General features: G+C 42.4%; 2 long non-coding RNA genes across 2 annotated transcripts; both read left to right on the forward strand.

Annotated features, from left to right (window-relative positions):
• The first annotated feature begins 6,517 nt into the window (after positions 1-6,517).
• LOC133261768 (uncharacterized) lies at positions 6,518-45,245 on the forward strand. Its single transcript, XR_009741131.1, has 3 exons — positions 6,518-6,756; positions 15,873-16,032; positions 45,071-45,245. It is a non-coding gene; the product is annotated as an uncharacterized LOC133261768 (long non-coding RNA).
• Positions 45,246-56,931: 11,686 nt separating this feature from the next.
• LOC133261769 (uncharacterized) lies at positions 56,932-64,190 on the forward strand. Its single transcript, XR_009741132.1, has 2 exons — positions 56,932-57,450; positions 61,530-64,190. It is a non-coding gene; the product is annotated as an uncharacterized LOC133261769 (long non-coding RNA).
• The last annotated feature ends 7,899 nt before the right edge of the window (positions 64,191-72,089 follow it).

Genomic DNA, 72,089 nt, shown 5'->3' on the forward strand with positions numbered 1-72,089 from the left:
TTGCCTTGCTCCATTAGCAAAATGGTAGATGATATTCTGGGGAATGTGGCATAATCCTTCAAATTTTTATCCATATAAATAGAAGAAATAGTCCTTGCTGATGTCACTGGTATGAAAAACATTAAAAAAAATCAAAGACCTTTTCAAAACAAAGGAATTAAGAGTCAGACATGGACTAAAGTAAAGACAAAGTAACTTGCAGAGGTGGGACTTGCAGATGGGGTGCAAGTGATGGATGGACTTGGTGGCAATTTTACTCATATCTAAAAGCTTTTGGAAGAACCAAGCTAGTCTGCCTCTGTTTCTCTTTCTCCCTCCACATTTCTTCCCTCCCTCCCTTTACCCTCTCTTTGTTTCTCTCCATCTCTCTGACTCTCTGCTCCCTTTTGGTGGACAGGGATATGTAAATGGAAAAATGTAGCTTAAGAATAACTGCATCAAAATTTCATCTGCAACCTGAAAATGGTCCTGAGGCTATTTGTGGTTGCTTTTTTATTTACTTACATCTAATACTTTTCCACCCCTGCAATGTCCGAAATTTCTTAACAATTTTTCCCCGAGACCCCTACACTTAACATCACACACTTTTCTTTTTACATTGGAAGGTGATTCTGAATTCACTTCTGTCCTGGTGGGGTTTTTTTTTGTTTTTTGTTTTGTTTTTTTTTTTCAGGCTTCTAGCAGCCATGGATAAAGTTTCACATGTAATACTTAACTATTTTTATAAACAGAAATTGTGGAATGAAAACTGAGGTCCCCTTCCTTTTAGGCATGTGAAAAGAAACTCAAAGGTGCTCTTACTGGCCAAATATGGGGCAATGTGAACACTGAAAAAAAGACTGCAATTGTTTGAAACATGTTGAATATATAAAAGTCTCCAAGCTTATGGGAGAGAAGGCAAGGGAGTGAGAGAGAGAAGAAATCTCATTTATCATTATTGGAGGCAGAAGTGCAGAAACACCTTACTCTAAATGTCGATAATTAAAGTTAAAGAATTTGCATTCACCTTGCTTGTCCTGTGTGAATTATATTCAGGGAAACCAAACAGCTTGAACTGATGAAGGAAACGTTTTCTTAGCAGAAGTGTTTCAGGGAATAAATGTGGAAATAATTCGAAAAAAATTACCAGTTTTAACACTCCTAGTGAATTTGTCTATCTAGATAATAATCATTAATAGATGCTGAAGTAATTACAGGTATTCACAAAGTGTTCAAACATTGCCCTACAGATTATCTCCTGGATGTAAGAGAAAAGTGCAGCCACATAGTGGGGAAGTCAGTCTACCATCACCCGAACCCACTCAGAATCACTACAAGGGGGAGAGTCAGCAACTACATGCCTTCTTACCTGATTCAGTCGGAACTGTTTTTGTCCAAAATGTTGAACTAGAGTCTAATGGAGCCTTCAGATCTATTTCTAGAAGGGTAATGGAACAAAGTAACTAACACATTGAGGAAAGAAGAAGAAAATTCGAAAGATGGGTTATTCTGCAGAACTGCCTCAATTTTCAACAAGTCAATGTCAAAAAAACAAAGGGAGTTGTGAGATGACTGATCCAGACTGAAAGAGATTTACAAAGTAGAATAGTGTTTGTCAGCAGCAATGTGGAGCTCTTCACTGAGTATAAAGTTTCAGTTATACTAGATGAATTCCAGAAAACTTCTGTACAATATCATGCCTATAGTTAATGCTACAATGTGCAGTTAAAAAAAATTGAGAGAACAGATCTCATGTTAGCACACGCACAAACTAAACAAAAATAGCCAAGTTGCACAAGGAAACTTTTAGAAGTGATTAGATGTGTTTATTCACTCCAGTGCTCTTGCCTGGAAAATCCCATGGATGGAGGAGCCTGGTAGGCTGCAGTCCATGGGGTCACACAGAGTCGGACACGACTGAAGTGACTTAGCGGTAGTAGTAGATATGTTTATTATGGTGATTGTGCTGATGTCTTCATGAGTGTTACACATTTTGTTCCCGATAAATTTATAAAGTTTAATTGAAACAGACCCCATCATGCTCTGATCTCTTTTAATTCACTCTGACTTGCTTTTTACAGAGCTTTTTGCTTAGTTGCATATCCATACCTCGTATTTTCCTCTTTTAAGAACTCTCCCTTTTACACACCCTTCTTGGTAAGTATTCTTCATTCCTTAGAGATCCCAGTTCAGTAGCCTCCAGAACCACAGAAGCCCATCACAAGACCACTTGATGCCAGCACTGCTGGTCTCCAGTTGATTTCTAGATGAAAAGAATGCAGGCCTTGCCTTGCATGTGTCCTGATCCTTATCAGCAAACCTGCTCCCTGAACCATTACTGCAAGACTCCTCAAAACCTCCTTGGAAGAAAACAGAAAAATTCTGTAAAGCAATTATCCTTCAATAAAAAATAAATTAATTTTTTTTTAAAACAAAAAACCTCCTTGGATTGGGACACACTGTTTTGAGGGCATTAGCCTGCTGTGGCTCCCTTTGCCTTGCAAAGCAATAAAGCTAGTCTTTTCTGCTTCACCTAAAACTCTGTCTCCGAGATTCAATTCAGTACCAGTGTACAGAGGCCAGAATTCAGCAACAGTATGTCCAAACTGTGCACATTAAGTACATACAGATATTTGTATATCAATTATATCTCAATATAGCTGTTTTTAAAAAATAAAGACTTAAGAGATGTCTCATCCAAGTATTAAATTTATGATTATTTATTGAAGCCTGGTTTGAACTTGTAAAAGATGTTTGGGGGACAACTGGGGAATTTTGAATATGAACAGGATATTTGATGGAATTAAGACAATACTGTAAATCTTGTTGGGAATGATAATCTGTTTTAATTCACTCTGACTTGCATTTTACAGATGACTTGCTTTTCTACTTAGTTTCATATCCACACCTGGTGTTTTTCTCTGTTGAGAACACTCCTTCTACACACCCTTCTTTGTAAGCGTTCTTCATTTCTGAGAGAAGAGCACAGTTCAATAACCTCCAGAACCACAGAAGCATATCACAGGCCCAGCTGATGCCAACACTGCTGGTCTTCAGATGATATCTGGATGGAAGGAATGCGGGCCCTGCCTGCACGTAGATCCTTATTGACAACCCTGCTCCCTAAACCCCACAGTAAGATAAGTACAGTAAGATAATGCAGTAAGATAATACAGTAAGATTCCTCAACCCCACCCTGGGTTGGGACACACAGCTTTGAGGGCATTAGCCTGCTGTGGCCTTCTTTGCCTGGCAAAGCAGTAAAGTTATTTTCTGCTTCACCAAAAACTCTATCTCTGAGATTCAATTTTGTGCTGATGGACAGAGACCGGAATTCAGCCACACTCAAACTATGAATTCTGTAAAGCAATTATCCTTCAATAAAAAATAAATTAATTTTTTTAAAAAACAAAAAACCTCCTTGGGTTGGGACACACTGTTTTGAGGGCATTAGCCTGCTGTGGCTCCCTTTGCCCTGCAAAGCAATAAAGCTAGTCTTTTCTGCTTCACCCAAAACTCTGTCTCCAAGATTCAATTCAGTACCAGTGTACAGAGGCCAGAATTCAGCAACAGTATGTCCAAACTATACACATTAAATACATACAGAGTTTTGTATGTCAACTATACCTCAATAAAGTTGTTTTTTTTTTAAACTTAAGAGATGTAATATCCAATTATTAAAACATATGATTATTGAATCCTGGTTTGACCTTGTAAAAGATGTTTTGGGTACAACTGGGGAATTTTGAACAAGATATGAACAAAATATTTGATGGAATTAAGACAATACTGTAAATCTTGTTGAAAATGATAATGGCATTAACTTTAAGTAAGAAATGCCATGTTTTAGAAAGGAGAGGCATATACACATTTGGAGATAAAGTTTCATTTGTTTGACATTTACTTTAAAATATTCTGCACCCCCCACCAAAACAAGGAAAGAATATAGTAAAATGTTACTCATTGTTAAAATCAGACGATAGGTAACTGAGAATTAATTATGTTATTCCAGTCTACCTACTGATAAAAATGTTTGAAAACATTCAGTAAAAAGTGTAAAAGAAGTGAGGGTCCAGAATTCCTCTGTAATAAAGAAATGGGTGAAATCACATCCATCATTGCTTCTTTTCTTATGGTCAGTTGAGATCCACAATAAGGATAGTAAACCTGGTAGAATTTTCAATGAAACTGCTGTGAATGTAAGTATGTATTGTCATTAGTATAACCAATATGTTCAGGCTTCATTTATCTGTGACAAAAATTAAATCACAAATCCTATTTTAAAAAATCTGAAATAAGAAATGTAACATATAAGATATATACATATATATAACAAGATATCTGTAAAGTAAAAAATGTATAACATATATTAATTTATATGTGTGTATGTGCTCGGGCTTTCCAGGTGGTGTTGGTGGTAAAGAACCTGCCTGCCAATGCAGGAGACGTAGGAAACACAGGTTCGATCCCTGGATTGGCAAGATCCCCTGGAGGAGGGCATGGCCCTCCTCCCACTCCAGTATTCTTGCCTGGAGAATTCCACGGACAGAGGAGTCTGGTGGGCTACAGTTCATACGGTCACGAAGACTGGAGTGATTAAGCACACACATATGCATTTGTGCTCAGTTGTACAGTTGTGTCCAACTCTTTGTGACCCTATAGACTGTAGTCGGCCAGGCTCCTCTACCCATGGGATTCTCCAGGCATATACTGGAGTGGGCTGCCATTTCCTCCTCCAGGGGATCTTCCTGACCCAGGGATTGAATCTGTGTCTCCTGCAGCTCCTGCATTGCACGATGAGCCACGAGGAAGCCCTCACACACACACACACACACGTTAAAAGCAAGGCCAAGTACAATAGAATGATATCACATGGAATACCACTCCCTCCAGAGTTAATTATTTCTATTTTAGGTTGGCAGGTAGTATTCTATCAATTTAGGTTCATACTTCTTATTGACTATACAGACATTAGATGGAATTCATTGAGTTGTCATCGGGGAATATGAGGAATCTAGATCACTTCCAGCTTCTCTCTGCCACGCTAAGATTTTCGCCTTATATTACTACTTTTAGTGCTTCTGTGGATTGTGTTTTTTATTGCTTTATCTAACACAGTCAAACCTTTATTTCATGTTAGATCACCTGTAGTCACTGTGTCTTCACTGCCAGCGGGTACAATAAATAATACTACTGCACTACTTCCTGCTTTTCACCTCTCTTCCCACCCAACCAAGGAAATGGTAGAAATAGTACTTTTATGAATGAATGAATAACAGTTTTAGGAAGCAAGGAAGAGAACCAAGGGTCAATGAGAAATTTGGAGCAGTTTCTGGAAGTCAGAAAATAAGGTCACTGCTGAGAGTGCAGAATGGGAAGCACAGCTTAATGCAGCAGGAGGTTGGATGCCACGGACCCTGGGGGCAAGAGAGCCTCCTATTTGAGCCTTTACTCTTCTCCTCATTACTTTGGATGGACTGTTGTCCATTCTGCTCTCACTACAGGCCCCTGGTATGAGTCAGAAGTGGCAGTGCCCTTCAGAACCACTGGATCCATTTGGTCAGGGGAAGTGTTTAGAAGACTTACACATAGTCTCTGCCTCCCCAGGCCTGGCGGAGGGCCTGCAGAGTGACTGCAGCCAGCCTTATGTGCTAGCAAGACCCAGGGGCTCAGCTTGCGTTTGGTGGCTGTGGTGGCTGAGGGTTCCAAGTCACAGCACGAGTGTCACATGTCTCCTCTCAAGCCTTTTCCTGGCCTTGTTCCTCCACTGGGAGCCTCTTGAGACAAGTAGGATGGGACTCTGGCCCTTTCTGATGCCACTCCCTCCCCAGGTGTCCCTGGAAGCCCAGCAATTCTCATGGGTACCCGAGTGGCTGTCCCCTCATGAATGTGACAGCCTGGCTGGGACAGCTCTGAGGGAGCCCATGCCCTGAGTCTGAACACCCCCACCCCATGGCTCTGCACCATTCCTGACAAAGGAGGAAGCCCGCAAGATCCAGCGGCCACCCATGGGTGACCAGAACCCACTCTCCCATTTCCCTCCTCCTGGCCAACACATGTGCGGTCTTAGAGGTTCCTTCTTTTCTTGAAAACCTCAAACATCCCCGCTTTCTGAGTGTGCTAGGTACTTTGACTGGTGTTTAGATCCTGTGGATATTGCCCTGACTCCCCTCATTGTTACACTTACCACCTCCTAACACCTGCTTAGTCCCATTCCTATTCCTTAAAATCAAGTTCATGTGCCCTCTCTTGCCTGGGCTATTAGGCCCTGGATATATTCGTCTCAGCCTGCAACTGGCATGTGTCAGCCCCACAAGCGTGGGTATGGCTGGGGTCACCGCTGAGCACCACCACCACCATCCATTCTCAGTTCTCTTCCTACATCTCAACAGAATGTGAGAGTTTGACACTCTCTCCTCCTTGACACCCTTCCACTTGTCTTCTAGGGAGGCCGCTTCTTTGGCTGTTCTCCTTTTACAGACTCTTTCAGGGAAATGAGATCAGAGCCGTGCAAGGAAAATAAAGGGTTTCCTGTAAATACACTCCCGAGTTCCGTGGATCTGGGGAAAAGGCGTGAATGGATCTCTGAGCGGATGGATCTGTTTGCAGAACTTGCTGTGAAGAGTGGGGTGACTCCACTGAGAAAAGTCCTACTGAGGGAGTGTGATCCACGTCTGGTTCCATCTTAGTTCATCTGCTCATGAAGGCCTGTTTATCTGTAGAGCAAATGTCTTTCTCTGAAACTAAGAAGAACACTTTGCTGTACCTGCTCTTAAGGTGGGTCAGGGCACACGTCACGTTTCATGCAGTAGAAGACTTCATGGTTGAAACCTGCTGTGTCCAGGTAGCCACCAGCCACACATGGCTCTTAAGCACTTGAAATGTGGCTGGTGCAAATGAAGGTGCATTGTAAGCATAAACACACTCCAGATTGCAAAGTCTTAGCATTAAAAAAGAAACCTGGAGTGTAAAATACCTTAATTTTTACACTGATTATATGTTACAGTGCTAATGTGTTGTGTTAAATAAAATGTATTATTAAAACTGGGCTTCACAGGTGGCGCTAGTAGTAAAGAACCCACCTGCCAATGCAAGTAGACAAGAGACACAGGTTTGATTCCTGGGTTGGGAAGATCCCCTGGAGAAGGGAATGGCAATCCACTCCAGTATTCTTACTTGGAGAATCCCATGGACAGAGGAGCCTGGAGGGCCACAGTCTATGGGTTCACAAAGAATCGAACAAGACTGAAGTGACTGAGCATGCATGTATTATTAACATTAATTTCATCTGCTTCTTTTGACTTCTTAAATACAGCATTTGCAATTATAGGGATGGCTCACATATTCCTGGTTTTTAACATGCTCTTTTTTTAAAAAAAATTATTTATTTTAATTGAAGGATAATTAATTTACAATATTATGATGGTTTTTGCCATGTATCAGTATGAATTGGCCATAGACGTACATATCCCCTCCCTCCTGAATGGCCCCCCTCCCTGCTTCCCTCCCTATGTAGGACGACTTGAGGGAATAGCATTGAAACTTATGTTGTGTTAGTGGCTCACTTGTTTCTGACTCTTTGAGATGCCATGGGCTGTAGCCCACCTGGTTCCTCTGTTCATGGCAAGAATACTGGAGCGGGTTGCCATTTCCTTCTCCATGGGATCTTCCCGACCCAGGGAGTGAACCCAGGTCTCCCACATTGCAGGCAGACACTTTACCGTCTGAGCCACCAGGGAAGTCCAGAGTTATATAACCTGCTGCTATCTCTTGTCTGGATTCTTCTGCCACATTTCTAGATCCCTATAGTTGGAGAAAGAGAGCCTGGGACACCTGGGGTAGTATTATGGGAGTCAGGGGTAGTGCGGGGAATAATAACAAGTGAAGATTAGTTGGCAAGAGATGGAAGAGAATGGAAAACACAGAGTAAAAAGATGAGGGTAGTATTTAATAGCTTTGGGGAGTTGACTGTGTATCCACCCCATATGAAAGATTTTTAGTATTGATAGTATTTCTCTTATTTCCCATAATCACTCCCTGAGGAAGGTAGTAAAATCATCCCATTTTACAGGTGAGAAAACTGACACAGAGTAAGGTTAAATAATCTGCCGAACTAGGATTTGAGCCCAATCTGACTTTAGAGTGTTTGTTCTTAATGATTGTACTTCCTGCCCATGAGTAGAATTAGGATAGGGGATTATGTAGGAAAGAGACGTGTCAAAAGAAAAAGGAAATAGAGGGAACAAAATAATGATACCCTAGAAATGTGAGTAGCATAGAGGAAGAGAGAAAAGTTTGACTAGTAGGAGATAGGAAGGAAGTGGAAAAAAACTATAGTTTCAACCCTTGTTTATATAACTGCTGCTGCTGCTGCTAAGTTGCTTCAGTCGTGTCCAACTCTGTGCGACCCCATAGGTGTCAGCCCACCAGGCTTCCCCGTCCCTGGGATTCTCCAGGCAAGAACACAGGAGTGGGTTGCCATTTCCTTCTCCAATGTTTATATAACTGGAAGATCCCTATTCTCACATTCATCAGCCAAATTTCTATTTAAACTTTACTTTTTCTAAAGGGTTCTGTTTATGATATGGTTTATGGAACCACTTTTCCCAGTGTAGGAACTTGTGAAGAGGGAGCCTTTGTCAGAAGGGATGACGTAGATGCTAGAGCGAGGTGTTCTGCAGGGTGAGGAAAGGTATGTTTTGAGAGTGTGAGGGGTTTTCCCATGCAGACTCATCAGAACCATAAAGACGGAAGGTACCTTTAAGGTTAACTCCAAGCCCGGGCTCTGGGATGTTGGCCTGCATTTCTCTGTACCTCATGGGTCCTTGAAAGGGTGCACCACACTGCCTCCTCTCTGAGATGCTAGGAAAGCCATGAGCAGGGATGTATGTGAGCCCGGCTGGACCACATGCTGGCCTCAGCTTGGGAGGACATTTTGATTAGTCCAAGGGAAAATAGGAGAGCAAAACCAATGCAGTGCTTCATATAAAGACACATGTTCATAATTTAACAAAGGATTTGGAGATTATTTCTAATGTGGGCATTGAAATGTCCCCCTTTGTCAAGCCAAAAATTGAAAATTCTATCTCAAAAACAAAATATTGAGAAGAAAGTTGAAGGAAAAAAAGTTATATGAAACTGAAAGTTTTAAAACCAACAAAATAGTACCCAGGTGGACAACAAAGGGACCCAGCCATACAAATACATGTACCCGTTCTTCCCCAAACTCCCCTCCCATCCAGGCTGCCATGTAACATAGCAGAGGTCCCTGTGCTATGCTGTCCTTTAATCGGAACAACTCTCGCAACTCTTTTGCAACCCCATGGACTTTAGCCCACTAAGCTCCTCCATCCATTGGATTTCTCAGGCAAGAATACTGAAGTGCATTGCCATTTCCTTCTCCAGGGGACGTTCCTGACCCAGGGATGGAAGCTGCGTCTCCTGCAGTGCAGGTGGATTCTTTACCATTGAGCTACCAGGGAAGTCCTCCCTGTGCTATAAGAGGTTACTAATTTTTTGAAATCCAAAGTGTGGAAAGCATAGAGTTGGAAAAGTGTTTCAAAAACAGTAATAAATGATCCACTGGGGCAGGAAGAGAGAAAACAGCTAAAGGTTATGTCATATGGCAAGATTTCCTGAGGTCTTCAGAAGGAACGAGCCTCAGGATGGGATTTGTATGCAGTTATGCATTCCCTTGGGTGTGCACCAGCTGTACCCCCATATCTGAGTTATCTTCATAAGGAGGTAGATTAATTTTAGCCTGCCCAGAGAATCTGTCATCAAGCAACCCCCTTATCTAATGTAATGAGTGAGTAAACATTTCTTAGCTTTACAAAATCTTTCAGGGTGGGGCAAGGAAGGGGTTGCAAAAGTGATCCAGGCAATTAGTACAAACTTCAGTATGGAAAATAATGTGTTTCCCTCCAATACATGGTAAGTATTTTATTATAGATAAATATGAAAGAAATTTCATGCACAATCATAAGCAACATGAAGCAGCCCTTGGTGCTGACCGCGGATCTCTCGCCACTGGTCCCTTGTGCTCAGAACCCTTTTTTGACCAGTTCCAAGTTCTTCAGTTCTTCCCAGTGGTCATCTCTTCACAGCTGAGAATTTATCAACAACGCTTTCATGGAAGAGGAAAATCAGAAATGAGAAGCCTTCCTAAATTTCCTCTAGAAAAATAAAATGTCAAAGTGGTTGGAAAGAACAACAGACAAAATCCTAAGGATGAGAGACCATTATTATCTCCATTTGACAGATGAGGAACCTGAAATTCAAAGAGGATAAATAAAATAGTCAAGGTCACAGGAAGGGCAAACCATAACCTGAGATTTAATCCCAGATCCAAACAATTCCTAACCCAGATCCTAACCACAACACCATACTGCTTCTCATGCCATTAGGACAGCTCCCCTCCCAAGTAGACTCTCAACCATAAGTCAACTGCAGAGTGAAGTCTTTTTCCTTATACCACCAGAGTAAATGACAACATAGTGCTTTAACGGGTTGACTTTGAAAATATCACATTCATTTCTACTTGTAATGATGTAGCCAACAGCTAGTGTCTCAGCCTTACATTCTTTTTTTCATCATCTTTTTTTCTACCACTTGGCCAGTGCTTTGCCATATACAGATGTTCAAGTCCAAATGTTACCTGGTCACACCAAATGAAGACACCTGCATATTATGTTGCCACATTTAAGTGCCTCTGAACTTTTCACTAGCCCAAGCAGAAACTTTACAATCTTCCATTACACTCCCCCTGAACAAAAAGTCTTTGCAGCTGTTTCTAAACATCCCCAAACAGGTCATCTATCTGCTGACCTTACTGTGTTTGTCTCTTTCGTCCCTCTCTGCTTTGGTTCATGCTTGTTCACAAGTAATGCTGACAAAGCTACTTGAAGAAGCCTCACTGAGACTTCCATGTCTTTATCTTACACTCTGGATAATGTTGCTTTCAGAAACTATCTCCTCCTAATGCTAGTAAAGCTGGTGATCCTTGGGGTGCCACAGCGGTGCTAGATTTCAGGTAGAGGTCATGTTATTGTTGTTGTTCAGCCACTCAATTGTGTCCAACTCTGCAACCCCATGTACTGCAGCACACCAGGCTCCTCTGCCCTTCACTATCTCCCGGAGTTTGCTCAAACTCATGTCCACTGAGTTGTTGATGCCATCCGATGCTACATTTTTGCACTGCAGTCCTGTAGCAGCATTGTTTGTGCCAAAGCTTATAAAAGTATGTTATCCACACTAATAAACATGTGAGGTTTATTTAGCTCAACCAACCAAAATTCCCTGCTTCATGTTATTAAATCATTCAATCATAGCATTTAGAGTTAAAGGGGGTGGTGAAGAGCTCCTGTGTTAACCTTGTACACGGTGCCAAATTCCCAGGGAGTCAATGGTTTCTAACTTTAACATGTTTCAGAATCACCTGAAATGCTTGTTAAGTCACAAGTGTTTCTTGTAGTGTGTATTGACAGCAAATTTTCTTAGCTTGCTTTGCTGAATATGCTTTATTTTACCTTCATTGCTGAAGGATATTTTTGTTGCATATAGAATTCTGTGTTGACAGTTGTTTTTCGTAAATGTTTTAAACATGTCCTTTCTCTGTTTACTGGCCTCTGTTACTTCCAGTAAGAAGTCAGCTATCATTTGAGTCATTCACTTTTTATGTATTGTGTCACTTTCCTCTGTTTACTTTCAAGATGTTCTCTTTATATTTAGTTTTCAGCACTTTAACTACAAGGTGCTTAAGAGTGGTTTTCTTCAGATCTGTCCTGCCTGGGGCTCCATGAAATGCTCAAATCTATACATTTATTTCTCCAACCTTAGGACATTTTGTGGAGAAGGAAATGGCAACCCACTCCAGTGTTCTTGCCTGGAGAATCCCAGGGACAGAGGATCCTGGTGGGCTGCCGTCTACGGGGTCGCCCAGAGTCGGACACGACTGAAGCGACTTAGCAGCAGCAGCAGCAGTAGGACATTTTGGCACTGTGATTTCTTTAAAAGCACCACCCCTCCTTTTTTTCCCCTTTATTCTCTGTCTTCTCTCCTTTTAGAACTTGTTAAAATTAAAAACAAATGGAGACCAGCCTTGAAAATTCCCTGAGCAGACGAAACTAATTTAGTCAGACAAGTAACGCTTAATTTAGCTTACTTTGCAAGAATAACTTGACCTGTGTCATTTCTGGTTTTTGACTCTGGAAATCATAAGCAAAATTTCAACTGTTGATATGAGGTAACCACTGATCAATTCCCTATCATTTAAGAAAATTCTAATATTATAATTAATCACTGTGAAGAATAAACTGCTACTGTCTCCTTACCCTGGAGCATCATACCATGTTTCATCTGAATGCTCCAGGTTCACAAATTGTCTTTTTGATGTGTACATAATGAACTTTTGCTAATTAGTACTTGGTGATTCACTGATTTTATTTCAGCTGTTTCTGAACTTTTGACAGATCCCAACTTCATCTATATTAAACTTTATGATGCTGTTCCTGAGTCTTGACTCATCTAAAAAAAATTTTTTTAAAGCACTGGATAATAACTGTGATTTATCTTTAAGTTCACTGACTTGCCTCTATAATCTTCATTCTGCTGTTGAGTATATCCAATGAATTAAAAAAAAAAAAAACTTAGTTCTAAAATTTACATTAAAAAGTAGTGTATATCTTTCTGCCTGAATTTCTATGATTTTATGTATTTCAAGAATATTTTTCTTTATGTCATTGAGAATAGTTTAAAATCTTCTAATTTTAACATTTGAGTCTTCTTAGGGTTAGTGTCCATTGAATGTTTTCTTTTATCCTGAAAATGGGGCACATTTTCCTGTTTATTCAAAACTAGAAAAAAATTCTAGATGCTGTAAATATTATGTTGTAAAGACTATGGAATCTGCTATATTCCTCTGATAAGTATTGTTTTTATTTGTATTGTTTCAGCACTCATTGACTTGGTTGGACTCAACTGCAAACCTATTCCTCGAGAAGCAGTTCAAATCTCAGTTCAGTTCTTTATCCTTTGCTAAGCAGCTTGGAATCTGCCCTATTTTGGTCTGGGGACAGCCAGAGATTTTGTTGAAGATTGTACACAGCATTTGGAGATACCTCCCTTTCTCTTTCTCCCTCATTTCTAGAGTTCTCCTCTCACTTTCCAGTTTCTTTCTATTAGCTGTCTTTTCTGGTTCTTCAAGTCAGAAAAGTGGAAGATTTGCTTTAAGAGTTTCAGATGCCCTGCATAGCACAGTCTAAAATTTTTCTCAGGCTCAAAGCTTTCAAAACAGGAAACACATAGGTACCATTCTTGTTTTTCAAATATCAAGCACTCTCCAGAGTCTGCCTACTTTTAGTTTCTCTCCCTTCCACCCCAGATTCTATAATAACTATTTGTGGGAGGATTTGCTCATTAGAAGCCTACTTAGCCATGGTAAAAGCAGAACCCCCTCTAGTGATTTGAAAGATGTACATGTTACTCATTTTGATAGTAACACTGAAAATGTTAATGTACCTTAATTTTTATTTAGGCATCAATATCTTGAGTTAATCAGCACCCATGGCTTACCAAAACCCAGACAAACACACACCAAGAAACTTAGGACTTATTTATGTCTTTTCTCTGCCATCATCTATGTTGAGATCATCTGGGATTCTAATTTCAAACTACTAACCTTTTTAAATTTAGACTTCTTTAATTTCCTTGCTTATCCTTGTTTCTTATGACTGGTGTCTTCTCTGAATTCATTTATTTCTCCTTTCGGAGTATATCCTCTAATAATTCTTTCAGAGTATGGAATTGGTAGCCTTTGTGATATTAGTTTAATTTTAATTTTTAAATTAAAATTATGTACCTACACAGATTAATGGTACATTATCTGACAAAGCTTGTAATGAATCAGAGCAACTCCCTATATCCTTACTTCTTAAGTTTTGCCTTCTAGACCTATTAACTATTTCTGATATATTCATTGGCTATATATTCTGATATATAGGAAGATAAGTTTGTTTCTCTTACCTTATTCCCTATCCATACACACCCCCCCCACACAATCTTTTCCCTTCTCTTCCTCTCAAAAGACTATGATTTTAATTATCCACGGTTTCATATCACAAAGTATACTAGTTTTGTATTACTGCTGGAAAAGATTTCCACGAATTAGTTGTGTAAATGAACATAAAGATATTACCTTACATCCCATAGGTTGGAAGTGAGAGTGTAAAGTTAAGATGTCAGCAGGGCTGGTTCCTTCTGGAGGCTCTAGGGGAGAGTCTGTTTCCTCGTGTTTTCCAGCTTCTAGAGACCCACTTGTATTCCTTAGTTAATGGCCCCTTCCTCCATTTTTCAAACCAGCAGTGTAACATTTTTAAAGCTCTCTGACTCCTTCACGTTAGCTGGCCATCTCCCTCTTACACCAATCCTCCTGCTTCTCTCTTAAGGATCCTTTTGATTACATTGGGCTCACTAGGAAAATCTCCCATTTTAACTTAATCACATCTATAAGTCCCTTTGCCGTATAAGTTAATATCCTTGCATGTTCCAGGAATCTAAAAAGAAATGAAACAACTTATAAAACAGAAACAGATTCGTAGACTTAGAAACCCAACTTATGGTTGCCATAAGTTAGGGAGAGGGAGGGATAGTTAGGGAGTTGGGAATGGACATGTACACTTTGCTATATTTAAAGTGGATAACCAGGAACCCACTATATAGCACGTGGAACTCTGCTCCATGTTATGTGGCAGCCTGGATGGGAAGGGAGTTTGGAGGAGAATGGATACATGTATATGTATGGCTGAGACCCTTCATTGTTCCCCTGAAACTATCACAACATTGTTAACTCACTATCAGTTCAGTTCAGTTCAGTTCAGTCGCTCAGTCATGTCCGACTCTTTGCGACCCCATGAATTGCAGCACGCCAGGCCTCCCTGTCCATCATCAACTCCCAGAGTTCACTCAGACTCACATCCATCGTGTCAGTGATGCCATCCAGCCATCTCATCCTCTGTCATCCCCTTCTCCTCCTGCCCCCAATCCCTCCCAGCATCAGGGTCTTTTCCAATGAGTCACTTTGCATGATGTGGCCAAAGTACTGGAGTAATTCACTATAACTCAATATAAATAAAAAGTTAAAAAAAAAAAAAAAAGATGTGGCCATCTGGGGCAGAAGCTTGGCATCATTTTGCCTACCACACTAGGATTATATAAATATTTCTATAGTTGAATCACATGGTATACTGTGAGTAAATTTTCATTACTTATATAATTTACTTTGATGTTGAAAATTATCTTTTGCTGTTTGCTTAATTTTCTACATGTTTATTTTTTACACATTTAATTTTTTACACATTTTTCCCCCTATATGTTTGAATACTAAAACTCTTCTTAATATGTCAAACACTTTGGGTAAACTATTAGTTCCTGTGATGGTTAATTTTATGTGTCAGCTTGGCTAGGCCACAGTAACCATGTATTTGGTGAAACATCATTCTAGGTGTTTTTGTGATTTTTTAAAATGTGAGATAAATATTTGAATCAGTAGACTGATTAAAGCAGATAACCTTTCATAATACAGGAGGGCTTCATCCAACTGAACTGAAACATTTCCCAGGGTCTCCACCCTGACAGTGTACCCTGCAGATTTTGGATGTTCCAAGCCTGCACAATCTTGTGAGCCAATAAATCACTTTCTGTCTCTCTCAGGCTATATACACATCCTGTTGGTTCTGTTTCTCTGGAGAACACTGACTGTTAGAGACTTTGATACCAACAATGGTTCTAGAGGAACAGAATATTAAGGATGAGTTTTCCGAGTTGGTTCTGGGGTTTCTGGAATTGATTCTCTGATCTGATTAGATTTAAAGACACTAATTTTACTCTGTTTTCAGCAATGAAGAGTGATGTCTTTATAAAAGGAGACCAGGACTCAGTGGACATGAATTTGAGCAGACTCCAGGAGATAGTGGAGGAAAGAGGAGCCTGGTGTGCTGCAGTCCATGAGGTCACAAAGAGATGATTTAATGACTGGACAACAGCAGAAGCACACAGGTAGGCACAGAGGTAAAGCCGTTTGAAGAGTCAGAGAGAAGGTGGCCACCTACAAGCCAAACGGATATCTCAGAGGAAACCCATTCCGCCAACATTTCGACCTTTGACTTCCAGCCTCCAGAATTTTGAGAAAACAAATTTCTGTTTTTAGGCTACCCATCAATTAGGCCTTTACAGCAATCCTATAGTATTATTTCTTAGTTCCTCATTTTATCTCATTTTTATTTAATTGATATTATATTCTGTCTTATCCCTCTGAGAATATTACCTTGATTGAAAAAAAAAAAAAAAAGTTCTGTTCCTTGAATTATCTTCTTGAGTGTGCTGCTTTTTGTAGTGAATTTCCAAAATGTTAGGTGCTTCCTGCTGCATACTCATCTTGTAGAGAGTTTCCCTATTCTAATTTCAGTGGATGCTAATTTTGGGGGGAACAACCCTGGCTCCATGAGTGTGGATACTAAAAAGTTGGATGTATTCAGGGAGACAGTAATAGTTATTTAGGGGGCAGGGGTATCCTGCTTCTTCCTGGGTGTTGCAAGTCACCCGGTACATTGCGTTTCCTCTCTTATCCAAGTACTCGTATTCATAGTTTTAGCTCAGAGGCTGTTCCTTGGTATAAATGGTATAAATAGGCATGGGATGTCATTGTCCTATGAGATCAACTCATCTAGACATTTAAAATGTATATTTTTAACCACCTAGATGTTTTTCTGGGGATCCTTCCTGACCCTCTATGTCTACATGTTTAACTTGAAGTACTTTCAAAGTCATTGCCACGTTTGCTAAGAGTCCTCTCACATGTTTTTTTATTTGTTTTGTTTTAACATGAAAATTTATTTAGCACATATTTATTGAGTGTCAAGTTTGTGCCAATCACGTTTGAGGCCCTTAAACTACAATATTAGACAAAGCAATCATCTTCTTGTCATTTAATGTTTGTTGCACAGAAGTATCTAAATAGCTAAGTAGTAGCTCACTGTTACTGGAGAAGGCAATGGCACCCTACTCCAGTACTCTTGCCTGGAAAATCCCATGGATGGAGGAGCCTGGGAGGCTGCAGTCCATGGGATGGCTGAGGGTCGGACACTACTGAGAGACTTCACTTTCACTTTTCACTTTCATGCACTGGAGAAGGAAATGGCAACCCACTCCAGTGTTCTTGCCTGGAGAATCTCAGGGACAGGGAAGCCTGGTGAGCTGCCGTCTATGGGGTCGCACAGAGTCGGACACAACTGAAGCGACTTAGCAGCAGCAGCAGCAGCAGCAGCTCATTTTATAGATAGGGGACAGTGGACCTCTGATGAAGATGTCCTCAACATCTTTGATGTTGTCATGACGATGCCCTGTTACAAATAATTCACTGTCTCATCCCTCATTAGCAACTATGCTCCCACATGTTTTGAACAATGATTTCTTCTGTTAAACCAACCCATGTGTATGTACATCCTGTCTTTCATGGAGTCCTCATGATCACTGGTATACATTTTTTGTTTTATAGTATGTTTATGAATTTGTTTCTTTAAACAGCTCTTTTATACCATTTTTAAGGATTCAGGTCAGGAAGTGGAGATGGGAGTTTGTGGTCAATCCATTTTCCAATATTTATCTTTTTCTGTGCTCTAGAACAGTTTAAGTAGCACCAGGATTATTTAAGTTGAGATAGAACTTATCTTAAAGAAACCCTCTGGACCTGGATTAGTGATAGAGTTTTGACTATCTATAGTAATTATTATCTTGGTCAATTTTGATTATTTGTATTTTGTTTAAAAATCATCTTTTTCACATAGATCTTTTAATCTGATACAAATTAACATAGTGAATTCTTATTATAATTTCAAAACTTTCCTATGTATCAACAGATATGTCTTCCAAATACTGCTTATTTGTGTAATGAACAACTTTTAGAGCAAAGCTAATTCATCTGTTTCCTCCACAGTGTGTGAGCACAAGGCTTTATATATTTGTTTAGTTTTCTTTTTAATTTCTTTCAAAGTACTCATTGTACTGGCATTGGTCATGGTTCAGGGGACCAAGACTTTGGCCAATGCCTGATGTGTGGCTAATAATTTACTTTCCTATACACCGTTCATCTTTAAAGCTATGGCCGTCAGTAGGAAGCAATGAAAGTTAGCATGACCTTCAATTTACTTCATTTCACAATTGCATTATCTCTTTAATATGTTTTCTGTAGCCTCATAGAGTTGCTGAAACTCTCCAGCTTCTCCTGGATACACGCTCCAGGAAAATAAGGCCAAGTCCCTGTGTGATTCAGTGGTCACTTCTCTGAAGTGTAGCAGGGAGCTTTAATAATCTTTGCATGTCTCTTCCTCCTGTGGTGTTTGGGAACTTTTCCTCTTTGCATTTCTAAAAGCATGGTATGGTTTTCCTTTTTTAAGCATATTCAGAATAATCTTCTACAAAAGAGCCTCAACTCTTTATAAGAATATAAAGGTTTTCCTTTCTGTTTTTTTTTTTTTAACCTCTGCTGTTTGGAATCTTTCAAAATCCACTTCTTATGAGTCATTTCCTTTTACCACTGTATTTTTTTACAAAAAGGATTTCTTCTATCTTATGTGAGAATTTTTTTTTTCCCTCACTGATAAGCCAGGTTTGTAGCCCATATCTACAAGTTTCTAGCTTTGTGAATGTAAGCAAACCCACTTAACTTCTCTGACCACAATGACTTTGTTAGAAACATGGAAGAGTTAAGAGTATTTTCATCTCGTAGGATTGTTGTGAAGATAAAATGAGGTAATGAACTACATTGCTTAGCTCGGCACACACGAGTCAATAAACAGTAGGTGATGCTGTCAGGCATAATCATCACCATTGTCACCATTTATATGTCAGTTGCTTTCCTCCGATACAAAGCAGAAACTCCAGTTGAAACACGCAGGAGGTATCTGGGATGATCACCTAAAACAGGAAAGCATCCGTGGCGTCCTGTCCTATAGGCCTTTGCTACAAAGGATCTGTCTCTCTGTACTTAAGCTTTATCTAAGTGGTCCTGTGTGGGCACCATCTGTGTCTGTTTGTGGTATCCTTGGAAATCATGCTTCTAAAGCCTGCCTCTTCCCTTCTCTCTCTGGAAGTGATAACCCACCAACCTCTAAGTGCCGGCAATTTGCAAGGTATTGATTTACTTGACTCTTGCACTCCCTCCAAGAACACACACACACATTGTAAAACTTGTTTCTTCCTTTACACAATCGGATTTCTCTTATTCTCTGTGTTCTGACAATAGTCCCATTTCGATCTTTGCCCTGGAATTTTAGTGCTGTGTTTTCTTTTTAAACCAGTTCTTTCAACACTGATATCAGCTAATGCCCCAGACTCATCTCTGCTGATATCAGTAATACCCCAATCCCATCTTCACCAATATCAGCTAATGCCTCAGATCCCTTTCCACATGGATTGTGTGGAGATAGGTTTGGGGCATTAGCTGATATCAGTGCTACAAGAGCTGTCGTTTTATTTTTTAAAGAAATTTTTGCTGTAGACCATTTTTAAAGTCTTTATTGAATTTGTTGCAATATGGCTCCTGTTTATGTTTTTGTTTTTTGGCTGCGGGGCATGTGGGATCTTAGCTCCCCAACCAGGGACTGAAACTGCAGCCCCTGCCTTGGAAGGCGAAGTCTTAACCACTGGACTGCCAGGGAAGTCCCAGTGCTGGAAGGATGTTTTAAAGAGAAGCAGAGCAACATATTTCTGTAGCAAATATCAAAATTAAAGTATGAAAATGAATTTAAAGGACTGAATTATAAATGTAATGGACAAATTTCTTGAGTACTTAAAATGTGTCAGTCATTCAGCTAAACCCTTCCCTTGGATTATACCCTGTCATCCTGCCAAACAATCCTTGAAGTTATTTCTATTATTATCCCCATTTTATGGATGAGAAAACAGAGATATGGATGGATTAAACCACTAACTTATGATCACATACGTCTGTTGAACAGAAAATTTTGGACATACGTCTAGGGTTTAAGAGGCCCTAATAAATGACACCCTTATGCTTCCTTCTTGAATTTAAAACCAACTGAGAGAAACAAATAGAAGGATGGAGATCAGAAGATTGGCTCTTTTACTGATATAAATTGTACTGGAGGGCATGACTCATGTAGTAACCATTGGCTTTTCACTTCTCAGTGTTTTACAAGTAAAATCATTGGGAAGTTTGATTCCACAGGGTAGACACACTTAACCAGCTTGCTTCCTTTATGTCATTGTAGGATGGAGGTGGGAAAAACAAAGAGTCACTTCTTGTATACTATTTGTATTGCTAAAGAAAATTTGATCTTATCAGTAAATTATGTGTGTTATGATGCTTCTTAGCTATGTAATCTTAGCTCTGTGCTTCAGTTTCCTTATATGCAAGATGGGAATTATAGTCATATTTTCTAATATTGCTTTTATAATGTAACATGTAAGCATGATCAAAATTTTAGTACCAATCAAACTGGAAAGGTGAGGGAGTAAGCAGAATAGAATATGATTTTCAAATTAAGAGCTTACTTGGATGCTTAAAATCATTTATTTTATGTAGAAATTTCGAATTGACAAAACTTTATCTTTACTAATCAATTTGGTAATGTAGATGGAAAAATTCGGCTTTAGGTGGATTAAATTGGTTAAAGTGTTACCTACATTTTATAGGTGGTAAAGTCCAACTTAGGTGGATTAGGTGGGTTAAAATGTTACCTACATTTTATAGGTGGTAAAGTCCCACTTAGGTACATTAGGTGGGTTAAAATGTTACCTACATTTTATAGATGGTCAAGTCAGGCTTTGATGGATTAGGTGGGTTACAGTGGAATACTCAGTACATAGTGGAAATGGGAAGATAGTCCAGACCTCTGCCTCATCATCTATTTCTTAGTCCTTTTTATAAAAAAAAAATTTTTTTTTAAGATGCTTGTTTTATTTGTTTGTTTGGCTGCATCGGATCTCAGTTGCAGCATGCAGGATCTTCGTTGTGGTGCTTGGGCTTAGTTGCCCTAGGGCACGTGGGATCTTCGTTCCCCAACCAGGGATCAAAGCTGCATCACCTGCTTGGAAGGCGAATTCTTAACCACTGGACCACCAGGAAAGTTCCTCCTAGTCCTTTTTATTTTTGTTTTTGTTTGGACATTTTAGACGAGCTCTTTATTTGGCATAAATATTCTGCTTTACCAAAGCTAGCAGTGTGTTTTTTTGTGTGTCTGTGGATTTTGCTTTCTTAGTTCCCCCTGGAGCCCTATGATAATACAACTCAGCCCATGTGCATGAGCTGATTGGCTGAGAGAGCATGATGGCTTTCCCTATTAAATTGTGCCTCATGTGGATGTGGTCTTTGGCATTCATGTATGCAGACGTGCTAAGTCGCTTCAGTTGTGTCTGATTCTTTTGCAACCCAATGGATCATAGCCCACCAGGCTCCTCTGTCCATGGAATTCTCTAGGTAAGAATAGTGGAGTGGGTTGCCATGCCTTCCTTCAGTGGATCTTCCCAACCCAGGGATCGAACCCACGTCTCCTGTGTCTCCTGCACTGCAGGAAGATTCTTTACCAGCTGAGCCACCTGTGTTCTGGTTTTAAATTCAAAACTGAATTGTGTGAGTACCTGGATACTGAAACCAAGAAGCCTTCTACTAAAGGGATGGCACCCATGTCTCTTAAGCCTCCTGCATTGACAGGCAGATTCTTTATGTCTGGGAAGCCCCGTCAGTTCTAGTTAGAGCATTTGTCTTCACAGTGTCATTTGTACACACTAGAGATACACCGAAATTTAGCTTCACCTCTGAAATCTGGCCAAAAAACCCTGATATTGAGCTGTGGCTTCATCATTAGTCTTGGCCTTTGAATGTCAGAATAGCCTAGACATATTTAAAATAACTTTTGGCACCTTTAACCTGTCCATGATCAATAACAACTTCATCCTGTGGTTTACTATTATGTCCAACTGCTTTAGCAATATAAGTAATACAAACATGACATGTTATTCAGCTTTATCATTGATACCTTTAAATATGAGCATTCAACTCAAAATGAACCTTCTCAGCCCATTAAAATTATTAAGGCATGTTTATTATTGTAATTATAAATGAACAGTTATTATGAAAGCTGTTCAATTTTTACCAAAATAATTAAGAATATTTATTGATTGATTTTGAAATTAAAAAAAAAATTAATCTATTTTTGGATGCACTGGGTCTTCGTTGCTGCACACAGGCTTCCTCTCGTTGTGGTGAGCAGGGGCTACTTTTTGCCGTGGTGTGAGGGCTTCTCACCGGCAATTCCTCTTGTTGTGGAGCATGGGTTCTAGGTGCACAGGACTCAGTGGTTGCAGCTCGTAGACTTAGTAGTTGTGGCACAGGAGTGTAGTTGCCCCATGGCATCTGGGATCTCCCTGGACCAGCGAATGAACCCATGTCCTCTGCATTGGCTGGTGGATTCTCAACCACTGGACCACCAGGGAAGCCCAAGAATATGTAAATATAAGGTTAGTAGTTAATACAAAAATTAAAGGAAGCTGGGTAACTTCAGAAAATTAACTTTTGTCAGCAAATAAATATAAGAATTTAAATAATACAAAGCAGAATAATAAAAATATCATGTCATAGTTCTCATATTTATAAAATGACTAGGTATTAAATTAGGCTTTCAGAACCACATTTAAATCTTAGTTTTGTAATCCCGTATAGGCCATGATTCTCTCAAGGAAAGCTTCTTTTGGGAATTCTTTATGTCTTGTGAGAATGAAGTAAGAATGTCAAATTTGTGACCTTCAAATTTTATGAGAAGAGTACAAAATCACATAGAAAAGCTAGTTATAATACTAGTTTTATTAGAATACAATTCAAAAACACTAGAGAAAAATTAGGTGCCTCCCAATTTCTTGTTCTTTTACCAATTTAATGAGTGACTTTATCTCACAAATGTGCTATATGTATGAGTCAGCCATGCTAAGCAAATATTGCTCCTGTGGTCACATGATAAGCTTAAAATGTCAAATTTTACTTTGAAGTTTAGTTATAAAATTGCAACAATAATATTTTTGCTATAGTATAAAAATATAAATAATACATTTTATATACATACATATTGTGTACATATAAATAAAGTAATATATTTTACATCCCATAACTGCCTTTTCTAATGGCTATTTCCAGCTTTGGTTTAGCTTTAGCTGAATAACGGTTTTCATACTTGCCCTTTGAACATTGGCCAAAATCTGTATTTGATGAACTTCTACTGCAAGTTATCTTGTATAATTTTGGCAACCAGGTTGGACCCTTAGCAGTGGGGTGTTGACCCTCATTAAGTGAGTATTCCTAGTATGTGGGGTAACTAGTTAAGATGATGGGTATTATTATAGTATCTTTACTTTTGTTCAGTAAGCCAGGATTTTTTTGTCAAGAATATCAAATAAACTAAAAACAAAGCAAACCTTGAAACGCCTAGTAGGATTCAGGTATTGCAAGAAATTCAGTACACCAAATCCAGAGATATAAACCATTTGGGGATTGCCACCAGGTGTAAGGATGTGAGAGTTGGACCATAAAGAAGGCTGAGCACCGAAGAAATGATGCTTTAGAACTGTGGTGTTGGAGAAGACTCTTGAGAGTCTCTCGGACTGCAAGGTCAAACCAGTCACTCCTAAGTGAAATCAACCCTGAATTTTCATTGGAAGGACTGATGCTGAAGCTGAAGTTGGCCAATACTTTGGCCACCTGATGCGAAGAGCCGGCTCATTAGAGAAGACCCTGATGCTGCGAAAGATTGAAGGCAGAAAGGGATGACAGAGGATGAGATGGTTGGAAGGCATCATTAGCTCAATGGACATGAGTGTGAGCAAGTTCTGGGGGATGGTGAAAGACAGGGAAGCCTGGTGTGCTGCAGTCCATGGGGTCGCAGAGTCAGACATGACTGAGCAGCTGAACGACAGCAACAAAGACCAGAGGTGGGTGAGGGGACAGAAATCTTAAGACCAAGAACTAGTAGGAGATCCATTTCAGGTGACAGGAATCCAAACATTTAAAGGGCCAGGAATCAAAAGAATGCCTTTTTCTTTTATAGCCCCTATGTCTACATAGGGGCTTCCCTGGTGGCTCAGTGGTAAAGAATTTGCCTGCAATTCAGAAGACCTGGGTTTGATCCCTGGGTCAGGAAGATCCCCTGGAGAAGGAAATGGCAATCCACTCCAGTATTCTTGCCTGGAGAATCCTATGGACAGAAGAGCCTGGTGGACTATAGTCCATGGGGTCACAAAGAACTGGACACGACTAAGCAACTAAGCATGCATGCACGCACATCTAAATAAAGCAGTTTTTTTTATGTCTTGTTGCTATGCTAGCATTGTTATGTCCATCAGGAAATCCAGATCCCCTCTGTTTGGTTAATTCATAGTTATAATCCACAAAGATATCACTGTTATCCTTCTTTCATCTTCAATTTGATGCTCATGTCTTTTACCTTTCCTCTGCCCAGGTTCTTTCTAGAAATTCAGTATCTCTGTAGGCTAAATTACATTACAGTAGCAAACAACCCCAAAACTTATGGTTTAATACCCTCCAAAATCTTTCACTTGCTTGGCTGCTTTCTTTATTTATAGGTTCCATTAGGTGTCTGACTCCTTGGTGATGCTTGGGATGCTGGCTGATAGAGAATGTGTCATCTTGTAGCTGCACATCTGAGCACATGTCTTCTTCCATCACCACAGCAGGGAAAGAGAGATGGGGCATAGCATCTGGACTCTTCACTGTCTCTGTGCAAAAGTGGTACATGTTATTTCTGTTCATCTTTCATTGGCCTGAAATAGTCACATGTCATATGGGCTCATTGGTGTAGTATGCTATACACACAGAAGGGGACAAAAGTCAGGTTTTGGTGGATACAAATAACGATGACCACATTCTCTCTTCTAGTCAGCAATATTGAGCTCCTCTTCTCCAACAACCTCCCCAAGGGAGATAGCCTGAAATCCTGGCCAGTCATGGTACTGAGCTTGAAGCCCAGGGGCTCCTCAGGAAGAATCATAGTCCCTGCTTCAGATCCAGGTCTGGCTGCTCTTAATCTGGAAACTACAAATGAAAATGGCAGGTTACTTGCCTGCCATGGGCCCAGCATCCAGGAAAGGGAAGTGATCACTGGTCAACAGGAATTCTTCCGTTTCACTGGCAGGCCTTGTGGGGATGTTTTTCCCTAAGATCCTCCTCAGTTCAGTTCAGTTCAGTTGCTCAGTCCTGTCCAACTCTTTGAGACCCCATGGACTGCAGCATGCCAGGCCTCCCTATCCATAACCATCTCCTGGAGTTTACACAAACTCATGTGCATTGAGTCAGTGATGCCATCCAACCTCTGTTGACCCCTTCTCCTCCTGCCCTCAATCTTCCCCAGCATCATGGTCTTTTCCAATGAGTCAGTTCTTCACATCAGGTGGCCAAAGTATTTGAGTTTCAGTTTCAGCATCAGTCGTTCCAAGGAATATTCAGGACTGATTTCCTTTAGGATGGACTGGCTGGATCTCCTGCAGTCCGAGGGACCAAGAGTCTTCTCCAACACCATGTTCAAAAGCATCAATTCTTCGGCACTCAGCCTTCTTCACAGTCCAACTCTCACATCCGTACATGACTACTGGAAAAACCATAGCCTTGACTAGATGGACCTTTGTTGGCAAAGCAATGTCTCTGCTTTTTAATATGCTGTCTAGGTTGGTCATAACTTTCCTTCCAAGGAGCAAACTGTCCTAGTCCTTTGTTTTCTAGGCCCCAGGTTGTGGGAGATTTTCCTTTTTACTGTTTTCCTTTTCAGCCATAACTGGTATGACTTTGGGAAATAGGCCCTCTATGAGGACCATGCAGATTTCACAGGCTGTGTTCTGGCTAGAAAAGACGGGAAGCCAACAGTTTCTAACAATCTTTCAGAAACATAGAAAGCCTCTTGTCATTTGATTCCAGTCATTTTCATGTAAACCACACCCACATTCATGATTCTTTTTTTTTTTTTTTGGTTATTATTAAATGTTATTATTTTAAAAATAATTTTATTAATTTATTTTTAGTTTTGACTGCACTGGGTCTTCATTGCTGCAAAGGCTTTTCTCTGGTTGCAGAGACTGGGAGTTATTCTACAGTTGCAGTGCGTGGGCTTCTCATTGCAGTGGCCTCTCATTGTGGAGCACAAACTCCAGGGTAGTTGCGGCACATAGGCCCCGTAGCTGTGGCCCCCGGCCTCTAGAGCACAGGCTCAGTAGTTGTGGTGAATGGGCTTCGTTGCTCTGTGGCATGTGAGATCTTTCTGGCTCAGGGATTTAACCCATGTCCCCTGGCAGGGGATACTCTACCACTGAGCCACCAGGGAAGCCCCTTTATTATTTTTTTATGGAGGAGAAAGAAAGATTGGCCTTATTTCTTTACCAGGCAGAAGGGGAACATAGTATGCTAGTGCCTCAAGAACTGTGCCCCACTCCCAGTGAATAGGGAGAGGTTATATAGTCAGGCGATGGCACCCCACTCCAGTACTCTTGCCTGGAAAATCCCATGGACAGAGGAGCCTGGTAGGCTGCAGTCCATGGGGTTGCTAAGAGTCGGACACGACTGAGCAACTTCACTTTCACTTTTCACTTTCATGCATTGGAGAAGGAAATGGCAACCCACTCCAGTGTTCTTGCCTGGAGAATCCCAGGAACAGGGGAGCCTGGTGGGCTGCCGTCTATGGGGTCGCATAGAGTCGGACACGAATGAAGCGACTTAGCAGCAGCAGCAGCATATTGTCAGGCAGGGATATGTGATAAGGATCAATGTAGCAACAGGCTTGCATTCTTCTTTCTTCAGCAAAGTTTCAACATGGTGGGGCTGCTGACAAGATTAGGCAGACATCTCACCCTTTGGGAACCCAGCAAGTGGAATGAAAGTGTTTTTTCTTATGTTTTTTCATACCTTATTCATATGCTGATTCCTTTGATAATTGTTAGCGATGCGGTCCACTTCCTATTTCCAGGTCTTTGGGATTGCTTTGATAGGTTTTCCACATGCAGGGAAGAGTTTGGAAACAACTGGCTACAATAAGTCTCTTCAAAATGTCAGTTCCAGACTGGGCGTCAGACTTCTTTTCCCGAATTCCTAAGGAAATGAGATCTATTCCATCTACTAAAGTTCTAGTTGTCACTACACTTACTTCCAACTGGGTCTGCAACACCAAAATAGCAGAATAAGGGATTGAGATCTTAATCATGTAAGACTATCCAAGACTTGGGACCAAATATTTCCAATTCAATTTTATTTTAAAATAATCTCAAATGCATAGAAAAGCTGAAAGCAGGCACAAAAAGAACTTTCTTTTCTCTGAGCCATTTGACAGCAACTTGCTGATCTGAGGCTCCCCAGTGTATGCATTTCCTACTAACAAGCATGTTCTCCTCTGTAACCAAAATAGAATCATCAAAATCAGGAAGTCAACACTGATATGTTACTATCACTGAATCCTCAGACACATTCACATTTTGTCTTATGTTTCAAAAATGCCCTTTATAGTAAAATAATTCAGCTCAGAGTCTTGAGTTGCTTTTCGTTCTTGTATCTTCTTAGTGTCCCTGACTGTGGCCCAGTTCCTCAGTCTTCCCTTTACTTTCGTTACCTTGACACTTTTGAAGATTATAAACCAATTACTTTGTAGTGTGTCCTTTGATATGTGTTTGTTTCATGTTTCCCCATTATCAGATTCAAGCTGTTCATTTTGTCAAGAATATCACAGACATGATGTTGTGTTCATGCCATTGGACGATACAGTTTGATTTTTTCACTTTGATCACTTGAATGAGATGATGTCTGCCATATTGCTTCTCCACTGCAAAGTTATTCTTTTTTCATTTTTAACTAATAGGTATTGTGGGAAGTTACGTTCGAACTATGCGTATATTCCATTTGTCATCAAACTTTCAATTTATTTGTAAATTTAGAATACATATGTTTTCCACCTTAATGGATTATGATTCATTACCATGATGATTTATTTTGATAATTAAATTGTCCTAAATTTGATTAGTAAGTGCCCCTTGGAGCAGGCATCTGTGTTCTTTTGATATGTCTTTATCATTCTTTGAGTTATTCCTAGTTTTCTAGGACAAGAAGGTATTCCAAGTTTATTTTCTACTTTTCGTGCCTCAGCCCTGGAACCAGTCATTTCTCCAAGGAGCCCTGGTCCCTTTTGGCAGAGAATGGGTTTATAGAAGCCATGATCTAGGCACTAGCATGCTCATTGCCGGTCTAGTGCCACTCTTCCTAAGCTCTCTCAGAGGATGGAGTTAAGGAATCAGTGTATGTATGTATATACCTATACATATATATGTGTACATGTATACCTATTTGTGTTCATATGATGCATCATAAGCCTCATTCTAATTTTTTCCCTTTTTTATTTGAAGTGCCCTTCTCTGCAATGTGGTGGCTCCTTAGTGAGGAATCCACCTGCCAGTGCAGTAGATGTGGATTCCATCCTTGGGTCAGGAAGATCCCTTGGAGTAGAAAATGGCAACCCACTCCAATATTCTTGCCTGGACAGAAGAGCCTGGTGGGCTACAGTCTATGAGGTTTCGGAGTCAGACATGACTCAGCAACTAAAACAACAACACAGAGTCTCTGACAGTGAGGAACCCACCTCCCATTATCTTTCTTTCATCAAGCCCTGACAATCATCCGTTGTTACTGTCTCTTCCCTGCACGAATGCCCTCTTCGCAGCACTCAGGCTCTGACAGCCTGACCCAGTCTGCTTTTCTAGTGTGGACACCACCATCAGCTCACTTGAGATCTGATACCCGTGCTAGGTTGCCATTCCACGAAGACTGCTCTTCACCCTGCTGGCTCTCCGACTCCCATACTTGGAATGCCCTTTTCACACTGGGCTCCTCAAAGCCACCCTCACAGGACGTCTTCTGCACCCAGCTCAGGCTTTGCCACCTTGTGCCAGATGCGCCGACTCCCCCATCCCATCACTATGGATGGTCTCTTTGGTTCACAAAGGGCTCTGATTGTCTATGCCAATGCATGCCCCCCACAGGGCTGCCCTCTGATACCCCATGCCAGGCCTCTCCTCCAGCAAGACTCTTCAGCCGCCGCAGGCTCTGACATCACCTGCCAGGACACTTCCGTCTACAGGGAGGCCTCCTCACACCTCTGTTGCTCTGACCCCTACTCTCCCTCCTCCAGGTGGCACCCTTGCCGCCTTGGTCAGGCTCAGACCCGGGCAGCTGTCCTATTCAGACGCCTGCCTCATTCAGCTCAGACTCCAGCACCCTCCTCTGGGCCATTGTGGCTGGCCCACCCCTGCACTAGGTACCAGGTATGGAGGTCCACCTCCCTCTGCCCACCTAATGCCTTCAGGGCCACATTCTTCAAAAAAGAAAGGGAGGAGAAGAGAAAGATCCCATAGTTCCCTTCGGGACAAATTTCTCATATCTTGTACGTTTCTTTGCATTTTCATTCCCAAAGCTCTCCTTCTCTATCCCACTTCTGTGGGCAAGTTTTTACCCTTAATATCTGACGTGAGTAATTTTATAAAGTTGAAAAAGATTTACTGAGCAATATACCCTTAATCTGATCCTTGCCCTTAGGTAATATAATCTGTTCAAAGATTTTATTAGCATCTTCCTTAAAATTGCTTTCTGACTCTTATATTTTAGTATTTGGAACCTAGAAGCAGTTGGCTTTTTTTTTTTTTTTATTAACCTTGCAAAGCCCCAACTCCTAAATCTCTCAGTTTCCTTTCATTTCTGCTTTCAAATTAGGCGATTTCCTCCTGGGTTTATGTCTTTCTTATAATATCTAGCCAAACACGATAAATATCACTAAACAAACGTTCTAACACATTTTCCCCTAGTGCTGTAGGTTCACTCAGATCATGATCTATTTCTCAAATGACATGAATGACAGTTGTACAGAATATTTGGTCACTTAAAAACACGGATCACAGCCTTTCTAGCCTCTGTCATGTTCTTGCCAATGACCATCTAACTGTGAAACCAGTTCGACATATTTTTTTTTTTCCCACAAGGTCACCCAGTTTCTGGAAGGAAATTATATATTAATAAGAATAGGCTTATTAATATAAGTCTCACAAGAGACTGAGCCAGACTTGCATATAAGTGTCCAGGAATCTCCGGCAGAGGTGTGGTTGACAGTGGCCTGCTGCAGGGCCAAGGGCACTGAATACAACAGTCCTGAGGGCAGTGGCATGCTGGCATAAGTCCTTCTGAAGGAGGTTGCCATTACCACCATCACCCCTACCATAGTTTGGCCTCAGGCCAAATTATAGGGAGGGAATACACCCCTACCCTTCAGCAGAAAGTTGGATTGAAGATTTGCTGAGCATGGCCCTGCCCACCAGAGCAAGACCTAGTTTTACCCATAGTCAGTTCCTCCCATCAGGAAGCTTCCACAAGCCTCTTATCCTCATCCATCAGAGGGCAGACAGAATGAAAACCACAATCACAGAAAACTAACCAGACTGATCACATGGATCACAGCCCTGTCTAACTCAATGAAACTATGAGCCTTGCTGTGTCGGACCACCCAAGATGGACGAGTCATAGTGGAGAGTTCTGACAAAACGTGGTCCATTGGAGAAGGAAATGGCAAACCACTGCAGTGTTCTTGCTTTGAGAACCCCATGAACAGAATGAAAAGGCAAAAAGATATGATACTGAAATATGAATGCCCCAGGTTGGTAGGTGCCCAATATGCTACTGGAGAAGGGCAGAGAAATAGCTCCAGAAGGAATGGGCCAAAGAGGGAAACAGCACATGGTTGTGGATGTTTCTGGTGGTGAAAGCAAAGCCCAATGCTATAAAGAACAATATTGCATGGGAACCTGGAATGTTAGGTCCATGAATCAAGGTAAATTGGAAGTGGTCAAACAGGAGATGGCAAGAGTGAACACTGACACTTTAGTTCACAATCAGTGAACTGAAATGGACTGGAATGGGTAAATTTAATTCAGATGACCATTATATCTACTATTGTGGGCAAGAATCCCTTAGAAGAAATGAAGTAGCCCTCATAGTCAACAAAAGTACTCGGCCGCAATCTCAAAACCAATGGAATGATCTCTGTTCATTTCCATGGCAAACCATTCAGTATCACAGTAATCCAAGTCTATTCTCCAGCCACCAATGCTGAAGAAGTGGAAATTGAACGGTTCTATAAAGACCTACAAGATCTTCTAGAACTAACACCAAAGAAAAGATGTCCTTTTCATCACAGGGGACTGGAATGCAAAAGTAGGAAGTTAAGAGACACCTGGAGTAACAGGCAAGTTTGGCCTTGAAATACAAAATGAAGCAGGGTAAAGGCTAACAGAGTTTTGCCAGGAGAACGCACTGGTCATAGAAAACACTCTCTTCCAACAACACAAGAGATGACTTTACACATGGACATTACCAGACGGTCAATACCAAAATCAGATTGATTATATTTTTTGCAGTTAAAGATGAAGAAGCTCTATACAGTCAGCAAGAACAAGCCTGGAAGCTGACTGTGGCCCAGATCATGGACTCCTTATTGCCAAATTCAGACTTAAACTGAAGAAAGTAGGGAAAACCACTAGGCCATTAAGATATGATCTAAATCAAATCCCTTGGAGAAGGCAATGGCACCCCACTCCAGTACTCTTGCCTGGAAAATCCCATGGATGGCAAAGCCTGTTAGGCTGCAGTCCACGGGGTCGCTAAGAGTCGGACACGACTGAGTGACTTCACTTTCACTTTTCACTTTCATGCATTGGAGAAGGAAATGGTGGCCCACTCCAGTGTTCTTGCCTAGAGAATCCCAGGGACGGGGAAGCCTGGTGGGCTTCCGTCTATGGGGTCGCAAAGAGTCGGACACGACTGAAGGGTCTTAGCAGTAGCAACTCAAATCCCTAATGATTATATAGTGGAACTGAGAAATAGATTCAAGGGATTAGATCTAATAGAGTACCTGAAGAACTATGGACGGAGGTTCATGACATTGGGGGCAGTGATCATAATCATCCCCAGGAAAAAGAAATGTAAAAAGGCAAAATGCCTATCTGAGGAGACCTTACAAATAGCTGAGAAAAGAAGAGAAGTGAAAGGCAAAGGAGAAAAGATATACCCATTTGAATGCAGAGTTCCAAAGAATAGCAAGGAGAGATAAGAAAGCCTTCCTAAGTGATCAATGCAAATAAATAGAGGAAAACAATAGAATGGGAAAGAATAGGGGTCTCTTCAAGAAAATTAGAGATACCAAGGGAATATTTCATACAAAGATGGGCACAATAAAGGATAGAAAGTGTATGGACCTCACAGAAACAGAAGCTATTAAGAAGTGCTGGCAAGAATACATAGGAGAACTATACAACAAAGATCTTCATGACCCACATAACTCACATAACCACTCACCTAGAACCAGACATCTTGGAGTGCAAAGTCAAGTTGACCTTAGGAAGCATCACAACGAACAAAGCTAGTGGAGGTGATGGAATTCCAGCTGAGCTATTTCAAATCCTAAAAGATGATGCTGTGAAAGTGCAGCACTAAATATGCCAGCAAATCTGGAAAACTCAGCAGTGGCCACAGGACTGGAAAAGGTCAGTTTCCATTCCGATTCCAAAGAAGGGCAATGCCAAGTTATGTTCAAACTACTGCACAATTGCACTCATTTCCCATGCTAGCAAAGTGATACTCAAAATTCTTCAAGCTAGGCTTTAAAAATATGTGAACCAAGAACTTTCAGATGTTCAAACTGGATTTAGAAAAGGCAGAGGAACTAGAGATCAAATTGCCAACATCCGTTGGATCCATAGAAAAAGCAAGGGAATTTCAGAAAAACCTCTACTTCTGCTTCATTGACTATGCTAAAGCCTATGACTGTGTGGATCACAACAAACTGTGGAAAATTCTGAAAGGGTTGGGAATACCAGACCACCTGGCCTGTCTCCTAAGAAACCTGTATGCTAGTCAAGAATCAAGAGTTAGAACTGAACATGGAACAACAAACTGGTTAAAAATTGGGAAAGGAGTCAGTCAAGGCTGTATATTGTCACCTTGCTTATTTAACTTATATGTAGAGTATGTCATGTGAAATGCTGGGCTGGATGAAGCACAAGCTGGAATCAAGATTTCCAGGAGGAATAGCAATAACCTCAGGTATGCAGATGACAACACACTTATGGCAGAAAGTGAAGAGGAACTGAAGAGCCTCTTGATGAAGATGAAAGAGGAGAATGAAGAAGCTGGTTTAAAACTCAGCATTCAGAAAAATGAATATCATGGCATCCAGTCCCATCTTTTCATGGCAAATATGTGAGGAAACAGTGACAGATTTTATTTTCTTGGGCTCCAAAATCACTGCAGATGGTTACTTCAGTCACAAAATTAAAAGACCGTTGCTCCTTGAAAGAAAAGCTATGACCAACCTAGAAAACATGTTAAAAAGCAGAGACATTATTTTGCCAACAAAGGTCCATCTAGTCAAAGCTATGGTTTTTCCAGTGGTCATGTATGGATGTGAGAATTGGACCATAAAGAAGACTGAGCACTGAAGAATTGATGTGTTTGAGCTGTGGTATTGGAAAAGGCTCTTGAGAGTCCCTTGGACTGCAAGTAGATCAAACCAGTCAATCCTAAATGAAATCAGTCCTGAATATTCATTAGAAGGACTGATGCTGAAGCTGAAGCTCCTATACAGTAGCCACCTGATGTGAAGAGCCAACTCATTAGGGAAGACCCTGATACTGGGAAAGATTAAAGGCAGGATGAGTAGGGGATGACAGAGTTTGAGATGGTTGGATGGCATCACCAACTCAATGGATATGAGTTTGAGCAAACTCTGGGAGACAGAGAAGGACAGAAGGACAGGGAAGCCTGGCGTGCTGCAGTCCATGGGGTGTCAAAGAGTTAGACACGAGTGAGTGATTGAACAACAACAAAGTATGGATTATGTTCTAATAACAAAAAATCCAAAGTTTCAGTGAGTGATTGAACAACAACAAAGAATGGTTATGTTCTAATAACAAAAAATCCAAAGTTTCAGTGCCTTAATACAACAAAAGTGGATCTCTTTCCCAGCATCACGTTTCATGTCCTGTGCTGCTCTGTGGGGATGAGGGAAGGCTTTGGTTTGTATAGCCACTCAGAAACCCAGTTTGCCAGAGGTTCTGCCATCAGTATCTGCACCAGCCAAAACAGCCAGTTTCTTAGTTGTCTCATCAGGGGAATGGGACTGATGAACAGTGCATGGACTTTCCATTGTCTCATACCAGATATGACACACATCACATTTCAATGGCCAGAATTATTAATAGTCACAAGATCCTAGCCAACCTTGAAGAAACTGAAAGCTCCCTTCCACGTGCCAACAGGGGCAGAACTAGATACTTGCAAACACTAGTATATTCTGTGGGCTTCCTAGGTAGTGCTAGTGATAAAGAATCCACCTGCCAATGCAGGAGACGCAAGAGACGTGGGTTCCATCCCTGGTCAGGAGATATCCCCTGGAGTAGGAAATGGCACCATGCCAGTATTCTTCCCTGGAGAATCCCATGGACAGAGGAGCCTGATGGGCTACAGTTCATAGGGCTGCAAAGACTTGGACATGACAGCACACGGCAACATTACCTTCTGCATGTACATTTCATGTGCAGAATCCAGTTGTGTCTCATCCCAACATGGTTAGTACTTATGAAGTGTCTTTCACACTCTTTCAGCAGACATCGATTACATTCTAGGTACTCTTCTAGGCACTAGTCATACAGCAGTGAACTGAAGAGACAAAGCCCCCCTACCCTCATTCTAGATAGACATATTTTAAATATACAGCGTGTCAGGTGGTGATAAATGCCATGGAGAAAAATTAAGCAGAAAAGGAGGCTATCGCTTTCTGGTGGAGGAATGAGATATGTAAGCTTAAATATTTCAGTTGGAGAAGGTCTACTAAGAAGGTCACTGTGGTTGGCTAAATAAGGGCACCCAAAGTTTTCCATGACCTAATCTCCAGAACCTTTGAATATGTTACCTCTTATGGTAAAAGGGACTTTGCAGAGGTGATTAAGGGTCATAAGTTGGAGAGATGATCATGGATTAAATTGTTGGATCAGTGTGATCACAGGGTCTTTATAAGAGGGTGGCAGGAGTGTTAGAGTCAGAAAAGACAAGGTAATGATGGAAGCAGAGGTTAGAGGAGGGGAGATTTGAAGATGATGCATGGCTGGCTTTGAAGGGGCCAGAATCCAAGGAATGCAAGTACAGTGTAAGTTTGGGAGACCAGAGAGGTGAGGAATAATCAGCAAAGGAAACTGAGAGGTTCCATGGCGAGTTAAAAGGAAAGCAAAGTATGCTGCATTAAAGTCCATTGAAAATGCATTTTAAGAGGGAGGGTCAAACGTTAGTGGAAGTTAAGGTGATCAACCTGGTAAGATAAATTAAGGTAAAAGTGCATACAAAACAACCAAAAAAGAAAATCTTTTTTTATCCTTAAACAAGCTAAGCTAAATATATTAGAATTTCATCCTGTGTCATAGTCATAGTGTAAATTGTTCATCAGATCATTGCAATAAATTTCAAATCATTTGTTAATTTTTAGAAATTGTTGTGTGATCTTTCACTGAAGAGGCTGTCACTAGCTAAGTGATGCCTCTGTCTGTGAGTTATGCTTTGATAAAAGAGACAGCATCAAACACACAAAAACTTCCACACTAAATTAACAGTCATGGTGACTTAGAGTGTCAAATTAACATCAGCTATATAGATCATGATGCCAAATCCTCACAGCTTCTATTGAAAAGCAATTCTATAAAAGATGTTCTATCCTCCCAAATGTTTTAGCCCTTACATTACTGAGATTTTGTGTATTAAAAATCTTTATTATCAACTAAATCAAGAAAAGCATTTTGAAATGTCATAGTTAATTGGGTGGAATACGATCCTTCAGGCCAAACTAGAGGAAAGCACTGTAGCAGTTAAGAGCATTGGCCATGTGCCAGGTGAAGTTTGAATCTTAGTTCTGCCGTTTAAATTTTAACCTCTCTATTTGTCTCAGTTTTCTTATCTGTAAACAAGGAGATGCTAATGAGCATTAAGTATTTAAATGAGTTGATATTTACCAGACAAAGCAAATACTGTAAGTGATTGCTCTCATTTTTATTAATAAAATTATTACTGCTAATTCTCGTGATGAGTTAGGGTTTGATGGATTTTAATGAGCTGATAAAATTACATGGAGGTGAAATTCAACAGTAACCTACACTCTGGGTATCCTTGACCTCAAACTGTGCCTAAGAACCCCATTCGGATATTGCTTCCTGCTTACCTGTTCTCCTGGCATCTACCAAATCCTTTCTTTCTTTTGTTTTTAAAGAGTTTCAGGTTTCTTATTCTGGTGGCTCAACAGTAAAGAATTCACCTGCAATGCAGGAGATGAAGTTTTGATCCCTGGATTGGGAAGATCCCCTACAGAAGGAAATGGCAACCCACTCCAGTACTCTTGCTTGGAAAATCCCATGGACAGAGGAGCCTGGTGGGCTACAGTCCAAGGGGTCACAAAGAGTTGGATATGACTTAATGACTAAATGTGTGTGTGTGTGTGTGTGTGTGTGTGTGTGTCCTGTGACAAAACATAATGGAAAATACAGAGTATATATATATATAGTTTCTTGTTCTATATAGTGCTTGTCTATAGTTCCGTGAGCTATGTAGTGCTCTGAGTGCTCAGTCACTCAGTCACTCAGTGCTGTATAGCAGGACCATGTGGTTTATCCATCCTACATATAGTTGTTTGCATCCAAGATCCTTTCTGAGGCGAAGTCACATGGAGGCTCCAGTCCTAGCAGCCATGTGAGAGTGACACCAGGACGAGCACCAGCACACTAGACCAGAGCTTTGGGGGCAGATGGAGCTTAGGCATTTGCTTACGTGAATACCAGTGCCACAAGGGTCACTTCCTCCAAATCTCTGGGTCTGCTAGAGCCTGGATCGAAGGTTGGTTCATGGGAACCATGGAGGGCAGGCTTACATTCCAGGAGCCTCCCAAACATTATCGCTCAGAGATCCTCAGGGCTGTGAACAATGTGGGCAGGGCATGGTCTACTCGGCTTGGGGATGGACAGATGGCAATGTCAGGGAGCCAGGCCCCTAGGGGACTATAACTGGCACTTACACTTTCCATCAATGAGAAAGGAATCCGACCTTAGTGTTGAAGCAGGGAGCCCACTGCAGTGCCTAGGATTAACCCCTTTGTTTCTGGATTTTGAGAAGGTAATAAATGGGTTCCAGAGAGTAGAAATGGTTGGCAAGAGCACTCAGAGGTCTCAAAAAATGTGGCTATTTATCAATGATGTGGGAATATGTTAGTATTTTAACAACTGATATGGCTATAGCTATGCATATGGTTGGATATTTGCTGTACTCTAAGTTCAAGTAAGCTGAAAATTGATTTTTGTAACATGGAGGTCTCTGGTCTTTTGGTGATCCAGTGAGGGTATGAGTTTGACTGAATAGGTACAGGGGAAAATGCAAGGGAAACTGGTGACTCTTTCAAGGGGTTTTGCTATAAAGAGGAGCAAAGAAATGGGGTTGGAGATGAGGGGATCAAAAGAGGCTTTTCTTGATTGACATGTGCACACTGCTATATTTAAAAATGGATAACCAACCAGGTCTTAACTACATAGTACAGGGAACTCTGCTTAATGTTGTGTGGAAGCCTGGATGGGAGGAGTCTGGGGGAGAATGTGTGCTCAGTCGCTCAGTCGTGTCCAACTCTTTGTGACCCCATGGACTACCTTGTGAGACTCCATGGACTACTACTTGAGCCTGCCAAGCTCCTCTGCCCATGGAATTTTCCAAGCAAGAATACTGGAGTGGGTTGCCTTTCCTACTCAGAGGATCTTCCCCATCCAGGGATTGAACGTGAGTCTCGTGCATCTCCCTCATTAGCAGGCAGATACTTTGCCACTGCGCCACCTGGGAGCACCTTGCGGGAGAATGGATACATACATATGTATACGTATGGCTGAGTCCCTTTGCTGTCCACCTGAAACTATCACAACGTTGGTAATTGGCTATACGCCAATAGAAAATATAAAGTTTATGAAAAGAGAACTTTTTTATAATAGGAGAATTAATAGCATGTTTGTGTGTTGATGAGATAGCTTTTGCAGAGAGATGATGCCTACTTTTGTTTATCACCCAGGAGCTGTGTGTGGGTTGTACTAAGGCTACACATATTTTTTGGGGGTATTTTTCTTGGTGTTTCTTTGCATTTTTTCCATTATGAAGTACCAGGCATCCCTCTCAAAGTTATTTTTTCTTCTCTTGTTATAGATACTGCCCCGATTCATTTCTGGGAATTTTTCTTTCTCTACCTCTATTTCTAGTGTAAAGTCTGCTTGATAAATCAATAAGCATCTAGGTAGCCTTCATATCCTAGATGTGTGCTCTTTTCTTTGCTAAGAGAGCCAATACTTCAGCATCTTAAACCAGAATCTAGAAAGCCTAAACCAAATGTCATCCCATAATACTGGCTTTGCAGACAGATTTTGTTGCCTTGTATCTGTCTATCTATTAACATCTATCTATATGTATCAATATCTATCTATCTATCTATCTATATATCTGGGCGCTTCCCAGGTGGCTTGGTGGTAAAGAATCTGCCTGTTAATGGAACAGACAGGCTTTCTTAGTGGCTCAGATGGTGAAGAATCCACCTGCAATGTGGGAGATCTGGGTTCGAGCCTTGCTTTGGGAAGATCCCTTGGAGGAGGGTATGGCAACCCACTCCAGTATTCTTGCCTGGAGAATCCCTATGGACAGAGGAGCCTAGAGGGCTACAGTCCATGGGGTTGTGAAGAGTCAGACACGACTGAATGACTAAGCATAACACAATGCAAGAGACATGGGTTCGACACCTGGGTCCAGAAGATCCCCTGGAGGAGAACAAGCTAACCCTCTCCGGTATTCTTGCCTGGAGAATCTCATGGTGAGAGAAGCCTTACAGGCTACAGTCTGTGTGGTTGCAAAGAGTCAGACACAACTTAGCAACTAAACAATAATAACAACAAAACCTATCTATCTACATCTATCTATTTCCCATCGATCATCTAATTCTAGAAAGAAATTAAACTACTTAGCCATTCATTGAACTAGTTTCTTTCCTTAAACCCCAATCTTAATTGAAACAAAAAATACTACTAACCTGAACCCCAAGTTTTATAGCTTTATGATAAGACATCTTTTCTCTAGAGTATTTTCCTATGTCCCACACCTCCATCCTTCTAGGAATGAGTTGAAGTTGATGGGGATAAAAGAGTGATCAATTCTATTATCCATCACATCCTGATTCCTTTGCACCAGAAACAGCCAGTCCTCTCTTGACTTCTCATATCCACCATTTAATGTTTCCTCCATGCTCTCCAGTTGATGGTTTCCTTTTTTCCTGGGCTCAGTGAGTGGATTTCTCAGATTCTATAATACTTGTGAATTCTCTTTATTATCCCACAGAGGATGAGATGTTTCTTCTTTTGCAAAGGTCACAGAAGGAGGCAATAACAGAGGAGTTTAAGAGCCCAAACTATTGAGTAAGACAAGCCTGCATGCGAGTGTCAGCCCTGCACTGACTAGCTCTGTGCAGCATGCTCCCTGCTAAATGGAGAGGAAATCATAATGCTTTCTTCTTGCTATCATAGATGTCAACAGAAAAACTTACCATTCTGAAATCTTTATTTTGTAGTGACCCTCTCAGAAATCTGATTTATTTTATACAATGAAATGACCCTACTTGTAGAATGGTACATTAAAAAAAGAAAATCCTGGAACCTAAAGATACAATAACTAAACCATTTATCCCATTTTTAGTTTCCTTATTCATAAAGTGAAGAGTGAGAGGAAGAGGATTTCTAAGACTCCTCCTCGTTTTTTTGTGTGCTTTCACAGAATTATATTCTGTTCAACGAGATAATGAAGAAATAACTAAAAAATAATTTCAAATAGTGGTAATTACTACAGAGAAAATAAGATTTTATAATAGAGAGTGACTTGAGAGGTGGGAGTGGGCAACATCAGATATGGGGCAATTTCTGTAATAGTAGATCTCTTATAGTGTGAAAAGAAAAATGTACACAATATCGTATACATGCAACCAACAATATCAGTTTCAGATTTTTGTGAGGAAGGAGATTTCCGGGTTGAATGAAATACAAAGTGAGGCTTTGATGAGTGTCTACTGCATGCATTTTTCTTGTCCTCAAGGAAGCGCTGGGTGGATTAACTGATATATCAATGCAGGGCTAGCAGGTACTAGGAAGTTGTGACATTCCCTTTTTTTTAAAAAATTATTTAATTGGAGGCTAATTACTTTACAATATTTTGGTAGTTTTTGCCATACATGGACATGAATCAGCCGTGGGTGTACATGTGTCCCACCATCCTGAACTCGCCTCCCACCTCCCTCGCCACCCCATCCCTCTGGATTGTCTCAGAGCATCGGCTTTGAGTGCCCTGCTTCATGCGTCAAACTTGCACTGGTCATCTATTTTATACATGGTAATATACATGTTTCAATGTCATTCTCTTATATTGTCCCACCCTTGCCTCCTCCCACATAGTCCAAAAGTCTGTTCTTTACATCTGTGTCTCTTTTGCTGTCTTGCATATAGGGTTGTCGTTACCGTCTTTCTTTTTATTTATTTATTTATTTATTTATTTATTTTCTATTTTATTTTTTATTTTTTATTTTTTTCCTTTTTTATATATATGAGTTAGTATACTGTATTGGTGTTTCTCTTTCTGGCTTACTTCACTCTGTGTAATAGGCTCCAGTTTCATCCACCTCATTAGAATGGACTCAAACGTGTTCTTATTTATAGCTGAGTAATATTCCATTGTATATATGAACCAAAACTTCCTTATCCACTCATCTACCAATGGACATCTAGGTTGCTTCCATGTCCTAGCCATTGTTAACAGTGCTGCAGTGAACATTGGGGTACATGTGTCTCTTTCAATTCTGGTTTCCTTGGTGTGTATGTCATTATTATTTTTTTTCTCCACAGTAGACCTTGTTAATCCATCACACCTTTTTCCAGTTCTGTTTAATGAGGTCTTAGAATCCTTTTCATTGTAATGCTGCAGCAAGACATTACCAATCACTTGGCATTGACGTGCACATGGAAACCAATTTTCCAACCCTGGAGTTAAAGTATTTGTAGAGTTAAAAATATTTCTACACTTAGTAGAATTTAGTTTCCTTTTTTCTCCAAGATAGTATCAACTAAAGTGAAACCACCACCTCCCTCCAGAGACATCTTCCTGTACCAGCTGTGTCGTCCGTCTACAGTTCCTCCACAGAGTGTGGGCAGGGCGTGTCTTAGGCCAGTCATGGAACAAGATTTTGGTTTTAGTCAATGGAGCAGAAACTCTGGTTTGGTAATATTGCTATTGGTGATAGAAGTTCCTTCTCTGTTTTCCACTTTTTTCTCTTAGTAAACTCTCATTCCTGAAGTTTTCAGAACTCTCATGCCCCTTTCTCTCCTCAGACCAAAGAATGCTAATTTAAAATGAAAAAAATATATATATTGTTACCCTATAAGGGAGGGATTTGGAAAGGACCATGCTTAATCTATGGGGTTTTTTTTTTTTTTTTTGCTTAATCTATGGCAAGAGTTTTCTATGATAGGATTTCAGACACTAAGATCGAAGGGGAAATACGCCCCAAAGAGCAGTTTTTCTGATGTACCTCACATTGTACTATTTGGGCTTTATGGCAAAAAGTGACAAGTGGGGTGCACAGTGGGAAACTCATATTGTTTTGGAAAAGAGTTGGAGTTCTTAGATTAGGGCTCTGTGGAAGATGTCAGAGTGAAGACCAAAACAAATATTCACACTCAGGTGCAGTGGCATTTAATAAAGTGATTAATCAGTGACATTAAATAAGTTCTCAGGCCCTCTTGAAGTGATTAATGTGGGTGGACGGAGGCCAGGATTCACTGGGGGAAGGAATACAGGGGTTTTTTTCTTGATTAAAAATTGCAAGCGTTCGTGGCAAAAATCTCATGGGAAGTTTTGTTTGATTGTCCTTGTCATTAAAAGACATCGATTATTAAAATGTCTCCTCTCCTTCCCTGCCACAGGATGGAGAGGATTATAGCCTCTGGAGGAATGGAAATGTTTGTGAGCAGATTCTGGGTTGGTGTTGGAATCATTTGCAGACACTTTTAGTTCATCTCCTCATCTCCACCCATTAACCTCTCCTATCTCCCAGGTCAATTTTACTGACCCAAGAGTATGGTTGTCATTTGGCAGAAGGGTATTGCTTTCATGATTGCATAGTGGTTAAGCATCTATCTTTAGGGTTATTGGGGATATTTGATGAGATACATTGTGTAATGTGCTTGGCAGAGAACAAGGTATGTGGCCACTACTCAACAATGTAAGATATTATGGCTGCTCACATTATTGTGTTCTCTTTAACACCAGCTCTGATGCTGAAGGAGTCCTGCAGAATCTTTAACCAATAGCTTATGTCCACGGGGCTCAGTCTCTGTGTTCTAGCCCAGCACACTTGAGTTTGCCAGCAAGCATACTTGTCTTATTTACTGTTATATCAAGTATATAATGGAGGCTTGTTAAATGAATCTGATGTGTGCAGACTTTGCAGCTGAATGAGAATTAGATGGACAGATTCCACTCAGGCAGCATTCATGCTGCTGGGAAGGGTAGAGGAGGTGGAATGACTCTGCTAGAAGGCAGTCTGGGATTATTTGATTCAACTTCCTACTGAAAGCAGGAATCACAATCTCAGCTTTCTTTCAAATGTTCGTCTGCTTTTCCTTTAACATGGGATTGGGAGGTTTGGTTGAACGGTCACATTTTTCTTGAGTAAGAAGCAGGACACGTTCTTGGACAGGTATGTGTGAAATTACTGAGATACGTGGATTCTTTAGCTGGATCACAGTGGGAGTCTGGGATACATAATTATTCTTTAAACAGAGCAGAGAACAAGTGTATTGAGTCATACCTGAGTTCTGGTCCTGACACTCACTGAAGAGGCAATAGAATAGTTAAGAGCTTGGGCTTTGGAGACAAACCTGGGCTAGACTCAGAAGAGAAAATGTAAGCTAGGGCCCTTCATTTGCATGGGTTCCTTCAGCCGTGGGTGGGGCCCTTCTATTTCCATGGTCATGTGTTTTAGTTAAAAAAATATGTATATATTATACATGTATTTAGATGTAGAGAGAAATATATACAAAACATACAAAATGTAAAAATGTATATTTTATAAATGTATTTATATTGTTATTTTACTATATATACATCGCTCTCCCAGTCACTTCAGTCATGTCTGACTCTTTGTGACGCCATGGACTGTAGCTTACCAGGTTCCTCTGTCCATGGGATTCTCCAGGCAAGAATACTGGAGTGGGTTGCCATGGCCTCCTCCAGGGGATCTTCCTGACCCAGGGACCGAACCCACATCTCTTTACGTCTCCTGCATTGGCAGTGGGTTCTTTACCACTAGCGCCACCTGGGAAGCCCCACTGTAAATAAAGTTGCGATTAGTTAAGACTAAGGGCTCTTTCCACCCAGATTTTATGTGATGAGACAACCAAAGAGTAAACAATCACTAAAACAACAAGCATTGATTAAGTGGCTACATACATATTTAACATACGGATATATATAAATATAACACATACATGCTAAATTAGTTTCACGTGTACAACACAGTGACCTGACAATCAGATACATTACCAAATGCTCACCGTGAGTCCAATAACCATCTGTTACCATACGCAATTATTATAGAATAATGGACAATATTCCTTACGCTATGGATTAAGCCCTGTGACTTATTCATTTTATAACTGGAAATTCGTGTCTCTTGGATCCCCAACACCTATTTTGCCAAACCCCCGCCCCACCATCCCCCTCCCCTCTGGCAGCCTCCAGTTTGCTCTCTAGATCTTTAAGTCTGTTTTATTTGTCCTCTTGTTTAGATTCCACATAAAAGTGAGATCACTATTTTATATTGTTATGGAAAATATTTTGGAATGTACAGCAAAGGGGAAATAGAAAAATACAAATATAGTTAGAGAGCTCAACACCCTCTCTCAAAAACTGACACCACACGTAGACAGATCATCAGTGTTGATATAAAGCACTTAACACTGTCAAGCAGCTCGACACATTTGACATTTATTAAACTCTTAACCAATATCAGCAGAAAACATGACACTGCTTTGTTATGTGTCAACTTGGATAGGCTGAAATACATTTCCCAGAATATTCAGTCTTTTATATTTCTGGTTGTGACGGGCCACAGGGAGATTCTTGCCGAAGATTTAGAAGGTGGAAATGAAGCAGCAGCATCCTGTTGCTGATCTGCTGAATCAACTTGGCATTAAGGCAGCAGGTGGACTGCAATGACTCCAGCATCCCCTGGATATGCTGCCAGTTTCTACAATACCTAGAGACAGATAGGCATAATGAACTCCAAGACGAAAGACTTCAGTTCTGCCAGATATCCGTACCACTGTGTCAGAGGTGACAAGAACAAATACGAAATATTTCTGTCCATCTCATGGGTTTTCACCTCCTGATATTGGCCCCGATTTGTCTTGGATCTCTCTCTTTACATCCATCGTCCCTTCCCATCTGTCTTCCCAGTGGTCTGTAATCTCTAGCCGGAGATGTGAAGAATGAACCTTACTTACTCAACTTCCACAAATGGGTAAGATCAAACTGCTGTTACATATCCATATATACTAAACACACACAAAGCAAAAACCAAAAAACAAAGAAGAATAACTCCATAAAACATGAGGAAGGAGGAGATAGAGATGTGTTCAGTTCAGTTCAGTCGCTCAGTCGTGTCCGACTCTCTGCGACCCCATGTTAGGGAGTTAATAATAATAAGTTATTTTCCTGGATTTTGTAACATTTGGTATGTATCAGCTTTTAAAAATGTGTACATTTGTTAAAATTTCCTTTCTCCTTCTAAATGAGTTTGACACCTAATTTTGTCTTTTTAATTATGTATTTTTTTTTTTTTTCCAGAAAGCCCTGAAAGATCCAGCCCCAAGGAACTTGTATCTGTCTCTGATTGGAATCCTACCACCATTCCCTAACTCTGTGATCTTGGGTGATTCACTTCACCCCTCTGAGTCCCAGTTCAATCCGTAAAACAGCACCAATCTGTTAAATAATAAAGCAACACTAATCTGTGTGATAATCTTGTGAAACTCCTTAGGTTATTGTGAGGACTAGAATTAATACATGTGAAAGGGATAGTAAAGATTAGGTATTATAGTTATTAATGCAACTTCCTGTTTTCCTAAAGATTGCTGCATCTTTAAAATGAACGTCATAAAATATACTCTGCCACACTGGAAAGAGTTTCTGAAGACTGAAATGGTATAATATTCACATGGCTATGAAGCCGTAAGTTTTTTCTTTTAATCATCGGATGAAGGGCATGTACCCAGGTCCATATCCCACCTCCTAGACACACACACACACACACACACACACACAGAAACACTCCTCTTTCTAATTCCAACCTAGAATTCACATGGATTAGTTGGCTTTGCCCATGTAGATTGTTTCCATTTCAGCTAAGTAACCCACGGTGGTGCTCTAAGCCTCCTCCAGACAGCCTGGGGTTGACTTCTAGCTCCACCGGGCCCCGCTGTAAGACTTGGGTAAGTCACTTAATGTGTCTGCATGTGAGTTTCTTCTCTGTAAAATAAGGGTAATTATAGGGGCCTTTTCTAGGGGTGTTGTGAAGATAAGATGAATCAATACATGGAAAAATCCATATAAAACAAACCATTGTAAGTTATATTACTGCCACTTTGTCAACAGCTAGTGAGTGCTCATGGAGTATCAGCTATTGCTGTTCTGCATATCAAGTCAGTTTCTGCTGGTGTGTTAGAGGTTGTTTATGCTAAGCCTTCTCCCAGTTACATGGATGACTATTTGGTTGGTCAAAAAGTAAGCTACAAAACGAGGAAAATTACAATAAAGACTAAGTTTCTCATAAAGCAAATTCTATTATATTTAATTTTCTTTAATCATTTTGTTTATGTTCTTCCTACCTTTTATATTTCATATAATTTTGTTAGTGGTGAATGGTAATTTGTTTGTTATTACTTTATTTGGTATATAAAGAATTGATGTTTCTTCTTAAAGAAAATTTACTGGCCCATGAAATCCAAAAACTTTCTCTGGTTCATGAAATCCTAAATCCTGGGAGTCAGTGACTTCTCATTAATTAATTCTGAAATTTTGTAGACATAAGTACTTTTCTAAGGGTCACTGCTTTCAACAAGGTACTGGGGGCTACGCCTAACAACAACAACAAAAGTTCTGTCCATCTTCCTTTATCTCCCTTGATGTTTTCATGGAGCTCCTAAACCAGAGGGAGAATAAAAACTCTGGTCTGTTTTCTCCACTTTCACCAGCAGGGGGTTATAGCTAGGCACTCAAATATGAAGCTACTGTGATTCTCAGTACTGTCCATCCACTGGTAGAAAAAGGAATTCAGAAGCTCCTTTAACATTTTAGTGAAAACAAGGAAATATCAATGGATAAGCAGTCCAAAGTGTTTGTAAATCACTGTCTGATTTTGGCAAAGGACTCTTGGCGCCAGCACCTTCCTTCTGTCCTTCACATGGGACTCTTCCCTCCCACTCACTCTCCTACTGTAAAGAGACAGAGCTATTTAATAGTCAAGACCATCTTAAGGCCAAGGACAACCAATTAATAACAACACTTCCCTGAAATTTCACTCCCCCCAACATACCCTTTTTAATCAAAAGAACTGCCCTCCACATCCCTCCCCTAACAGATCCTGGCCTCCATCCACCCACATTAATCACTTCAAGATGGCCCGAGAACTTATTTAATGTCACTGACTAATCACTTTATTAAATGTCATTGCTCCTGATTGTGAAAATTGTTTGTTTCTCATCCCTGTCCATCTCCTCTGGACACCTATTCTCTTGAAAGGCAGAATTAGAGACCCTGCTGTGTATTGTTTCTCTACATCCCCATCAAGATCTCAGGACATTTTGAAATGGGATGCGTTTCTGCAAAAGTGTCTGAGCTCCCAGGGAAGTCCTCAGGAGGCAGGTGCACTCAGCTCCTGACTCTTGTCACTGCTCCCACTTTCCTTGGTGGAGGTGGGAAATATGGAAACCGAACTATTTGCAAGCTGACATTTTGGGAAAGCAGCCAGCTTTGTGACCTTTGTTAGGAGAGCAGTGTGTTCAGCTATGGCCTGAGAGAGAAATCAGAAGCCAGCTATTTTTCACAATTCCCAGAATCCAAATCCACTATGATCTTCTATCGTTTGTCTCATCAAGCCTACATTTCTTTACCTGACATCCAGGGCACCCCCCAATGTAGTCTTGGGTATCATGTCTCTTATGTCTCTAGAAGGACCTCAGACCAAGTCAGGCCCCTCCTATTTTTTTCCTTTGTGTCAAAGGTCCTCGTTGGTGCTATATCCTTGCCTTCTTCTTTGTTTTTCCATATCCACTAGCCAGCCCTTTTCAGACCTAATCATTCATTTGTTTAACCCCAGACTGATTTATTAGGCTTTTCTGGGTGTCCGGCATTGGGGACTGGTAACCAGAAGGTAAGGCCTTTGCCTTTAAGGTGTGTAAGATTTTGTAGGTAAAGACTGACATGTAAACAAAGAAGTTGATGACAGTTTCTCAGGTGAGAAATGTCTGCTCAGGGAACACGGTGGCATAAAGAACGAGGTGGCTAGGTCTTGGGGATGCAATAGGGAAAGGTTTCATAGCAGAGGTGGCTCTTGAGGTGGATTTGGGGGGAGGACTGGGTGTGCTCCAGGTGGCTACGCAGAAATTAGGTTATACATCTCAGAGCTGTGCCCAGGATGGGGTTGGGTTGGGGGTTCCATTGGGGACGCCTACCATGCAGTCCTGGAGCCAGTCTGTGTAATGTGAGTGTGAGTGTGATGTCTGTTTCCTATCCTAACGTTAAGGAGCCTTGGCGCACATATCCAAGGCAGTATGTGAGGAAATGAGGCTTATTAAATGTTCACTATGGGAAATATAAGAGAAAATTAAAAGAGCAATTTTAGGAGGGAATAATTGTTTTCCATACACCATAATTACAACTGCTTGTAAATGCTGCAATCGTAAACGAATCTGCCTTTTAGCATTCTCTTAAATTCTCTTGGTAATGAACAGACGCTCAAGGAAAGGGACTCATACCTCCTTACAGAGAAGCTGGGGTTGCACTGACCCCTGGTGTCTGCCTTGAGCAGAGGCCTCTATCTGCGGGCGCAGAACTGGATACTGGGCGTCTTAATCTTCCTGCCTCTGGCTTCAGAAAGGCCCAAGAACCCTTTAGATCCAGAAGTGGATCTTAGAATCTCAACCTTCCTAGGTCTTCTGAAGTCATTTTCTAATATTTGTCTTCAATTCTATTTCCCCTCTAGCGCTCCCTCCCTCGACAAAAGCTGCCACTTAGAATCTGAATGTCTTTTAAAAAAAAAATCATTTTTAATTGCAAGATAAATTACTCTACAATATTGTGTTGGCTTCAGCCATACGTCAACATGAACCAGCCATAGGCATATGTATGCACCCTCCCTCTTGAGCCTCCCTCCCGCCTCCCACCCCATCGCACCCCTCTAGGTTGTCACAGAGCGCTGGGTTGAGCTCCTTGAGTCACACGGCTATCTGTTTTACATATGGTAGTGTCTTTGTTGGAGAAGGCAATGGCACCCCACTCCAGTACTCTTGCCTGGAAAATCCCATGGACGGAGGAGCCTGGTGGGTTGCAGTCCATGGGGTTGCAAAGAGTCGGACACGACTGAGCGACTTCACGTTCACTTTTCACTTTCATGCATTGGAGAAGGAAATGGCAACCCACTCCAATGTTCTTGCCTGGAGAATCCCAGGGACGGGGGAGCCTGGTGGGCTGCCGTCTATGGGGTCACACAGAGTCGGACACGATTGAAGCGACTTAGCAGCAGCAGAAGCAGTGTCTTTGTTTCCATGCTACCCTCTCCATTCGTCCCACCCTCTGCTTCCCCACCCCACCCCGTGTCTGACGCTTCCTTTCCTTCCCCACTGTACTCAAGTCTCCAGGCCAAGAGCTCTTCAGTCACTGAGGCCGCTTGATTGCATTCCTACATAAATGCCCCCATCCTTCCACTGTTTAACACCAGGACACCATCACCCTGCTTGGTTTGTAAGCAACATTTTCCTGACTGACTTTCCTTCTCAAGACTTTCTGTCACCAGGGATATCCCACTTGTGGCTCACTAAATTTATTCCTCAACTAACCTTTGATGTGCTAGGAGATTGCTGTTAATTGCTTCTGGTAAATAACTGCGTGAACTTAGGTATGTCACTTGGGCAATCTAGGCCTCTTATAAAGTGAGGGTTTGGTAGCAAGAAGAGTATTTTTCCATCTTTTCAATCTGAGGACTTTCACTATTAGTTCCCTCTGCACCGTGCCCTTTTCCCTAGCTTCAAAAAATCTCTTCTACCGAAATAAACTCTCTGATTAAAGCAAAGTTTGTTTCTCATCTCGTGTCCATCCATCAAAGACATATTTAACTGCTATTGGACTATAAAGAGTTAATTTTATTACAAGCAAAGATAAAACACAAAATTAAAAATGCTGATACTTTATCTAGCCTGTGTAGCCTTATCATGAGTAAATCTAGCATTTCTGTTAGTCATCTTGAAATATTGAGAGTAGCACATAGCCTTGTATTATAGCCATCATAGATCCCTATGATATAAAGGGATGTATTGAAATAAATAACCACAAAGGTCACACTAGCTCTGAGATTCTAGGCTTCTCAGTCTCTCATATCTTAAATCCCCTTTGGCATTCCCTGTAGTGTACATAGATCATTCCTCTTTCATGGCACCTGGTCCATAAATAAGTATTCCATCATCAATGCCAACTCTAATTAATTAAGTTGGGAGGAGCCACTACTTGCAAATTGAGCATGTATGTTGAGAGAGCTTAGAACAAATTAATTTCACATACATTTAATGATATCTTATTTAATGCATATAATTAAGCATTTTTAGTAGAGCATAAAGAGTCTAATTAATATTAATTTTTATATTGCCAAATCATATTTCTAATTTTTTCTTTGTTGGCCCTTTAATATCTGAAAATTGTCATTTTCCTTTGATGCTATGCCTCATTCATCTTCCTTTTCATCTTCCTCATCATCGTCTCATCACCACCACCGTTACCATGACAGATAACCTCAGGCAAAGGCCTGTGTTCTCCAACCAAGTCAATCTCCATACATGCTGCAACTCCTGTTTCCCCATGGAGCAAATCTAGCTTATTAAAAGATCAGGCTATCCAAATTCTGCCTAGGCAACCTTACTGCTTTGGGGTAAATACGTATGTACCAAGCACAGCGTGTGATCTTTGATGGGATCGTAATTGTGGGGGTGGAAACAGCTGTGAAGTAAATTTAAGAACACATGGGAAGTTTTGAAAATGGATGTACTTCCTAGGTGGCGCTAGGGGAAAGAACCTCCCTGCCAATGCAGGAGACACCAGGGAGGTAAGTTTGATCCCTGGGTCAGGGAGATCCCCTGGAGAAGGAAATGGCAACCCACTCCAGTATTCTTGCCTGGAAAATTCCATAAACAGAGGAGCCTGGCAGGTTACCGTCCATGGGGCCACAAAGTGTCAGACATGACTAAACACACAAGTATATGAGATAAAATTAGGGTATTACTATGAAATTTTTTGGTATAATAATGGTATTGTAGTTCTATAGGAGAACATCCTTATTCTTTTTTCTAATTTTTATTTTTCAGTAGGGTATAGCTGAGTAACCATGTTGTGACAGCTTCAGGTGAACAGCAAGGGGATGCAGCTATACATATATATGTGTATATGTACATACATATTTATGTACCCATTCTCCCCTAAGCGTCCCTCCCAGCCAGGCTGTCACATAACATTGAGCAGAGTTTCCTGTGCCACACAGAAGGTCCTCGTTGGTTATCCATTTTGAATATAGGCGTGTGTACATGTCCCTCCCAACTCCCTAACTATTCCCTGCATCCTTCCCCCCAGCCACCATAAGTTCAGAACACCCTTATTCTTAAAAGACATCTGCTGAAATACTCAGAGTGAACTGATGTGATGCCTGCTACTTACTTTCAAATGTTCTTTTTAAATAAAAAAAAAGGGCGTGTGTGTGTGTGTGTGTGTGTGTGTGTGTGTGTGTGTCTATACATTATACTCAGAGAGAAAAAGAAAATGTGCAAAATGTTGAGCAGTTGGTGAATCTTGGTGAAGGGTCTATGGGTGGTCACTATACCAGTTTCTGTACTTTTCTGTAGGTTTGAAATTTTAGAAACATATGGTCTGAAAAAGAATCTTTTGAATCACTTGGATACTCCTGCAGTTATTTTGTAACTATTTCCCCCTTAAAATCTCAATTCTTCCTGCTGTTCTAATCTCAGGAGGCAACTTTCTCCTTGCATTTAACCAGGATGGGTTGCGTTATGCTGCAGTTGGAGAAGGCAATGGCACCCAACTCCAGTACGCTCGCCTGGAAAATCCCATGGACGGAGGAGCCTGGTAGGCTGCAGTCCGTGGGGTTGCGAAGAGTCGGACACGACTGAGCGACTTCACTTTCACTTTTCACTTTCATGCATTGGAGAAGGAAATGGCAACCCACTCCAGTGTTCCTGCCTGGAGAATCCCAGGAACGGGGGAGCCTGGTGGGCTGCCGTCTATAGGGTCGCACAGAGTCGGACACGACTGAAGTGACTTAGCATAGCATAGCATGCTGCAGTAACAGTCCGAAGATCTGGGTAACTTACACCTTCAAAGATATCTTCCTCTCTTGTGATAGATACACGGCCATTTCAGATTGGTGGGAGACTAAAGCCATCTTTTGGAACATATCGTATACTCATTCTCACAACATACAAACTCTGTCTCTGTGGTGGACTTTCCCCCTTTATTCTCAAAGGAAAACGTATCTCTGTGCTTATTTAAAGCCAACTGCTTCCTTTGAACTCCGAACCCATGACTCCTCTGGAAGTTTGCTTCCACAAGATATAGCTAGGTCCTCCTTCTCCTCCATCTCTGCCAGCTTCAGTCTCTTTTTCTCCACGTGCTACAGTCTCTATACTGCAGAAAGCCCTGTGTCTGATTCTATCATACTTTCTAATTTCCCCTCTTCCTTTCTCCAGGTTAACTTTTCAGGCTTATGGTCTTTGCAGATATCACTTCCTGCTATCCCAGTCTTGGTTTTCATGCAAGCTGGTTGTTTTTCCTTAGCCAATCAGTTGTGCCCGACTCTTGCAACCCTGTCAGGCTCCTCCATCCATGGGATTTCCCAGGCAAGAATACGGGAGTGGGTTGCCATTTCCTTCTCCAGGGGATCTTCCCGACCCAAGGATCGTATCCATGTCTCCTGAATGTCTTTTGAATTGCAGGCAGATTCTTTCCTGATAAGCCACCTGGGAAGTCCCATACAAGCTGGTGTTTGTTCCCAAATTAGACTGATATGTCTTCTTGCAGAACAAATAGCCTTTTCAGCCCTTTGCTCTGCTATTCTTGATCTCTGCTGTGTGGCACCACTGACAAGTCCCTCATGTGTGATAGTCTCACCTACGTTGATCATCATATATCAGATTTTGGTGGGGGGGAGGTTCTTCTCCCATCCTCTTGAATTGTTCCTTAGCTATCTTCTTTAATGTTTCATTTTCATCCTGCCCTCCTAAATGTAAGGATTCTCTGGGAACCTTTTTTTAAGCCCTTCTCCCTTTGTCCTTCTAACTACTTCCTCCAAGAGCTTGTTGACTGCCACCTCCAGCACATCTCTCCTGTGTACATATCCAGTCCTGATCTCACTGCTGCCGTTTCAATCTCATTATCCCGAGCGCTTATATGACATGCTTTTTCCCATTGGAATGACTTTCCCAGCACCTCACACTGACACTTTCAAACCTAAAGTCACTATGTTTCCTCTTTCCAAATGCTTGCTCCCCCCTCCAGAGGCACCATTTTTCTTCTGGTTTCCCAGCCCCGTAGACTCTCGGCAGGATTCTTTGACTTTTTCTTCTTCTCCACTTCTCATTTTTATTTCTAATACTCCCAGCCCTATCATTTCCCTTCAGATCTGCCCTTTCTTCTTTGTTCTTGCAAATGCATCCTCATTAATGGAGCGAAGATCACAGTCTCTGCTTTGGGCTTTCTACTCGTTCTTGTTTTTTCCCCAAGCCACCCCTCAATCTGTTACAAAATAAAACTTCTGTCATGACAGTCCGTGGTATGAACCGACTAAAAAGAGTCAACTTGGCAGAAGCATCAAATCTAGACTCTGCAGCTCAGAATATAATTTGGTTTCATCCAACCTATTCTGCTGTCGCTGACTCTGCTTCGATAGCCCTCTAGCCAGGTCCTTCCAGATCTACCCTGGCGTCCCCATCTGCAAATGCTCTACATCACTTATTTACTTATTTTTGGCTGTGCTGGGTCTTTGTTGCTGCGTGGGCTTTTCTCTAGTTGTGGTGAGTGGGGGATACTCTCTGTTTGTGGTGCATGGACTTCTCATTGTGGTGGCTTCTCTTGTTGCAGAACACGGGCTCTAGAGTGAGCAGACTTCAGTAGCTGCAGCACATGGGCTCAGTAGTTGCGGCTTCCAGACTCTTAGAGCACAGGCTAACTAGTTGCAGTGCACAAGCTTAGCTGCTCCGTGGCATGTGCGATCATCCAGGTCAGGGATGGAACCCATGTATCCTACATTGGCAGGCAGATTCTCTACCACTGAGCCACCAGGGAAGCCTCCAAATCTTAGCCTTTCTTTAAGCGTTTCCATCGCTTCCATCAAAGCATCTCTCACTGCTTGAGCTTATGCTAAAATTTTCCTTCTCCCACAGTGACCAGAGTTAGTTGCAGTTTGATAGCTAAGTATTTCAGTTCATTTCAGTTCAGTCGCTCAGTTGTGTCCAACTCTTTGCGACCCCATGAATCGCAGCACGCCAGGCCTCCCTGTCCATCACCAACTCCCGGAGTTCACTCAGACTCATGTCCATCGAGTCAGTGATGCCATCCAGCCATCTCATCCTCTGTCGTCCCCTTCTCCTCCTGCCCCCAATCCCTCCCAGCATCAGAGTCTTTTCCAACGAGTCAACTCTTCGCCTGAGTGGCCAAAGTACTGGAGTTTCAGCTTTAGCATCAGTCCTTCCAAAGAATACCCAGGAACCCAGGACTGATCTCCTTCATAATGGACTGTTTGGATCTCCTTGCAGTCCAAGGGACTCTCAAGGGTCTTCTCCAACACCAGAGTTCCAAAGCATCAATTCTTTGGCGCTCAGCTTTCTTCACAGTCCAACTTTCACATCCATACATGACCACTGGAAAAATCATAGCCTTGATTAGATGGACTTTTGTTGGCAAAGTAATGTCTCTGCTTTTGAATATGCTATCTAGGTTGGTCATAACTTTTCTTCCAAGGAGTAAACATCTTTTAATTTCATGGCTGCAGTCACCATCTGCAGTGATTTTGGAGTCTGAAAATTTTGGAGCTAAGTATTTAATATGTGTATTTATTTATTTCCAACTAACTCACTAGCTCTTTGGAGTTCTACATACAAACCCCCACAGTGCTGGGCACATGGCTACAGCCAGGACATGCTTAGGATTTGATTGATTTCTGTGAGGTCTAATGGAAAGTATTAATTATGTTTTTTATTCTCCTACTCTAGGAAGAATTAATTACACCTGCCGATTTCTGAAAATACTTTTCCTCCTTAATCCCAAATGGAGAAATTTGAGGCTGGTGATTTCAAAATTCCAGGGATATCAAGTCATTTCCTTGGTGTAGCCATACCTGTTTTAGTATACTCTTACTTAATCCTATATTATAGAAATATTTGCATTACTTTTATACCTTTTCATACTTACCTTTCCCATAGTTTATATCTTTGCTATTATGATGATGAATAATAGTGCTTTCAATTTACATTAACTCATTTCATCCTCTACCTGACTCTTTTAGGATTGGCAATATCATTAGACTGATATCTCTGCCATCCAGCAAAAAGAGTTTGAACTGGCTCAAGATCACACTAACAGAACTCAAAATTTCTTTTATATTTGAAGACTTTTGCTCCTTTGCTCTATTATGGTCTGGATGACCCTCCTCTGGGCTTGCACAGTTCCCATGCACCAAAGCATGTAATGGCAGTGCTGTCATCAATTTATAAGTTGGTTCCCACCCCCCACCTCCACCGTTAAACTGTGAGCTTACTGAGTATAGAGATCAGGTGTTATTAATTTCCAGTGAAGAGTTCAGGATATGTTGGTTCAACATCTGAATTAAAGCAAAGATGAATCAATGCATGAATGAAAGAGAATTGTCACTTGTTTCTGTCTGCCTCTTAAAGAACCTAGCCTAAGATGCTTCATGACTATGTACTCTCCATGGTACACTGTACATGATTGTAAAAAAAATCGTGAAATTTCTTTTTTTTTTTGTAAATTCCCTTAGCTTTGGCCCCAGCAGTCCAGTTCAGTTCAGTTCAGTCACTCAGTCATGTCCAACTCTTTGCGACCCCATGAATCGCAGCACACCAGGCCTCCCTGTCCATCACCAACTCCCGGAGTTCACTCAGACTCACGTCCATCGAGTCAGTGATGCCATCCAGCCATCTCATCCTCTGTTGACCCCTTCTCTTCCTGCCCCCAATCCCTCCCAGCATCAGAGTTTTTTCCAATGAGTCAACTCTTTGCATGAGGTGGCCAGAGTACTGGAGTTTCAGCTTTAGCATCATTCCTTCCAAAGAAATCCCAGGGCTGATCTCCTTCAGAATGGACTGGTTGGATCTCCTTGCAGTCCAAGGGACTCTCAAGAGTCTTCAACACCACAGTTCAAAAGCATCAATTCTTGGGCGCTCAGCCGTCTTCACAGTCCAACTCTCACATCCATACATGACCACAGGAAAAACCATAGCCTTGACTAGACAGACCTTTGTTGGCAAAGTAATGTCTCTGCTTTTGAACATGCTATCTAGGTTGGTCATAACTTTCCTTCCAAGGAGTAAGCGTCTTTTAATTTCATGGCTGCAGTCACCATCTGCAGTGATTTTGAAGCCCAGAAAAATAAAGTCTGACACTGTTTCCACTGTTTCTCCATCTATTTCCCATGAAGTGATGGGACCGGATGCCATGATCTTCGTTTTCTGAATGTTGAGCTTTAAGCCAACTTTTTCACTCTCCACTTTCACTTTCATCAAGAGGCTTTTTAGTTCCTCTTCACTTTCTGCCATAATACACATCTCACTGAAATCTGTGGTCTTGTGTAGTTAAGACTCAGGCAGTCCTGGGTTCATACCTTTTTTCTGCTGATTTTAGCTAGTTGCATGTTTGTGGACAAGTTACTAGTTTCCTAAGTTTCAATGTTCTCATCTGTAAAATGGGCCGATTAAAATTTGTAAGATTGGTGTGGGAAGTCAATGGGATCTTTGATTTGAAGCCTTTGGTATATAGGCCCTGGGACATAATACTCGATGAAAGGTAACAATTATCTTGAGGAAGGATGATCAGTATATTTTAGGAACCCCTGGACCATAGCATGGGGCTCAGCGACTGGCATGTTTTCAACTTCAAAACCACAGACGTCTTTCCATGGCCAAACTAAACCAGAAATGTAGCCAATTCAAATAATTTGGCCTTGAACTCTACTTTCATTTAAATAATTCTGAGAAGTAAAGGGATAAGATAACCCTGACAGCTCCTTTATCTCTAAGAACAGAGAGTTGGAACAAGAAGTTATTTGTCATTTGTATTTGTAAGTGAGACCTTCCTGCCAGAGTCCTCCCCATCTGTCTCCTGTTGGTTCTGTGTTCCTAGAATGGCTGCAGTGTGTGTGTGTGTGTGTGTGTGTGTGTGTGTGTTTTCTTAATGACCTGAGCTGCTGCTTCTAGGTGTCCAGAGCCACTGATACAAAGCATCACTCCGAGGCACTGGTGGAATATATTTAGCACATGTGTAAATCTATCTCCTGGCTCAGGGGGCCATATATAATACATAGAGCTATCACATTAATGCTGTTTATCATGAAGTGTGGGGTTTGGATTTAGAGGAGAGGCAGCCTCCATACAAATTATCTCAGCTTTACCATATCTCTGGGGGAAAAAACAACAAACAGAAAACAGTGGCTATGTCCTTCGTCACGAAGCATTGGCACAAAGCCCCAGCCAGTCCATTTTACCAGTGAGCAAATTGAGATCTAATGACATCAAACCACACACAAGCCTCGTTTGAAGGGACTGTGGTTTGGAGACAGCCCAGAAAGGGCTGTGGTCAAAGTCTTGCCCTCATGTCAAACTGGAAAGAGAGTGTTGCTGACATCAGAGAAAATGACCTCAGCTCAAATTCCAGCTCCCCTGGTGAGTAAACTTCAGCAAATTGCTCATTTTTCTGAAACTTTGGTTTTCCCTTCTGTCTGATAAGGATAGTGGTAACCTCTCTGGAAAATTCAATTATTCATCTTATGCTTATCGAGGACATATCAGGTACCAGGCTGTAATTTTATAGAAATGAAGTGATATGACAGGTGTGAGTATCTGACCAAATGCTGAACTTATGATGAAACTTCAGTAAAAGCTCTTTCTCCTCCTCTTAAGCCTCACCGCTTCAACTGACCTTTCTCTAGGGAAGAATTCACCACCCCTTCCCCCACTCGCAATTTGAGAATGAGTCAGATATGGAGTATTTGCCGACAGACTTCAATCCCTTTCTCCCCCATGCTTCCCTTCAGCCCGAAGAACTTTCCCTCAGGGCTGTTAGGACCACAATACCCTAGTCATTGTGACAGATGATCTTGGAAGGGGGAGAAATCTGACACTCCAGGCCCTAAGTGACAGCACGTGGATATTCAAAATGATCCCGCTCAGACTAGATAAAGGCAACTTGTCAGAAGGGGACAGGTCGGTTTAGCAGCTGTACATGGGCAGTCTGACAAGGGAACACATCTACCCATTCTAGGGCCAAGCTGTGGCTCTTCTCATGGGTGAGAAAGATGCCAGGGTCACAGGCAGATAGAAAGCCTGGGAAACAAGTCAAGTGGAAGACAGGATCCGCCAGAGCGTGAGAATGACTCAGGCAAGGTAGTCAAATGTCGGATACTCCAGAGAGCTCACTCCCACCTCACCCTTTGCTCCGAATGCCTTCTCCACCAGGGCTCAGAGATGACCTTCTCCCCACCAATAGTGTCCACATCTGACTGCTGTTAGTGCCCGGCTTCTCTTTCCGTTGTGGCCGTGGCCACAGGAAGGAGAACAGGGAAATATAACAACATAATCCTCTTCACACCATTCAGTCCCCAAAGGTCCTTGCTCAGAATTCTCCATTTATCTGGTCATTAGATCTAATTAAATCCCTCCAACTTAGAGCACTGATGAGTGGCACTACTTTCTCTCACCAATTAAAAGCGAGGAGATTAAAGAATGCCCTCGACACTTTGTCCTTGTGAGGGTGGTGGCAGGGGAAGAGGCAGGGGAGGAACACAGAAGACTGGTCTTTATCTCTGAAGACAGTGCTGATGTAATGTGGGTTCCTGCCAAAAGAATGTACTCTTTGCGTGGCTTACCCAGCTATGGCCATGAATGTGCATTAAGCAGTGTGCTGTCCCTTATGGAAATGTCTACCTCTTTCCAAAAATGGTTTGAACAGTTTAAACAAAGGACACCTACAAAAATAAAGAAAGAGAAATCAAAGAGGGAAACCAGAGTTGAAGACTAACAAACATAGTCATCCAAAGGATTAATCAGCATGTTTATCACAATTAACACAAAATCTAATCGGAGCTCCCTGGTAGCTAAGGCAAAAAATAAACATTGTTTTCATCATTTAAAAGAGAGAAACGCACTTCCCCACTAGCCCCTATTCTTAGGGCATAAATAATGTCTTTGTTTTAAATGCTGATAGGAAATCCTCATGTGACCCTTCTTTTGGGAGACATTGGATGATAAACTGTTTTCAACATTGTCTCGCATTTGACAGGCAAGTTTCTGAGTGACTAGGGCTTGGAAATAGTGTTTTTCTTCTTTGAAATATTGAGTTGCCCACCTAGGGTTCCAATAGTGACCTTAGTTTTATCATAGTTATTCTATTACAAGAGATCACATCAGCTCACAGGTTAGGCAGGGCAAGAGGGAGGGTCCAAACTCTTTCATGTCTGACTCCTCAACAAAGTCCTTCTAAAAAAGTACCCCCAATTTCTTGCCCCTATAAAAATAGACCTGCCTTCTCTGCCCAACCCCACTGACATGCTTGCTCATGAAGATAGTCATCAGACAGAATCAGGGGTTCAGTGCTTTGAGGAGCAGGGGTCGAGCTCCAGGCTCACCCCTTGTACACCAGTGTAATCTCCTGTCTCCCTTCATCACAACATCGTTGAGCCAAAGCCGGCCTCTCTCCCTCTACTTCTGACTCTCCAGAGTGCTATTTGGGAAGGACAAGCACAGAAATCTCTTTTGAACCCTCTCTCATATTCAAAGTAGAATTGACTCTGGTGTGGTTGAAAGGACTGGAAGGCAGTGGGGCATGGAGGCAGAGGGATGAATAAAGTGATCTCAGGCTCACTAACCCTGCAGATTCGCTCCCTGCCATGAAAGAAATAGGGGAGCGGGCTTCTACTCAAGCACAGGTCCACGGGGAAGCAACGTTCCTGCCAAAGAGATACCTTAGCGCACGACTTCCTCTGTTCTCATCCCAGACTCCTTCAAAAGAGACTCCAAAAGAAAGCTTTGGGTTCAAGGTCAAGCTCACACCCTGTGTACCCCCACTGCATCCTGAGCACTCACAGATCTTCCTCTGGCTCTCTGCATCCCCAGACCCACTCAAAGGAACGTATCTTTAAGATGCTTCCAGATAAGAGCTCCCCTTTTGCCCCTGACTCAACAGAGGTCTCCCTTCTGGAGAACTGCCCTTTTTATTTCTCTTCTCCTGTTTCTAGCTCCAAAATCGGCCACCCTCTGGCTCCTGACTTGGCCTCTTACCCTAGGATCCTGGATTTCTCCCTGTACTTTGGATTAGCTCCCTGCTCCTCTTTGTGTGATCACTAGATACTGCTTCTACAGCCCTTGAAACAGCCTCCTGGCTTCCCTCCCCTCCCCAAAACCAGAACCCTAACAGTTTCTTTCCTTACTGGCCAAACCCTGCTGAGGCCTAAGCCGACGTGCCAGAGCAGGTGTCTGATTCCAAACCCAGGGCTCTTTTCTTGCCCTGGAGGCTGCCACCTGTGAGACTCTCGGGAGGAAGCAAAACAAGACGAAACTGCAGGGAAAAGGGTGTATTTGTGAGTTCTGCCCTTGACTATTGTTAGTTCAAGTGTACTCTCCACCTGCAGTCAAACCCCCTGAAACTTCTCATTAGTTCCTTGAACATGGTTGTTCCTTCTCATTGTGATTTCAGTGGAGAATTTGAAAGCCGGAGAGAGGTGAGAAGGGAGCCACAGTTTTCTCTAACCAAAGAGCATGTACTTGGTCATCTTGGGGACCATTGGCCCCGACAACCACCCTTCCTGTGTCCTTTGGTCTCTCTGTGTCTCTGTTATTAAACTGGGGCCGGGGGCTTATTTTGCATGCGAGTTGTAATGAGGTCACACATGTTGAGTGTTCTCAGCACATAAGAACATGTAACCACGTGACCCCTGGAGGTCAGCTCCCTCTCCCTCTGCCCTTGCCCCCTTCTCCCAGCTCCTCCTCCCTTCTTCCTTCCTCCTCCCTGGCCTTTCTCTTTTGCCTTCCCCCAGCTCAAACGTGAGCAGAGAAGGCTGCAGGCCAGTTGCAGTAGGAGCCTCATTTCCAAAGGGGGCGCTCTGAGATCAGGAAAAAGGCCTTTGGGGACCTTGAACATGTGTCTGTGAGGACTGCATGCTAGCTAGTACCTATGGCTGGACATTTAAAAAATGACTTTTATGAAATCTTTGCCTTGATATGCTATCAATTTTTCCAGATGCCTTTTCAATATCTGTCTACAGAACTGTATGAAATTATAGTAAGTCCTACAGCTGGGGGGTTGACGATATGGCAGCTGGAGACAGACGTCCCTGGCTCTGATGAAATGAGGTAGATTCTCTGGGTAGCAGGTCCGCTCTGGGGAGCTGCCCAACCACAGGTCTCCTGAACGCAGGCTGCTGGGGCCACCAGAATGGGCAGTCCCCAGCAGGTACTGCCCCATCTGTCTCTCCTTTCCTTCCCACTTCCCTCTAGATCTGCACCTCCCAGGTGGGGAGACAGAGATGGCCGTTAGCTTTGGGGCAGTGCAGGGTAAGAGGCTGTCCTGGGCTTGCCTCCCTTGGTTAGACCCAGGGCCTTCAAGGTTGGGGAGAAGAGAATGAGGATCTGAACAGCTCTCTATAAGCCCTTCTGGGCTGGAGAAGGGAGAGAGCTGTGGTAGGAGGCTGAGCAGACACCTCTGCCAGCTCCCAATCACTCAACTCTCTCCATTTATTACCTTTCAGATGTGCAGGGCACCAGGAGAAACTACTGAGAGACTACAAATGCTGTAAACCTGGCGTCTAGGGCAGGGTGTCTTGGAGCTGTCGGAAAGAAGGGGCTGAGAAAGATGAACGGTGCCTGGCGCCTGGGAATGAGTGAGTGGTTAGGCACCTAAATCAACCCAAAGCTTCCCCTCTGGTGAGTCCTGGTCTCCCTGTCGGGGAGGTCCCACGCTTTGAAGGAGAAGACCCACTAGGAGGGCCCGGAGTACCCGCCATCTCTCGCCTCTGCTCTGGGAGGCCTCAGGGGACCAGAACCGCACGGCAGCCTCTGGATGTGGGAGGCACGCTGTGGCCCCCCTGGCAGCCACAGGGGGGAGTTGTGAGAAGGAACAGGTTCTTCTCACAGAAGAGAGAAGGCTCCGGGAACCCAAGAGAAGGAAGGTCCTCAGCACGCGTCACAACCACCTGCTGCTGCATTTAACAGCGCTTGTCATTTTGCCCGTGTCGTCCACCCGCCAAGGCTGTTTCCACTGAGCTCTCTGGAGTGGGAGGCGGCCGAGCTAGCATCGGTGCTGATAACAGAAGGCCTTGCTTGAAGCACAGGGAGTTAAGAGGCTTTTCTTTGCTGTTGTGGAGAGATGGAGAGACCCCTGGCTGAAGGCAGTGCTTTCTGAGGGCAGCTGAGACACTGTCAATTACACGCCCATCCTTCAAGCCTCAGGGTGTCTGCCTGTCCATGGGTGTGCACCTGTCCAGGGAGGAGCCTGGTGCGGAGAGCCGGTGGGCGTGGTCCCCAGTCGGCCTGCTTCTTCCCTTCCCCCTTAACTCACTGGAAGGTACTGTAATCTGCCAAGACGATATCACCCTGGAGCACAATTGAATCCTATCCGAGGTGGTCCTCTTTAAGGGGAGAGGTCATTCCCCTCTCTGCCCTATTAGTATGTCAATCCCAACACCAATCCCTTGGAACCCCTACCCTAGAGATTCCCGTATTTTCTTGATTCATGATATCTTTGGTCTCAGTAGTTTTTTATGGTACCCAGAGGTCAAGAGAAGTAACAGTTCGATCTTTAAAACAGTTAAGATCAAACAATGTAGTAAGTATTAATGTCCTGACAACTCAATAGCTATTTGAAAATACATACATAAATGAAAAGGAAAAACATTTTCATTTCATTCTTAAATATTCATAATTATCTGCTAGTGGGATGTGTGCCCCTGTTGAGCACCACCCAACTTCTCAAGCCTTGGACACTGCTGCCTTCAATTTTTGTTCCACATTGATTTTCGTGTAGTACTTGCTTTTTATCACATCAACTTCAGAAAACCCACTTTCATAAAGATATGACCCAAAAGAAAGGAAATAGTGAGATCTAATGTCAAAACTATAAACTTCTTTGAGACAGTAATTTGCTCAGTGTCTGGCAGTTGTTGGGTATCTCTGTGTTGCTGCTGCTGCTATAAGTCGCTTCAGTCGTGTCCGACTCTGGGAGATCCCATAGACGGCAGCCCACCAGGCTCCCCCGTCCCTGGTATTCTCCAGGCAAGAACACTGCAGTGGGTTGCCATTTCCTTCTCCAACATCTCTGTGTTACCATCCCAAAATTAAGAGATTCTGTGTGGGTTCACTGTTCACTGGGACACCGCGCTGCACAGTTTATTGCAGGAAGTGAGGGGGCTAGAAGTTGGGATAAAGGCAAAGAATGGAGAGAGAAAAACTGTCTTAACTTTCTCAAGACACATCCTTAGATTATACTTGTTCTGTAAAGAAGCGTATCTAGGAAAAATCACAAGGCTGGGATCTTTCCTGGGAGTGTTAAAGACATTGCAGTAAGTAGGAATGGGTACCTCCCTGAGTTGAGAACTGGGTCCCTGGGATTATGCCTGGTTGCTGCTAAATCACTTCAGTCGTGTCCAACTCTGCGACCCCATAGACGGCAGCCCACCATGCCTGGTGCCACTGGTTAATTCTGCAACTATTTCTAGGCTGGTTATTTCTTCCTTCTTTTCACCCTCCTCTTTAACTCCCTCCTTCCCTCTCTCCCTCCCTTCTCTCCTCCTTGATTTCCACAAATGAATATTATCCTTCCTCTGCATGAGCATACCCCAGTGATAAAAAGCAGGACCCAGGAGCCAGACTACACACCCTTTGCTACCTTGTATGACTTTGTGGTTGTTGTTGTTCAGTCACTAAGTCATCACCAACTCTGTGGGACCCTGTGGACTGCAGCAAACCAGGCTTCCCTGTCCTCCACTATCTCCCAGAGCTTGCTCAAACTCATGTCCATTGATTCGATGATGCCATCAAACCATCTCATCCTCTGTCACCCTCTTCTCCTCCTGCCCTCAGTCTTTCCCAGCATCAGGGTCTTTTCCAATGAGTCGGTTCTTTGCATCAGGTGGTCAAAGTATTAGGGCTTCAGCTTCAGCATCAGTCCTTCCAATGAATATTCAGAGTTGATTTCCTTTAGGATTGATTGGTTTGATCTCCTTGCAGTCCAAGGGACTCTCAAAAGTCTTCTCTAGCACCACAGTTCAAAAGCATCAATTCTTTAGCACTCAGCCTTCTTTTCGTCCAGCTCTCACATCCATACATGACTACTGGACTTGAGGTAACATCTAACCTCTGTGCTTCATATTTTACTCCTGTAATGGGTTTAATAAAATGATGTATTTTTTTGATTTGTAATGAGATTGAAATGCCCTGATGGAGATTATATCAGTGTCTGCTGTGATAACATGCAGGCAGCTCAGCAAACAGCTATGAGATAGACTTCATCTCTGCTTCTCCCCAGCTTATAGTCCAGGGCAAAAGATAAATATCAAGCCTTGTTTGACCAAACAACTAGTTGATTACAACTTTGATATGGGTTACAAAGAAATGCAATAGTCCATGTGAGCACGTCATATGGGATTTCATTTTGATGTCTGTGTGTGTTGGGGGTGAGTGTGTATCTCAGAATTCTTCCCAGAGGAAATGATGCTTACATTGTGACTCAAAAGATGTATAGGAATGAGTTAGGCCAAGGTCCAGTGGGTAGAGGAAGTATGGAAAGTGTTCCAAACAGAAGGAACACTGTGTCCAAGACCCTGAGACTCTGGCTAGGGTAAAACTAGTGTAAAAGACTTAGGCAGACACAAAGTCATATAGTGCCTTAGGGTCCTTGGCAAGAAATCTTAAGAGTAATAGGGAACCATTTAAGGGTTTTGAGCAGAGAATAGCGTAACTTTGTATTATAAAAGATCTCTCTGGCTGTTGGGTGGGGAATAGACTCCAAGGGACAAGAGGGAAATCAGAAAGACCATCTAGGAGCCTACTTGGGAATCCTTTGGGAGAAATAGGAGGTGGCCCTGCCCAAGGTGGCAGCAGAGTAGCAGATAGACTTAAGAGGTGGTAATTAGAAGGCAGAATGGATATGATGGCTTGATTGTGGAAAGAGAAGAGAAACCAGGAAAATGCCTAGGAGTCTTTCCAGAAGACTGGAAGGGACATGGGACATGATGACAGGGCCAGGGAGCCCTGCAGGAGAGATGGTGCCCATAAAGTCTCCTGGGAGGGTGTGAAGGAGCCACATGACTCAGCTGGCCAAAGCATTCTCTGCAAATGCTTCTTAGATCATTGAAATAAAATAGGATTTCTGTGTTTCTCTCCTGAGATATCCAGATTAACTATCTCAGGTCTTCAATTTGTTTTGTACAAAGGCCAGTGTTGGGATAGAAAATGAAAACCTCTGTTCCATGAAGAACCTGCCGTGGCTTTAAGTTCTTAATCAACCCAAGACGTATGCAGAGTCATTCAAACAAAGGTTATTGTTATTCTGTAGGTGAACAAGCCTATCCAGATTTGCTGTCAGATCCTTTCTCCTTCTCAATGGAGCCATCTTTCTTTCTTATATTTAAGGGAAAACTGTTTTTGATATTAATTAAGTTACATGGCAATTTCCTCCCCCTAATTAAAGTGGAACCTTCTCACAGGACACTTTGAAGTGCGGCTCTGTGGATATAAGAAACTTTTCATCCTCCGCCAGGGCTCTGTAGTGTCTCTTCATATTGTTCACTTCAGTCAGAATAAAACTCTTTCTGATAATGAAGGAAAGAGCGTTTCACTTTTCCCAGCCACCACGCAGTCAAGCTGGCCTGGCGTGGGGCGTGGGGGAGCCGGGCCGCCGGGGGTGACATCTCAAGTGCGTCTGGGGAGGGGTTGCTGGGATGGCAGGGCTGGAAGGTGGGTGAGGGAGACAGAAATCGGACTGGGAGGGCTGGTGGGAGCCACGTCTCTTGGGATGACTGGGAGAGTAACAGCGCCCTGCTCCCTTGAGATAACAAATCCATCAACGGCTTCTCGCCGTGAGCTTTGATATCTGCAATGAAAGGCAGAATGGTTGGATCATGGGTTCTTCTGTTCTAATTTCCAGGGAACAGTTCCTGTGCTTTGTTTGGGCCCAGAGGACCCCCTAAAATTCCCAGAGACGGGACAGTGACCAAAGACGAAAGGAGAAAGGGAGAAAAAAAGTGAGAAAGCACAGCTAGGATTAGTAGCAGTGGAGAGAGTCAGGAGAGAAAGGGGGACTGAGTTTCTCACCCTGAAAAACTCCTCAGCTGGGGAGACAGTTCTGACTTTCAGACCCTGCTGGCTCCTCTGGTTTACTCTTTCCCTCCCTCCAAGATTTTCTCTTTCAAGCCCCTCTGCATGCTACCGAGATGGGGAAAGAAAAGGAAGGCGTCTTTGTCCCCTCCCTGCCCAGAAACCAATTTCTGGTGAAAACATCCCAGGGAGGAAACAGAGGTCACCGGTTTTTATCTGTGAATCTGACTGCTGGTGTTTTCCCTGTAGGTATCGATGGCCAGGAAAACATATCACAGACAGAACCAGAAACAGCCCCGGTGTGTCCACCTCCTCCCTACCTGGATGCCACCAGCCCAGAGTGTCAGACACTCTAATTGGATTATTGCTGTTTCTCCAGCTGTCTCAAGGTGTCTCTCAAATAGCTCTAAAGCCACAGACAAAGGCAAATGAAAGGGGCACAGAAGGAGGTGGAGAAGGACACAGGTCTCCTTCTTCTGGTCCTCCTGCAGCAGCCGCTCCCTTCTTGTCTCCGGCCAAGGAGGCAAGAGCAGGCCCCCAACAGGAGGTCTCCACTTCCCGCCTGGCCTGCAAATCCCTATGGACTTGGGGCCCCGCCTGTAGGCAGTGGGTGCTGAAACCGGGCAGGAGACAAGGACAGGAGGGGCAGGGTTGAGAATAGGGTGGGGTGGTGGTTCCTGATGTTCTTCAGCTTAATTCAATAACTTTAACTCAACTGGGTATGGAAAGTAGTGACTCCCCCTGGACACCGGGCTTCAGGCTGGGAGGTGGGAAGGAGTCCCTGAATGCCAGAGGTTCCCAGGCTCATGGGCTGAGGTGCCCAAATGTACGAGAACAAACCACACGTTCTGGGAGCCTCGGGAAAGCAGACTTGATGCTAGCCTGGGGAGGTCTGGGAAAAGAAAGCTTTGCGGATGTGCCGCTCCTGCACGATGTTTGCTTGGGGAGAAAGATGGCAAGAGGAATGGTCCACACAGAGAAGCAACAGGTGGAAGGTGCTGAGGGGGGCACCCCTGGTGTAGTGGCATGTTTGGGGTACTTTAACCCAGAAGATATTGTGGGGGCCGAAGGGGTGCTGAGAGGAGAGACAGAGAGGCCCTGAAGAGAGGCTGTAGCAGCCAAGCAAGACCTGGTCCCCCAGGCTGAGGAGCCCGCCTTTCTTTTTTGTGCCGTAGGGAGTTGGGAATGACCTAGAAGATGTTGAGTGATGGGATTAGAATGATATTCTGGAGGACAATTCTGCTCCCTTTTGGCATGTGCTCCCTAGTTCTTTATCCCTCCCATGTGGCTTGCCAGAAAAAAGCTAGGAGCACAAACATAGCACCATGCATGACTTAGGAGAAATCCAGAGCTGTGGCATGAGCCTCTTTACTTCCTGTGGCTGGACTTGTGGACAATTTCAGCAAAGCTCCAATGAGCGGGACACAGACAGCAGAATGGCTTTTCCTGAGGATGCTTGATCAAGCACCAGCCCATCCTTGTCCTGGCCATGCTGACTTTCAGTTACGTGGGTTTCATAATAACCCAGCCAAATATACACACGCCTAGGGAATCTGCACGTAAAGGGCGATGAGGACAAGAGAGGTATGTATGTGGTTGATTGGGAAGGCTTCCCGACATTGCGGCTTTGTGATGGAGATATCATAGATGAAGTTTCCAGGTGGCTCAGAGGTAAAGGAACCCCCCTGCCAATGCAGGAGATGCAGGTTCCATCCCTGGGTGGGGAAGATCTTCTGAAGGAGGAAATGGCAACCCACACCAGTATTCTTGCCTGGAGAAGCCCAAGGACAGAGGAGCTTGGTGAGTTACAGTCCACGGAATCACAAAAGGGTCAGACACGACTTAGCAACTAAACAACATCACAGATGAATGATTTAGCAGGAGGTAACAGAGAGAGGCACTTCAGGAAGAAGGCTCATCAGAGCTGAGGACAGTTGGTGTGACTGGTGGGTGGGGTGGGGAGAGCTTCATGTGCTGGGAGGAGGGAGAGGAGGGTAGGTTTCATGGATATGAATTCCGGGTGATGGAAGACCCCAGAACGACTTGTCAATAATGGGCCACGTCAACCCATCCTCCAGAGTCCTTCCTCCTCCGCCTCCACCCAGAGTACAGGCAACCCCTAGATTTAGTTCCCTTGGGACACAGCCTTGCAGATGGATGAGAGTAGACTCCCGACTGATGGATACAGATTAGTTATTGCATCCCCTGGGGTGGTTGGCAAGGACAGGAAAGGTGTTCTGAGCAGGGCAGGTGGCCCCGCTGAGCTGAGTAATGGAGATAATACATGTGTATTAATTCTGTGGTTAGGCCCAAGAGCTGTGTGATAACCTGTGCTCTCTATATGTTGGCAATGAACCTACGCTGGCAAGCTGAGAGCCAGGATTGGGTTTTAGATGTCTTCTGAATACTCAGAAATGTCTTTCAACAGCATGGCTTACTGGAAAATACTTTCTCTGATGAAAGCAGCAAATTCCACTTGCTTGAATAGCTATGTAAGAAAATTAGCTTAACAACTACTTCGTGCTTTACTTTTTAAAGAAAAAGCCATTCATTCTCTTCAATGTTCACAGAATTCTTTGAATATTTCAAGGTAGATATGGTTATACCCATTTTACAGATGAGGAAACTAAAGTTCAAAGAGGTTAAATAATTTCCCCTAAATCCCACAGCTCCTAATCATAGAGTGAAGATAATCCCTGGTCTTCTGAGGCTAAATCAAATGCATTTTCAGCCACAGACACAGTCCTGATGAATACCAGTTCCTCCCCATCTGGATGCAGGATAGTCTGGATACTAGGATCCAATATCTGATGCTTATTGCAGGGTTTCCTAAGGGCTTGGGTCTTTAGCGCTGATGAAAGCCAGATTCCAGCCGCCAGCCGTAGGAGAAACCTGCAGGCGTTCCAGCCAACCCAGAGACCTAGAAAGAAAACCCAAGCATTCTTAACCTTTAAAAAGATCTTAGCCTGTGGACAGATAAATTAACTCCGGGGCTCTGGGGAGATTAAACCTTATTTTATGGTTTGCTTGTTAAAAACGCATAACTCCAAATCTCACCAGAGATTGCAATTAAGATAGCACGGGGCTAAAGCTATATGAGAAGTATTATTTACTCCTGGCTCCCCGCAAAGTCCAAAACGACAATGGGCTTTTCCATTTCGTAACCTGCAGTCTATCTGAAGCCACCTGCCTTTGTACCTAAAGTGCTTTAGGACACGTGCTTCTCCTCTCCAAGTAGCTGCTGCCATGGTTCTGTTATCCTTTGTGGTTGCCCAAAGTAACCATAAAAACCCAACTTAAAACAAAGTTTCCAGGGCGTTAATGTTCAAGAGACACCAAGAACACTTTTTACCATCTGCTCCTCTATGGTTCCCACCTGAGGGGCTCTTTTCCTGTGTTCTGCTTTGAATGCCTGAATTGTACAAGCCCCAAATAGCTCCCTGATTTCTAGCAAAGTCCAAGGAAAAGCCAGGTCACCCCATAGCAGACGGATCTCACTAAAATATGCCCAAGAGAGAATCATTACGCATTTTCTCATATACCCCTGTTAGACAGCTCATGTAAGAAGGGCACACAGATTTTCTCTCCTGAATTTCTGTGAAAAGGTAGTTTGTTTATGCCAAAACACCACTCAGAACTGTTTTGGACTCTTTCTGGGACCCCTGTTACCTCTTGGGATGAGTGATTCATTTCCCTCCCCTGCCCCATCATCTGTATGGATAGAAGAGATATAGAAGGAAGGACAGCATGTCTCTGAAAAATTCTATCCTAGGTAACATGGTGCAGAGAAGGTCTTTCTCAAATTTGTCTCGTTCATCTTAAGACTCTCCTGGGACCAATTCCAGAGGTACTCAGCCAGGTGATTGTCATGATCAGGTAAATTTGCAGACACTAGTATAGTGGAGAGAACACTTAATGGGGAGTTAGGAGAACTAGATTTTAGCCCATCTTTACTTCCTACTAACTGATCTTCATCACCATAATGTCTTGCTGGTTGTTAAATTCTTCCTTGTAAAAGAAGGAGCTACTGTAATTAAACATGTTAAGCATGATCTAATTGCCTTGTAAGCATCAACTCTGTAGAGGAGCCCAAGGTCACACAACTAGTAAAAGGCAGGACCAAGATTCAAAGTGAGGTCTGCGGGACTCAAGTACCCAGCTTTCTAACCACAGTGTGCTGCCCTCTCCAAGTGGGCCCTCTCAGTTCTGTTCTCCTGTCAGTTTCTTATATTTTTTTTTGTTTATTCACGCAGTCGTGTCCGACTCTTTTGTGACTGTAGCCAGTCAGGCTCCTCCGTCCATGGGATTTCCCAGGCAAGAATACTGGAGTGGGTTGCCATTTCCTTCTCTAGGGGATCTTTCCAACCCAGGGACTGAACCTGAGTCCCCTGCTTGCCAAGTGAATTCTTTACCACTGAGCCACCTGGGAAGCCCGTGAGAATTTCTTACAGGCAAAGGAAAGACTTTACACATTACATGAATGTGTAAATAGAAATAGACCTTCCATCCCAACTCGTTCTCTTTCCGTCCATTGGGTTAATACCCCAGCCCCCTAATGCCACAAAAACTCTGGCCCAGCCCTGTATTATTTTCCCCTCCTCTGGTGATGATCTGGGGCTGATTTGGCCAAACTTCTAAGTCTGTTGCCTAGCAAGTCCCAGCACATCTGGAGCCCTGCTGTTGTCTCAATTGCACAGCTGTCTGCAGCAAAGATGCAGTCATCAGAAAGCTGCTGCCCAATGGAAATCCGGAGAACAATCTTTATATGGATCAGCTCTTTATACCTTTGTGTGGATTTCACTTCTCACTCACAAAGACAACGGGCGAGTTTGCAGAGTTCACACTGAGATGTGAGTGGCTTTATAACCAGCATGAGGAAGATTTTCCACAGAAAAACCTCTTCTCTCCTGGTGACAAACCTGAATTTTTGCTAAGGGGGGAAAAAAAGCTCTCTCTCCAAGAGCATTTGTATGGACCCAAGGGCTTTGAAATGGAAAAAAGCTAGAAGATTTCTCTGAGGCAAAGAGACACCACCAAATAGCACAGGCCCCAAATTTAGGTTTTGTAGACATGCACAGTAAGAGTTTCCAAAAGTTTAAGGAGATAGAGCCAATTTGAAGCGTTGTGTGTGTGTGTGTGTTAATGCCATAGGATAGGAGATATTGTTTGGGGGTGGGGAAGATTGAAACCTGCAGTGAAAGGAAATGAAAACCCAAAATTTCTTCTGGAGGTGTGGCTAAAAACCAGCAAATAAGAAGAAGAAGAAATAAAAAAGAAAGCAAAACCGAGCAGTTTTATTTAGCTCTCCGAGGAGAGAAATGCCGCAAAAGGAAGGTGACAACAATCAGCCTCGTGATCTCCCATGCTATTAATCAGGCCTCTCCATCAGCTGACAGCCTCCCAGACAAAGGCCACTGATGTTCAAAATGGCTACCACACGCGTGGCAGGAGCCTCAAGTACCTTCTGGATCAAAAAGACCAGTGAAGTCATACTCAAAATAGAACCTCAGAATCTCAAAACTGGATGGGACCTTAGAAGTCTTCTGGCCCAACCCCCTCATTTTGCAAGTGAGGAAACTGAGGCTCAGCGTTCACAAGACTGGTTGATCAAAACTGGAAACACAGTCCTGATGCTGTTTCCTATCATAGCACACAGACAGCCTAGGCTCTGCACTGTTATAATAATTTGCACATGGGTCATCTTCCAGAGAATAATGTGGCTCCTCTTGTTTTTTTTTTTTTTTTTGCACCATGTTATTTGATAAAGTAGTGCTCCTCTATGACTTTTAATCCATTAATGACAGTAGCTATTTTATCCCTGTGTGTTTGGTGTGTGTATTTAGTTTCATGGTGCTTCCCAAATGCAGTTCTCTTTATGTGAAGGCTAAAAGGGTGAGCCAGTGAGCTGGGATGAGGATTCCTTCCCTCCAGGGGTTTTGCCAATGACCTAATTTATTAATTTCACCTCCCTCCCAATTTAGAAACCTGGACACAAC

Source organism: Bos javanicus, chromosome 15, assembly GCF_032452875.1.
Source record: "Bos javanicus breed banteng chromosome 15, ARS-OSU_banteng_1.0, whole genome shotgun sequence".
Lineage (NCBI taxonomy): Eukaryota > Metazoa > Chordata > Mammalia > Artiodactyla > Bovidae > Bos > Bos javanicus.